Source organism: Phyllobates terribilis, unplaced genomic scaffold (assembly GCF_046119375.1).
Source record: "Phyllobates terribilis strain yellow unplaced genomic scaffold, ASM4611937v1 Scaffold_5__5_contigs__length_657084704, whole genome shotgun sequence".
NCBI lineage: Eukaryota > Metazoa > Chordata > Amphibia > Anura > Dendrobatidae > Phyllobates > Phyllobates terribilis.
In genome coordinates this window covers 615,838,014-615,909,902 of record NW_027362765.1, presented here as the reverse complement: position 1 = coordinate 615,909,902, position 71,889 = coordinate 615,838,014, and the positions used below count along the sequence as shown (strand labels likewise).

The 71,889-nt window shown below is 48.1% G+C and overlaps 1 long non-coding RNA gene across 3 annotated transcripts; it reads left to right on the top strand.

The window, feature by feature from the left end:
• The first annotated feature begins 24,914 nt into the window (after positions 1–24,914).
• LOC141273760 (uncharacterized) lies at positions 24,915–67,717 on the top strand. Of its 3 annotated transcripts, XR_012322135.1 has the most exons (6): positions 24,915–25,062; positions 40,110–40,153; positions 40,456–40,557; positions 42,430–42,461; positions 63,905–63,999; positions 64,300–67,717. It is a non-coding gene; the product is annotated as an uncharacterized lncRNA (long non-coding RNA). The 3 variants fall into 3 exon arrangements; XR_012322136.1 differs by lacking the exon at positions 40,456–40,557; XR_012322134.1 differs by lacking the exons at positions 40,456–40,557; positions 42,430–42,461.
• Positions 67,718–71,889: the final 4,172 nt, after the last annotated feature.

The window sequence follows — 71,889 nt, the reverse complement described above, 5'->3', positions numbered from 1 at the left end:
CTTAAAGTCACTTCAAATGTGATGTGGTCCCTAAAAAAATGGTTTTGTAAATTTTGTTGGAAAAATGAGAAATCGCTGGTCAACTGTTAACCCTTATAAGTTCCTAATAGTGTTGCGCGAGCAAGCTCGACACTGCTCGGTACTCGCCCGAGCATCACGCTACTCGGGATGTTCGGCGAGCACCAAGCATTTCCGGGTTACTCGGGCGGGAGCTCGGGTCTCCGCCCTGCATGTTTGGCGCTCTTTACAGAGCCAATGAACATGCAGTGATTGCCAGCCAGTCACTGTAATGCCGCAGCCATGTTGTTTGTGGGCATTACAGTGATTGGCTGGCCGCACAGCGTCACCTTGAGTATTTAAAACCGGGCGCCGCCATCTTGGACACAGTCGCTCCGGATCAGACAGTGTAGGGATAGCGCTGCTGATTTAGGGAGAGATATATCCTGCAAAATAGTTAGTGTAGGGTCTGTAAAGGCTGCCAGATCAAACAGACAGTCCTTCTCAGAACTAATATCCATCCCAGATATCAGGCAGGCAGGCTGTATAGGAGACACAGTGGTTATACCAGCAAACGCTGCATTACAGTCCTGTGTGCTCCTGTTGCTGAAATTGCTGGACTTAGCTCCAGGTCTCGGAGGCCAGGAAAAATGCTTTTTTTTTCATCTAAATCCTCTTTTTTTTTCCTCCTTCACACTGTACAAATACCCGTCTTATTAACCTTTTGGTGTACCCCGCCTCCCCCCCAAAAAAAAGTGTGTCTCTGATTTTTCAGACACAAATATATCTGTTGAAAATAGTGTGGTGTAGGTCAGAGAAATAGAAGTGTGGTTTTGCAGTTCCATGGGCCATTTGTATCTAAAAAAAACAGTTTGAGTGTGTCGGTCACTGTTCAGCCGCAAATATATATATTTTAAAAAGTCTGGTATACACCAGTAAATTATAACTGTGGTCTTGCTGTTCCGCGGTAAAAAATCTCTATTATCCTGTTTTTGGCATTTTTTGCCAAAAAAAAAAAATTATAGTGTCTCCCAGATTTTTCAGACACAAATATATCTGTTGAAAATAGTCTGGTGTAGGCCAGAGAGACAGAAGTGTGCTTTTGCTGTTCCACGGTAAAAAATCTCTATTATCCTGCTTTTGGCATTTTTTGCCGTAAAAAAAAAATAATAGTGTCTCCCTGATTTTTCAGACACAAATACATCTTTTGAAAATAGTCTGGTGTAGGCCAGAGAGACAGAAGTGTGCTTTTGCTGTTCCACGGTAAAAAAATCTCTATTATCCTGCTTTTGGCATTTTTTGCCGTAAAAAATAAATAATAGTGTCTCCTGATTGTTCAGACACAAATATATCTGTTGAAAATAGTCTGGTGTAGGTCCGAGAAATACAAGTGTGGTTTTGCAGTTCCACAGTTCAAACCTCTGTATTATCCACTTTTGGGCCATTTGTATCTAAAAAAAAACAGTTTGAGTGTGTCGCTCACTGTTCAGTCGCAAATATATATATATTTAAAAAAGTCAGGTATACACCAGTCAATTATAACTGTGGTTTTGCTGTTCCACGGTAAAAAATCTCTATTATCCTGCTTTTAGCATTTTTTGCCGTAAAAAATAAATAATAGTGTCTCCTGATTGTTCAGACACAAATATATTTGTTGAAAATAGTCTGGTGTAGGCCCAAGAAATACAAGTGTGGTTTTGCAGTTCCACGGTTCAAACCTCTGTATTATCCACTTTTGGGCCATTTGTATCTAAAAAAAACAGTTTGAGTGTGTCGCTCACTGTTCAGCCGCAAATATATATATTTAAAAAAGTCTGGTATACACCAGTAAATTATAGCTGTATTTATGCTGTTCCACTGTAAAAAAATCTCTATTATCCTGTTTTTGGCATTTTTTGACGTAAAAAAAAAATAATAGTGTCTCCCTGATTTTTCAGACACAAATATATCTGTTGAAAATAGTCTGGTGTAGGCCAGAGAGACAGAAGTGTCCTTTTGCTGTTACACGGTAAAAAATCTTTATTATCCTGCTTTTGGCATTTTTTGCTGTAAAAAAAAATAATAGTAGTGTCTCCCTGATTGTTCAGACACAAATATATCTGTTGAAAATAGTGTGGTGTAGGTCCGAGAAATACAAGTGTGGTTTTGCAGTTCCACGGTTCAAACCTCTGTATTATCCACTTTTGGGCCATTTGTATCTAAAAAAAACAGTTTGAGTGTGTTGCTCACTGTTCAGCCACAAATATATATATTTAAAAAAGTCAGGTATACACCAGTAAATTATAACTGTGGTAGCAGATAATACTTCCAGTTACCTGGGCACCACCACCTCCGGCCTGTCTTCCACACGGTCGACTCTTAGTAGCCGTGAGTCTCGACCGCATACTCCTCCTCACCCTGCTGCTCCTTCTTCCCACCATGCCGAGTGTCGTCAGACAGCAACTGATCCCACACTTGGACACTCAGAAGAGCCGTTCACTGGTCCATTTCCAGATTTGTGCCCCTCGCCTGCTCCGCTTGAAGTTGTGGAAGAGGAGATCCCATGTAGCAATGCCCAAATATTTGAACGGTCACAGGAAGTCGACGCTGGCAATTTGTCACAAGAGGTGGAGGATGACGAGACACAATTGCCAGGAAGTGAGGAGGATTGTGGTGCGCAAGTGGAAGAGGAGGTGGCGGTGGATGATCTAGTGACTGACCCAACGTGGCAGGAGGACATGCAGAGTGAGGCCAGCAGCACACAGGGGGAGGGAGGCAGAGTACCCCAACAGGCAGGAAGAAGCAGTGTGGTGGCCGCAGACAGAAGGCGGGCAACCGTTCCCCGTAACACCAACACGAGGGACGCTGCCAGTACAACCAGTAGGTCTTCCAGAGTCTGGAATTTTTTTAAAGACTCTGCTGATAACCCCAAAAAGGCCATTTGTACCACCTGCCATGCCAGCATCAGCAGGGGTGACAAAACTACCAGCCTGACCACCACCAGCATGATCAGGCACATGGCAGCAAAGCACCCCACTTTGTGGGGTGAACCCCAGGGTCCACGACCAGAGTCAGTGGGTGTCACCACTGCTTCTTCCGCTGTTGTGCATGCAATAGAACCCCCTGTTGAGTGTGCAAGGCAATCCCCTGTCCATACTGCATGCAAAGATGCCCCCTCCTCTCAGTCTTCACTTGTTATGGCAGTTTCTCAAGAAACAGCATCAACGTCCACGTCGACGTCCAACCGCAGCGTTCAATTGTCCATATCCCAGACCTTTGAACGAAAGCGGAAATTCGCAGCTAACGCCCCATAGGCCACAGTCCTAAATTCGCACATTTCACGACTGCTTGAGTTGGAAATGCTGCCTTTTAGGCTGGTGGAGACGGAATCCTTCCGCAACCTTATGGCGGTGGCCATCCCTCGATGCTATTTTGCCCGGTGTGCCATCCCCGCACTACACAAGCACGTGTCCCAAAACATCTGCCGTGCCCTCATCAACGCAGTTACTGGGAAAGTCCACCTGACAACGGACACGTGGACAAGTGCTTGTGGCCAGGGACGGCACATCTCCCTGACGGCACACTGGGTAAACATAATGGAAGCCGGGACCCAGTCGGACCTTGGGACAGAACACATCCTCCTCACACCGAGGATTGCGGGCCCTATGTCAGTCAGAGTTGCCCCCACAGTGTACAGCTCCTGCGCATCCTCCTCCTCCTCATGTTCAGCCTCCATCTCAGATATCAACACATCAGTTACAAGCTGGAAGCACTGGAGTACTGCCTCCGCCAAGCGGCAACAGGCTGTGCTAAAACTCATAAGCTAGGTGACAAACCTCACACTGCTTGTGAGTTGTGGACAGCTGTGAAAGAGCAGGCAGATTTGTGGCTGAGACCGCTGAACCTACATCCAGGCATGTTTGTGTGTGACAATGGCCGTAACCTGGTGGCGGCTCTGAGGCGAGGCGAGATCACACAAGTACCATGCCTGGCTTATGTGCTTAACCTCGTGGTTCAGCGGTTTCTTAAATCGTACCCCGAGTTGCCAGATCTGCTCGTCAAAGTACGCCGCCTGTCAGCACATTTTCGCAAGTCGGCTACAGCTTTCTTTGCCCTTGCTGTGTTGCAGCAGCGTTTGCAGCTTCCGTCACACCGACTGATGTGTGATGTCCCCACACGTTGGAACGCTACCATCCACATGTTGCAAAGGATTTGTGAGCAGAAGAGAGCAGTTGTGGAGTACCAGCTGCAACAAGGCCGTCGATATTCAGGTCAGACTCCACACATAAGACCTCAGGAGTGGACCTGGATGTCTGACATCTGTACCATCTTGACAAACTTTGAGGAGTCCACCAAGATGGTGAGTGGCGATGACGCCATCATTAGCGTCAGCATTCCACTTGTCTGCCTTTTGCAACGCTCTCTGCAGAGAATTAAAGAGGAGGCATTGCAGCCAGAGTATGATGAGATGGATCAAGAAACTGTAGCGGTCGATTACACACAGCCCAGCCTCATCTCATCCCAACGTGCATTGGGGGACAATGAGGGAGAGGAGGAGGAAGAGGAGGAGGAAGAACCGGGAGCTTGTATCATTAGACGGTAGTACCTGTTGTAAGGCGGTGGTGTACACACCGTGCAGTAACTGAGGCAGTGACCCAAGCAAGTCCAACTTAAACAGCTTTTATTCAGCAACTCACGGTTAAACAGAAAATCCTCCGGTTCGCAGCCGGGTTAACATGAGTCCATAAACAACGGTTGCCGGGGACAACGGCCACGCCGGGCCGCGCAGAGCGTGACAGGTGCAGAGCCTTCCTAGGCGGTGGTTCAGCCACACTCAGTCCTGCTGAGCTAACCTGCTGTGCTCCTAGCAGGTTGCAACATAGAACAACACTAAACCTTAGTGAAGCGTCTTAAAGGACCTGTGGCAAGAGCCACTGGAAAATCCGGGTTGGAGGGAGGAGGCCGCCCCACTGCCTCCTGTGACCTCCTCCAAGAAATGAAGGCCCTGCCGGGTTTTGCTTAATCTGCCTTAGCCAGGTAGTCTGACCAGGTGATTGCTCACCTTCATTCCTGCATTGCAGCCGCAGCTGTGTGTGTGACTGCAATGCACTCCAACGGATTTAATAGGTCTCTGTACACATTCTGGGGGATATATAACGTCCCTCGTATAAGATCCCGGTCACTGCCTCACATATCCCCCCCCTCTGTTCAAACTTGTGGGGTTGAACATTTGCCACCATACAGGGTGCCCGGGACAGGGCATCTGCGTTTTCTTGCAACTTCCCAGGGTGATGTTCTACAGAGAAACTGAAATTTTGCAGAGACAGGAACCACCTGGTGACTCGCGCATTCCTCTCCTTGGCATTCCTCATCCATACCAAGGGTGAGTGGTCCGTCACCAAGCGGAACTGACGCCCGAGTAAATAATAACGTAGTGATTCCAAGACCCACTTAATAGCCAAACACTCCTTCTCTACCACGCTATAGTTTTTCTCTGCCGGGACAAGTTTTCTACTCAAGTAGGTGACCGGGTGCTCTTCACCATTCACTTTTTGTGACAATACCGCCCCTAGGCCTACCTCCGAGGCATCTGTCTGTACAATGAAGGTTTCATTGAAGTTGGGGCTGATGAGGACCGGCTGTCCACACAGGGCCAACTTCATGGACTGAAAAGCTTCTTCTGCCTGAGGGTTCCACCGAACCATTACCGATTTTTTTCCCTTCAAGAGATCGGTCAGGGCCGCCGTTCGCCCAGCAAAATTAGGTATAAACCGGCGGTAATACCCAAGGATGCCAAGGAACGCCCTCACCTGTTTTGTACTTGACGGTTTAGGCCAGTTTTTTATAGCCTCAACTTTATTGATTTGGGGCTTGATAGCTCCTCGGCCTATCACATACCCCAAATATCGGGCTTCCTCTAGCCCTATCGCACATTTTTTGGGGTTTGCCGTTAACCCTGCAGCTCTGAGAGAATCCAGCACCGCTTGTACCTGTGATAGGTGCGTATGCCAGTCGGTGCTAAAGATGATAATATCATCTAGATACGCAGACGCGTACTCCTGATGAGGCTTGAGCACTATGTCCATCAACCTCTGGAATGTAGCCGGGGCCCCATGTAACCCAAAAGGTAAGACCACATAGTGGTATAGACCCTCTGGAGTTACGAAGGCGGTCTTTTCCTTCGCTGAATCTGTGAGAGGTACCTGCCAGTAACCCTTGGTAAGATCGAGCGTGGTAAAGTACTGGGCCTGCCCCAGTCTCTCAATCAGCTCGTCCACCATGGGCATTGGATAAAGGTCAAACTTTGACACTTCATTCAATTTACGGAAATCGTTACAGAAGAGTAATGATCCGTCTGGTTTTGGGATCAGTACGATGGGGCTAGCCCACTCACTCCGTGATTCCTCTATGACGCCTAACTGAAGCATTTGTTTTACCTCAGCCGTGATGGCTTGCCTCCGGGCCTCGGGTACCCGGTACGGTCTTATTCGTACCCTTACCCCAGGTTCGGTGACAATGTCATGTTTGATAACCGTAGTCCAACCTGGTAGCTCTGAGAACACGTCGGTATTGTGCTGCACCAGTGAGCGAGCCTCCCGTCGCTGCTGTTTAGTGAGGGCATCACTTATCCTGACCTCCCCCTCGTATGCTTCCCTGGCTGAAGGTAGAGAACTCTCTGGTGATATGCCCGGGGTGACGTCTGTAACTAAACACTCTCTGTCTTTCCAAGGTTTTAGCAGGTTTACATGGTAAAGCTGCTCAGGTTTCCTCCTTCCGGGCTGATACACCCGGTAATTTACCTCCCCCACTTTTTCTCAAACCTCATATGGCCCTTGCCACTTGGCCATGAGTTTACTCTCGGTTGTGGGTACCAGAACTAACACCCGATCGCCCTTGTTAAAAGACCTGACTCTGGCTCTTTTATTATATGTGCGCCTCTGGGCTGCCTGGGCATCTAACAGATGTTCTTTCACGATGGGTATGACCGCCGCGATCCGGTCCTGCATACTAGCCACGTGTTCAATTATACTCCTATGTGGAGTCGGCTCTTGTTGCCATGTCTCTTTGGCTACGTCCAACAGACCCCTAGGGTGTTTGCCGTACATTAACTCAAAGGGAGAGAACACTGTGGAAGCCTGGGGTACCTCACGGACGGCGAACATCAAATAGGGTAACAACATGTCCCAATCCCTTCCATCCTTAGAAACCACCTTTTTTAACATGGACTTGAGGGTTTTATTGAACCGTTCTACTAGCCCGTCAGTTTGAGGGTGGTACACCGAGATGCGCAATTGTTTAATTTTTAGTAATTTGCACAGTTCCCTTGTCACTTTGGACATAAAAGGGGTCCCTTGATCCGTCAGGATCTCCTTAGGTAGTCCAAGGCGACAGAACATAGCAAACAGCTCCCGTGCAATCAGTTTTGCTGATGTGTGGCGTAGTGGTATAGCCTCCGGATACCGGGTGGCATAGTCGACGACCACCAGTATATGTTGGTGTCCACGGGCGGATTTTACAATGGGCCCTACCAAATCCATTGCAATCCGTTCAAAAGGTACCTCTATCACTGGCAGGGGTACCAATGGACTACGGAAACTTGCAGTGGGTGAGGTCAACTGAGATTCGGGGCAGGATTCGCAGTACCTTTTGACCTCCGCGTAAACCCCCGGCCAAAAGAACCGCTGCAAGAGATGTTCTTGCGTTTTCTTTACCCCTAAGTGTCCACTCAGCAAGTGTGTGTGTGCCAAATCTAGAACCACCCGACGGTACGACTGAGGTACCACCAACTGTTCCACGACCTCGTCCCTGATCTTATCTATCCTATAGAGCAACTCAGCGTTGACTACCATGCGTGGAAATACAGTATCTGCATTGGGCTGTTGGGCTACGCCGTTTACCTCTAACACCCTTTCCCGCGCCTGAGTCAGGGTGGGATCCTGTAGCTGAGCCATCCCAAACGTGTCCCGGGACACTTCCAGCTCAGGGATCGATGGGGTCTCCTCGACCTCTCCTGCCAGCACCTCTAAGGGAAACCTATCGGGTTCACACTCTGTCCCTAGGTTGGACACCCCTACGTCAGGTTCGTCGGGTACAGTGTCTGTAATACAGTTTACCGGGGGAGAGTGGATTTTGTTTTTCCACAATGTCCAGAACAGGGGCAAGTCTCTTCCCAACACAGTCCCATAGGGAAGAGTTTTTACCACTCCCACCACATGTTTTAAGTCTCCACACGGCGTGGACAAGACTACCTCCTCAGTTGAGTACTCTCGGAGGTCCCCATGGATACACACAACCCCAACGGGCCGTCCACCGGGGTTGTCTCCTGCCACCAGCGACCCATGTACCAGAGTCACGAGGCTCCCTGAGTCCAGGAGAGCCTCCGTGGGGTACCTATTAACCAGTACCTGACATATTTGGAGTGCATTGTCCCGAGGTTCGGGGCTCGCTGTGCAGGCGGTCTGGGCGTACATTGAGACACGGCGGCTATATCCGCAGTCCATGGTTTCTGTAGTCAGGGGACAATTAGCAATCACATGTCCCAGCCCCTGACACCGCCAGCACCTAAGGGTGGTGGTACTGTTAGGTCTTATGACAGTTTGGGAGGGAACCGGTCTCCTGCCGCTCTCACTGCGGGGCTCCCCTTCAGCAAGGATACGGTGCTGATTGTCCCCAGCAGAGGGACGCGACCCCTTTCCCGACTCCTGGGTTGGCAGGGATCGGCGTGACAGCCGAGAGGGGGCGGAGTCTCGAATGAAGTCCTGAGTAGCCGAGTAGCGCTCGACCAAACTGACCACCTGGTCGAGGGTGCCGGGGTCCCCTTGCCCCACCCAACGTTGGATAGCGACTGGCAGAGTCCTCACCAGCCGGTCAACCACCACCCTCTCCACTATCTGGGCTGGGGTCAAAGTCTCAGGTTCGAGCCACCTCTTTACCAGCTGCAGGAGGTCATAAGCCTGAGACCGGGCAGGTCGGGTCTCCACATAGGCCCACGAAAACACAAGCTGAGCCCTCACATATGTATTGACCCCCAGCCGGGCAAGGATCTCACCTTTGAGCCTCTGGTAGTCCCGGGTGTCCTCCTGACTGAGGTCGAAACAGGCCTTCTGGGCATCGCCAACCAAAAACGGAGCCACCACTTCCGCCCACTGGTCAGCTGGTAGGTTTTCCCGCTCTGCTGTGCGTTCGTAGATGGCAAGGAAGGCTTCCACGTCGTCCTCCGGTCCCATCTTCCTCAACGCTGATCGAACCTTGTCCCGGGCGTCTCGACGTTCCGGGGCTGATGCTGTCGGTGTCTCCCGCAGGGCAGCAATTTGTTGCATTATCAGTTCATTTGTTTTTTGCTGCTGCCATTGGAGATTCTGGTACTGCTCCTGCTGTTGCCGCTGAGTGAGTACCAGCTGCTTGAACAGCTCCTCTATTTTGTCCGTGGGATGGAACTGGAAGGTGGCAGGCCGAATTGTGGTCATGCAGCTGCCGGTTGGGTATGCCTCAGTCACTTTGCCCGCATTCTCCACCAAACTGTAAGGCGGTGGTGTACACACCGTGCAGTAACTGAGGCAGTGACCCAAGCAAGTCCAACTTAAACAGCTTTTATTCAGCAACTCACGGTTAAACAGAAAATCCTCCGGTTCGCAGCCAGGTTAACATGAGTCCATAAACAACGGTTGCCGGGGACAACGGCCACGCCGGGCTGCGCAGAGCCTGACAGGTGCAGAGCCTTCCTAGGCGGTGGTTCAGCCACACTCAGTCCAGCTGAGCTAACCTGCTGTGCTCCTAGCAGTTTGCAACATAGAACAACACTAAACCTTAGTGAAGGAGTCTTAAAGGACCTGTGGCAAGAGCCACTGGAAAATCCGGGTTGGAGGGAGGAGGCCGCCCCACTGCCTCCTGTGACCTCCTCCAAGAAATGAAGGCCCTGCCGGGTTTTACTTAATCTGCCTTAGCCAGGTAGTCTGACCAGGTGATTGCTCACCTTCATTCCTGCATTGCAGCCGCAGCTGTGTGTGTGACTGCAATGCACTCCAACGGATTTAATAGGTCTCTGTACACATTCTGGGGGATATATAACGTCCCTCGTATACGATCCCGGTCACTGCCTCACACTGTACAACTGTCATACCGTCGGTTCAGCGTGGGTAGCTTGAGGACAGGGGGGAGGAGGAGGAGGAGGAGAACATGGTCAGTAGTCATCTTGGTGAGGACACGGAAGTCTTGCCCGTTACCAGTCTGGCACGCATGGCTGACTTTATGTTACGCTGCCTTAACCGTGACCCTCGCGTTGTCAAAATGTTGAGTGACAGTCATTACTGGTTGGTGACACTTTTAGACCCCCGCTACAAGGAGTACTTTCACTCTCTTATTCCTGAGGTGGAGAGGTCTACAAAAATGGGGCAGTACCAGAAGGCCCTTGCTGCAGAACTGTTAACAAAAAAATCCCACCTGAACACGCTAGCGGCAGAGGTCACAGTTTGTTGCCCAAACAAGGCGTACAGGCAAGAGAGACGCAACTCCAATCCAGCAGAGGCAGGGGAACACTGTCAACGTTCTGGGGCAGTTTTCTGAGACCCGCCCAGCTTACAGGTCCTGAGGCGCGGGGTACTCTCACAAGGAGTGGAAAGTTTGAAAAGATGGTGAGGGAGTACCTTGCCGACCGTACCAGCGTCCTCCGTGATTCCTCTGTGCCTTTTAATTATTGGGTATTCAAGCTGGACACTTGGAATGAACTCGTTCTGTACGCCTTGGAGGTCCTGGCCTGCCCTGCCGCTAGCGTGTTATTGGAGCATGTTTTAAGTTCCGCTGGGGGAATTATAACTGATAAGCGCACTTGCCTGTCAACTGACAATGCTGACAAGCTGACCCTTATCAAAATGAACAAGGGCTGGATTGGGCCAGACTTCTCATCACCACCAAATGACAGCAGAGTAACATAAAGTCAAATCCACTGTGTTTTTTCGGGAGGTGTATTCACATGCACCGCTTCACACCCACACATGGGTATACGTTTCCTCATTTCGGCTGTTTTATGTTCTTCTCCTTATCCTCAGCCTCCACCACCACTATACCACCAGGGTGACCGTGGTCCGTTTTGCCATTATTGAAAGTTCCTCCGTCCTTGTTTTTGTCAGCTTTTGCTTGGAAGGCATAAGTAAAGACTGTGGGAGACCCACTTCCCAATAATGGGAATAATATTTTTAAGATGCTGTACTGTATGGCTCTTGTAAGGGGCATTAAAAGCGTCTTGTTAAGCTACTGGGACCTTCACGTCTCTTCTGAGGGGCATTAAAAGCGTCTTGTTAAGCTACTGGGACCTCCATCACTTTTCCGAGGGGCATTAAAAGCGTCTTGTTAAGCTACTGAGACCTCCATGTCTCTTCTGAGGGGCATTAAAAGCGTCTTGTTAAGCTACTGGGACCTCCACCACTTTTCCGAGGGGCATTAAAACCGTCTTGTTAAGCTACTGGGACCTCCACGTCTCTTCTGAGGGGCATTAAAAGCGTCTTGTTAAACCACTCTGAACTCCACAGCTCTTCCAATGGGCATTGAAAAGTTGTTTTTAATCAACTCTAACCTCCACGACTGTTCGAACGGGCATTGCATTTCCTCCTAATTTTTCGCAGCTTTTGCTTGGAAGGCATAAGCAAAGACTATGGGAGACCCACTCCCCAATAGTGGGAATAATGTTTGTAATATGCTGTACTGCATGGTTCTTGTAAGGGGCATAGCAAGTTCCTCCATCCTAATTTTTGGCAGCTTTTGCTTGGAAGACATAAGCAAAGACTATGGGAGACACACTCCCCAATAATGGGAATAATGTTTGTAATATGCTGTACTGTATGGCTCTTGTAAAGGGCATTAAAACCGTCTTGTTAAGCTACTGTGACCTCCACGTCTCTTCCAAGGGGCATTCAAACCGTCTTGTTAAGCTACTGTGACCTCCACGTCTTTTCTGAGGGGCATGAAAAGCATCTTCTTAAGCCTCTCTGAACTCCACAGCTCTTCCAAGGGGCATTGAAATTTTTAATTACCTCTAACCTCCACGACTCTTCCAACGGGCATTGCATTTCCTCCTAATTTTAGTCAGCTTTTGCTTTTAAATGAAAAGGCGAAAACTTAGGGAGACCCACTCCCCAATAATGGGTAGAAGTTTTTTAGTACGCTGTAATCCATGTCTGTTTCAAGGGGCACTGCAGTTTCTCAGAATTTTTGGAAAGTCTTCCATTCACTGCTTAGGCCAACAGTGTACAGGAGACCCAGTTGCTATAAATGGAAAAAACTGTTTAGTTAAGGCCCTCTGACCTCCATGTCACTTCCAAGGGGCATTGGAGTGCCTCGAATTTTTGGTAGGCATTGCACTCACTGTATGCCCTATAACTGTGTAGCCGAACCGCTCATTTTGTTACAGAAACATATCCTACAAGACATATGTGGTTGACTGGCCTGATGTAACGGGTCTGGGAGGTGGAACCTCTGAGAAACTATACAAAGGGGCAGTCCTTGTAAGGAAGCGGGTGGCTCCCAGGGAAGGCGGGCAGGTAGTCATGGCAAGTGACAGGGACAGTCTCTAGGTAGAAGGGCAGGAGGTCACGGCAAGTGACGGGGACAGTCTCTTGAGAGGCGGGTGGTCATGGCAACTGACAGCAGGATAAGAGTCTCTAGACAGGCAGGTGGTCACGGCGAGTGACAGCAGGATAAGAGTCTCTAGACAGGCAGGTGGTCACGGCAAGTGACAGCAGGGAAAGAGTCTCTAGACAGGCAGGTGGTCACGGCAAGTGACGGCTGAGCCTCCAGGTAGGCTAGCAGGCGGGTAGCAGGTGGGCGCTCCCAGGTGAGCGGGCAGGAGTCTCTGGACAGGCAGGTGGTCACGGCAAGTGATGGCAGAACCTCCAGGTAGGCTAGCAGGCAGGTAGCAGATGAGCGGGCAGACTGATCCATAGACAGACTGGCAGGTGCTGGTAGGCAGACTGTCGGACCACAGGAATGCAAGTAGATAGACAGGAATCAGGCAGGAATCAAGCAGGAATCTGGCAGGAAACTGACCGGTATCTGGTAACGGGACCTGAGGGCTGAAGCAGAGGTGACAGGCTTTGCAACAACATTGCTCGGGCACCTCCATTTTGGAGGAGGTGCCTTATATATGGTGAGGTCCTCCGGCCATTGGCCGGGGATTCCTTAGGACGGTGCACGCGGCCCCTTTAAGAGAGGGGGAGCGCGCGCGCGCGCGTGCCCTAAGCACAGAGGCCTGGAAGCAGCGCGCGCTGCCAGCAGAGCGGGAGGAAGTCGCCGGGCATGGAGCGGAGAGGTGAGGGGAACGGCGTCCCTGCCTAGCACCCTTCCAATCCACTAGAAAAAAGGACTTTCCTCTTACCCTTTTGGTGGCCAGAATGTTCTTTACCTCAAACTCGTTCTCAGCGGAAACCGGAGCAGGAGGCGCACCTGTAGACTTGGAAAAAGAGTTAAGTACCACGGGTTGAGTAGAGATACATGGAAGGAGTTAGGAATCCGCAAATTGGCCGGGAGTTTCAATTTATAGGCCACCGGGTTGATTTGTTTGATAACTTCCAGTGGGCCGATGAACCGAGGCCCTAACTTGTAGGAAGGAATCTTGAGCAGGACATATTTGGACAAGAGCCAGACCTTATCTCCAGGACGGAATTGTAGTGGATCCAGATGTCTTTTGTCAGCCTGTTTTTTCATCCGCTCGGATGACTGAAGAAGTGCGGATCTGGTACTCTCCCAAATGGAGGAAAATTAGTTAACGAGAGATTCCGCAGCCGGATTGTCCACCGAGGTGGAGACGGGAAACGGGATCCGAGGATGCTGACAGAAGACTACAAAAAACGGGGATTTGGAGGAAGATTCGTTCTCGTGATTATTGTAGGAAAATTCGGCCCACGGTAAAAGATCCACCCAGTCGGAATGGTGAGCATTAACAAAGTGCCGGAGGAAACTGGTTAAAATTTGGTTGATCTGTTCTACTTGGCCATTGGACTGTGGGTGATAAGCAGAAGAAAAGTCCAAGGTGACCCCCAGCAGTTTACACATGGCTCGCCAAAAACGAGAGGTGAACTGAGCCCCTCGGTCGGATACGATGTGGAGAGGAAGACCATGAAGACGGAAGACATGATGGATAAAGTCTTTAGCTAACTCTGATGCAGACGGGAGACCCGGCAGGGGAATAAAGTGAGCCATTTTGGAAAAGCGGTCAGCGACCACCCATATGACCGTACAACCGGCAGAGACAGGGAGGTCCGTTATAAAGTCCATAGCTATATGCTGCCACGGGGCAGCAGGTACAGGAAGAGGAAGGAGACGGCCGGCTGGCAGATGTCTCGGAACCTTGTTGCGGGCGCAGGACACACAGGCTGAAACAAAGTCTATTACGTCCTTGTGCAGGATAGGCCACCAGTAATGCCGGGTAATAAGCTGGAGGGTCTTTTTCTGACCAGCGTGGCCAGCTAGCTTGAACGAGTGACCCCAGTGTAGAACCTTCTCACGATTAGGTACAGTTACGAACGTCTTACCGGGTGGAAGACGATTTAGATTCACGGGGGCCACCTGCATTACTTTGGCGGGGTCGATGATGTGTTTAGGCTCCTCCTCAAGATCAGAGACCAAAAAGGATCGGGACAAGGCATCAGCTTTGATGCTTTTGTCATCCGAGCGAAAATGAAGAATGAAATTAAAGCGGGCGAAGAACAAGGACCACCGGGCTTGGCGCGGGTTAAGTCTCTGAGCACTCTGGAGGTAAGCCAAGTTCTTGTGGTCCGTGTAAATTATTACCGGGTGAAGAGCCCCCTCGAGCAGGTAACGCCACTCCTCCAGTGCCAGCTTAATGGACAACAATTCTCAGTCTCCTATAGAATAATTGCGCTCTGAAGAGGAGAAGAGTTTGGAGAAGAAGCCGCAGGTTACCATTCTTCCGGAAGACGACTTTTGGGTAAGTACCGCTCCGGCTCCGGAGGAGGAAGCGTCGACTTCTAGGATGAATTGTTTGTTGCCGTCCGGACGATGCAGCACAGGGGCGGAGGAAAAAGCTTGTTTTAAGGAAAGGAAGGCCTCCTCTGCTTCGGGCAGCCATTCTCTGGGATTAGCGCCCTTACGGGTGAGCGCCGAGATAGGGGCAGTCCGGGAAGAGAAGTGCGGAATGAAGAGGCGGTAGTAGTTGGCGAAGCCCAGGAACCGCTGAATAGCCTTCAAACCCTCTAGTCGGGGCCACTTCTGGATGGCAGACAGTTTCTCAGGATCCATTCGTAGGCCGGTCTGAGAGATTATGTAGCCCAGAAACGGAAGCGAGGTCTGCTCAAAGAGGCACTTCTCATATTTAGAGTAGAGGTGGTTCAGCCTGAGCCTGAGCAGGACCTGACGAACGTCCCTCCGGTGAGTGAGAAGATCCAGAGAGAAGACCAAGATGTCATCCAGGTACACCACCACGCAGGAGTAGAGAAGGTCACGGAAGATGTCATTGACCAACTCTTGAAAGACGGCGGGAGCGTTACAGAGACTGAAGGGCATTACAAGGTATTCATAGTGGCCGTCCCGGGTGTTGAATGCTGTCTTCCATTCATCCCCCTGACGGATACGGACCAGATTATACGCCCCACGGAGGTCCAGCTTGGTGAATATTCTAGCCCCCCTCAGACGGTCAAATAATTCAGGAATGAGCGGAAGGGGGTATTTATTTTTCACTGTGATCTGGTTAAGGCCTCTATAGTCTATACAGGGACGGAGTGAGCCGTCCTTCTTTTTGACGAAGAAGAAGCCTGCTCCCGCTGGGGAGGTAGATTTCCGGATAAATCCCCGGGCCAGATTCTCCTCAATATATTCAGACATGGACCGGGTCTCAGCAGCGGACAAAGGCTAAATACGCCCACGGGGAGGAGTAGCACCGGGTATCAGGTCGATTGGGCAGTCGTATGGTCTATGAGGGGGTAATGTCTCTGCTTCACTTTTATTAAAGACGTCCGCAAAAGACCAATAGGGAAACGGTAGGCCGGGTAGATTGGCTGGGGTAGGAGAAGGACGAGTAGGATGAACGGGAACTAAACAAGTCTTATGGCAGTCCTGTCCCCAGCGAAGAACTTCTCCTGTCTGCCAATCAAGCACAGGTGCATGTTTCTGGAGCCAAGGTAGGCCTAGCAAGAGGGCGTGAGAGAGTCCAGGCAGAACATGGAAGAAGATGCTCTCAGAGTGCAGCATTCCCACCTGCAGAGTTATGGATTCGGTGATGAGTTAGATGGGATGTGGTAAGAGTCCCCCATCCACGGCGGCGACAGATAAGGGTACAGCCAGAGGTTTGGTGGGAATGCGGTATTTCTCAACGAGGGACTGAGAAATGAGATTTCCAGCAGCTCCAGAGTCAAGTTGAGCCAGTTCAAAATAACGGTTCTCCCCGCAGATGATAGAGACCGACAGCATTAGAGATGGAGAGGGTTTATTTCTGTCTAGGGCGACCTCTCTGAGCGATCCTAGACACAGGCGTTTCCCGACCTCTCCAGGCAGGAATGGATCCGGTGCTCCTTACTGCCACAGTAGAAGCAGCTCCCCTCGGCACGGCGTAATTCTTGACGGGTCTTGACCATCTTGGTCTGGTCGACCTGCATAGGCTCGGGTGAGTGTGCCGGGGGAGTAACGGAGGAAGTGACGGGTCTCTGGAAGGTAGGGGCAAGGCGTGGAAACCTCCTCTCAGGGGTGGCCTCTTTGGTGCGCTCCTGGAACCGGATGTCAATCCGGGTGGCAAGTGTAATTAAGTCGTCGAGAGTGGTAGGAATGTCCCGACCGGCGAGTTCATCTTTAATACGGCTGGACAGACCCTCCCAGAAGATGGACACCAGGGCGTCTTTATCCCAGGCAATCTCTGAAGCAAGGGTACGGAACCGTATGGCATATTGGCCCACGGTGAGACATCCTTGGCGGAGGCGTTGTAGAGATGAGGCGGACGAGGTCCTCCGTCCTGGTTCGTCGAAGACCTTCTGGAAAGTCGTGAGAAAGGCTGGCAGGTTGGACACCAGAGGGTCTCCTCTCTCCCATAGAGGATTTAGCCAAGCCAGTGCCTCCCCCATGAGATGGGACATGATGAAGGCTACTTTGGCTCGGTCGGTGGAAAACTGGTGTGCCAACAGTTCGAAGTGCAGAGTGCACAGGTTAATGAAGCCCCGTGCCTGACCGGGATCTCCGCCAAAACGAGGCGGGGCGGTGAGGCGGGGACCGGGAAGAGATACCATGGAATTGATGGGCAGCGACGCTGCCGGGGTAGGAGTCGTGCGACTGGAAGCAGGTCCCGAAGAGGTAGTCAGTGTGTCCAGGCGGGAGTTAACACTACGCAGGTGGCTCAGGATGGACTCCTGTTGGGACCTCTGACGGGAAAGTTCATGACACAGGTCCGAGAGCGAGGGAGCTTGGGTGCCACCGGGTTCCATGGCCCGAGCAACCTATAACGGGTCTGGGAGGTGGAACCTCTGAGCAACTATACAAAGGGGCAGTCCTTGTAAGGAAGCGGGTGGCTCCCAGGGAAGGCGGGCAGGTAGTCACGGCAAGTGACAGGGACAGTCTCTAGGTAGAAGGGCAGGAGGTCACGGCAAGTGACGGGGACAGTCTCTTGAGAGGCGGGTGGTCACGGCAAGTGACAGCAGGATAAGAGTCTCTAGACAGGCAGGTGGTCACGGCGAGTGACAGCAGGATAAGAGTCTCTAGACAGGCAGGTGGTCATGGCAAGTGACGGTTGAGCCTCCAGGTAGGCTAGCAGGCAGGTAGCAGGTGAGCGCTCCCAGGTGAGCGGGCAAGAGTCTCTGGACAGGCAGGTGGTCTCGGCAAGTAACGGCAGAACCTCCAGGTAGGCTAGCAGGCAGGTAGCAGGTGAGCGCTCCCAGGTGAGCGGGCAGACTGATCCATAGACAGACTGGCAGGTGCTGGCAGGCAGACTGTCGGACCACAGGAATGAAAGCAGATAGACAGGAATCAGGCAGGAATTAAGCAGGAATCTGGCAGGAAACTGACCGGTATCTGGTAACGGGACCTGAGGGCTGAAGCAGAGTTGACAGGCTTTGCAACAACATTGCTTGGGCACCTCCATTTTGGAGGAGGTGCCTTATATATGGTGAGGTCCTCCGGCCATTGGCCGGGGATTCCTTAGGACGGCGCGCGCGGCCCCTTTAAGAGAGGGGGAGCGCGCGCGCGCGTGCCCTGAGCACAAAGACCGGGAAGCAGCGCGCGCTGCCAGCAGAGCGGGAGGAAGCAGCCGGGCACGGAGCGGAGAGGTGAGGGGAACGGCATCCCAGCCTAGCAGGAGGCAGGGACGCCGACGCTACAGCTGTCAACAACGTGGTCAGAGGTATTAAGCCACTTTTAAGGGCCCACAATAAAGCGTTCAAAAACGAAACTGAAACTGCTTTCCTGTGACATATGTTAAGGAAGTTCCTTTCCAGGGTAAAGACTTGTGTATAAGGTAAAATAAATAACAAAAAAAAATACAAGGAGCACCGGATCCGTTCCTGCCCGGAGAGGTCGGAAAACGCCTGTGTCTAGGATCGCTCAGAGAGGTCGCCCTAGACAAGAGTAAACCCTCTCCATCTCTGATGCTGTCGGTCTCTATCATCTGCGGGGAGAACCGTTATTTTGAACTGGCTCAACTTGACTCTGGAGCTGCCGGAAATCTCATTTCTCAGTCCCTGGTAGAGAAATACCGCATTCCCACCAAACCTCTGGCTGTACCCTTATCTGTCGCCGCCGTGGATGGGGGACTCTTACTACATCCCATCCAACTCATCACCGAATCCATAACTCTGCAGGTGGGAATGCTGCACTCTGAGAGCATCTTCTTTCATGTTCTGCCTGGACTGTCTCACGCCCTCTTGCTAGGCCTACCTTGGCTTCAGAAACATGCACCCGTGCTTGATTGGCAGACCGGAGAAGTCCTTCGCTGGGGACAGGACTGCCATAAGACTTGTTTAGTTCCCGTTCATCCTGTCCGTCCTTCTCCTACCCCAGCCAATCTACCCGGCCTACCGGTTCCCTATTGGTCTTATGCGGACGTCTTTAATAAAAAAGAAGCAGAAACATTACCCCCTCATAGACCATACGACTGCCCAATCGACCTGATACCCGGCGCTACTCCTCCCCGTGGGCGTATTTACCCTTTGTCCGCTGCTGAGACCCCGTCCATGTCTGAATATATTGAGGAGAATCTGGCCCGGGGATTTATCCGGAAATCTACCTCCCCGGCGGGAGCAGGCTTCTTCTTCGTCAAAAAGAAGGACGGCTCACTCCGTCCCTGTATAGACTATAGAGGCCTTAACCAGATCACGGTGAAAAATAAATACCCCCTTCCGCTCATTCCTGAATTATTTGACCGTCTAAGGGGGGCTAGAATCTTCACCAAACTGGACCTCCGTGGGGCGTATAACCTGGTCCGTATCCGTCAGGGGGATGAATGGAAGACGGCATTCAACACCCGGGACGGCCACTATGAATACCTTGTAATGCCCTTCGGTCTCTGTAACGCTCCCGCCGTCTTTCAAGAGTTGGTCAATGACATCTTCCGTGACCTTCTCTACTCCTGCGTGGTGGTGTACCTGGACGACATCTTGGTCTTCTTTCCGGATCTCCTCACTCACCGGAAGGACGTTCGTCAGGTCCTGCTCAGGCTCAGGCAGAACCACCTCTACGCTAAATATGAGAAGTGCCTCTTTGAGCAGACCTCGCTTCCGTTTCTGGGCTACATAATCTCTCAGACCGGCCTACGAATGGATCCTGAGAAACTGTCTGCCATCCAGAAATGGCCCCGACCAGAGGGGTTGAAGGCTATTCAGCGGTTCCTGGGCTTCGCCAACTACTACCGCCTCTTCTTTCTGCACTTCTCTTCCCGGACTGCCCCTATCTCGGCGCTCACCCGTAAGGGCGCTAATCCCAGAGAATGGCCGCCCGAAGCAGAGGAGGCCTTCCTTTCCTTAAAACAATCTTTTTCCTCCGCCCCTGTGCTGCATCGTCCGGACGGCAACAAACAATTCTTCATAGAAGTCGACGCTTCCTCCTCCGGAGCCGGAGCGGTACTTACCCAAAAGTCGTCTTCCGGAAAAATGGTAACCTGCGGCTTCTTCTCCAAACTCTTCTCCTCTTCTGAGCGCAATTATTCTATAGGAGACCGAGAATTATTGGCCATTAAGCTGGCACTGGAGGAGTGGCGTTACCTGCTCGAGGGGGCTCTTCACCCGGTAATAATTTACACGGACCACAAGAACTTGGCTTACTTCCAGAGTGCCCAGAGACTTAACCCGCGTCAAGCCCGGTGGTCCTTGTTCTTCGCCCGCTTTAATTTCATTCTTCATTTTTGCCCGGCTGACAAAAACATCAAAGCTGATGCCTTGTCCTGATCCTTTTTGGTCTCTGATCTTGAGGAGGAGCCTAAACACATCATCGACCCCGCCAAAGTAATGCAGGTGGCCCCCGTGAATCTAAATCGTCTTCCACCCGGTAAGACATTCGTAACTGTACCTGATCGTGAGAAGGTCCTACACTGGGGACACTCGTCCAAGCTAGCTGGCCATGCTGGTCAGAAAAAGACCCTCCAGCTTATTACCCGGCATTACTGGTGGCCTACCCTGCACAAGGACGTAATAGACTTTGTTTCAGCCTGTGTGTCCTGCGCCCGCAACAAGGTTCCGAGACATCTGCCAGCCGGCAGTCTCCTTCCTCTTCCTGTACCTGCTGCCCCATGGCAGCATATAGCTATGGACTTTATAACGGACCTCCATGTCTCTGCCGGTTGTACGGTCATTTGGGTGGTCGCTGATCGCTTTTCCAAAATGGCTCACTTTATTCCCCTGCCGGGTCTCCCGTCTGCATCAGAGTTAGCTAAAGACTTTATCCATCATGTCTTCCGTCTTCATGGTCTTCCTCTCCACATCGTATCCGACCGAGGGGTTCAGTTCACCTCTCGCTTTTGGCGAGCCATGTGTAAATTGCTGGGGGTCACCTTGGACTTTTCTTCTGCTTATCACCCACAGTCCAATGGCCAAGTAGAACGGATCAACCAAATTTTAACCAGTTTCCTCCGGCACTTTGTTAATGCTCACCATTCCGACTGGGTGGATCTTTTACCGTGGGCCGAATTTTGCTACAATAATCACGAGAGCGAATCTTCCTCCAAATCCCCGTTTTTTGTAGTCTTCGGTCAGCATCCTCGGATCCCGTTTCCCGTCTCCACCTCGGTGGACAATCCGGCTGCGGAATCTCTCGTTAACGAATTTTGCTCCGTTTGGGAGAGTACCAGATCCGCACTTCTTCAGTCATCCGAGCGGATGAAAAAACTGGCTGACAAAAGACGTCTGGATCCACCACAATTCCGTCCTGGAGATAAGGTCTGGCTCTCGTCCAAATATGTCCGGCTCAAGATTCCTTCCTACAAGTTAGGGCCTCGGTTCATCGGTCCACTGGAAGTTATCAAACAAATCAACCCGGTGGCCTATAAATTGAAACTCCCGGCCAATTTGCGGATTCCTAACTCCTTCCATGTATCTCTACTCAACCCGTGGTACTTAACTCTTTTTCCAAGTCTACAGGTACGCCTCCTGCTCCGGTTTCCGCTGAAAACGAGTTTGAGGTAGAGAACATTCTGGCCACCAAAAGGGTAAGAGGAAAGTCCTTTTTTTTAGTGGATTGGAAGGGGTTTGGTCCTGAGGAGAGAACATGGGACCCCTTGGAGAACATCCATGCCCCTCTCATCCTTGATAAATTTCTCTCTGGCCTAAAAAAGGGGGGGCCTAAAGGGGGGGTACTGTAGCGTCGGAATCCCTGCCTCCTGCTAGGCAGGGACGCCGTTCCCCTCACCTCTCCGCTCCGTGCCCGGCGGCTTCCTCCCGCTCTGCTGGCAGCGCGCGCTGCTTCCCAGCCTCTGTGCTTAGGGCGCGCGCGTGCACTCCCCCTCTCTTAAAGGGACTGCACGCACCGTCCTAAGGAGTCCCCGGCCAATGGCCGGAGGACCTCACCATATATAAGGCACCTCCTCCAAAATGGAGGTTCCCGAGCAATGTTGTTGCAAAGCCTTTCAACTCTGCTTCAGCCCTCAGGTCCCGTTACCAGATACCTGCCAGTTACCTGCCAGATCTCTGCTTGATACCTACCTGATTCCTGTCTATCTGCTTGCATTCCTGCGGTCCGACAGTCTGCCTTCCAACACCTGTCAGTCTGTCTATGGATCTGCCCGCCCGCTCACCTGGGAGCGCTCACCTGCTACCTGCCTGCTAGCCTACCTGGAGGCTCTGCCGTCACTTGCCGTGACCACCTGCCTGTCCAGAGACTCTTGCCCGCTCACCTGGGAGCGCTCACCTGCTACCTGCCTGCTAGCCTACCTGGAGGCTCTGCCGTCACTTGCCGTGACCACCTGCCTGTCCAGAGACTCTTGCCCGCTCACCTGGGAGCGCTCACCTGCTACCTGCCTGCTAGCCTACCTGGAGGCTCTGCCATCACTTGCCGTGACCACCTGCCTGTCCAGAGACTCTTGCCCGCTCACCTGGGAGCGCTCGCCTGCTACCTGCCTGCTAGCCTACCTGGAGGCTCTGCCGTCACTTGCCGTGACCACCTGCCTGTCCAGAGACTCTTGCCCGCTCACCTGGGAGCGCTCACCTGCTACCTGCCTGCTAGCCTACCTGGAGGCTCTGCCGTCACTTGCCGTGACCACCTGCCTGTCCAGAGACTCTTGCCCGCTCACCTGGGAGCGCTCACCTGCTACCTGCCTGCTAGCCTACCTGGAGGCTCTGCCATCACTTGCCGTGACCACCTGCCTGTCCAGAGACTCTTGCCCGCTCACCTGGGAGCGCTCGCCTGCTACCTGCCTGCTAGCCTACCTGGAGGCTCTGCCGTCACTTGCCGTGACCACCTGCCTGTCCAGAGACTCTTGCCCGCTCACCTGGGAGCGCTCACCTGCTACCTGCCTGCTAGCCTACCTGGAGGCTCTGCCGTCACTTGCCGTGACCACCTGCCTGTCCAGAGACTCTTGCCCGCTCACCTGGGAGCGCTCACCTGCTACCTGCCTGCTAGCCTACCTGGAGGCTCTGCCGTCACTTGCCGTGACCACCTGCCTGTCTAGAGACTCTTTCCCTGCTGTCACTTGCCTTGACCACCTGCCTGTCTAGAGACTCTTACCCGGCTGTCACTTGCCGTGACCACCCGCCTGTCAAGAGACTGTCCCCGTCACTTGCTGTGACCTCCTGCCCTTCTACCCAGAGACTGTGCCCGTCACTTGCCGTGACTACCTGCCCGCCTTCCCTGGGAGCCACCCGCTTCCTTACAAGGACTGCCCCTTTGTATAGTTGCTCAGAGGTTCCACCTCCCAGACCCGTTACAACAGCAGTGACCTGGGGGTCAGAAATGCTTCCTGGGGCGATCCCCATGCTGTCCCCATGTCATTTGAGCACTGTCACTATCGTTTTGGGCACTTGTTAGGCTTTTAAAAGACTGCCGGGGGTGCCGCCGCAAAAATGCTCGGGTCTCCCATAGACTAACATAGGGCTCGTTGCTCGGGTCGAGCACCCGAGTATCACGGCGAGCTTGGCCCGAGCTTCGAGCACCCGAGCATTTTAGTGCTCGCTCAACACTAGTTCCTAACAAAAATTTTTTTTCCCAAAATTGTGCTGATATAAAGTAGACATGTGGGAAACGTTATTCATTAACTATTTTGTGTGACATATCTCTCTGATTTCAGGGCATGACAATTCAAAGTTTGAAAACTGCAAAATGTTCAAAATTCTCGCTAAATTTCCGTTTTTTTTTTAACAAATAAACGCAAGTGATATCGAAGAAATTTTACCACTATCATGAAGTACAATATGTCAAGAAAAAACGATCTCAGAATCAGCGGGATCAGTTGAAGCGCTCCAAAGTTATTACCTCATAAATTGACAATGGTCAGAATTGAAAAAATTGGCCCGGTCATTAACCTACAAAGTGACTCGGTCCTTAAGGGGTTAATACAATTGTCAGCTCGCCATTCAAAAAACAAGGCCTCACACAACTGTATGGACTGAAAAAAGGAAAGATGACAGGTCTCGAAAAATAGTGACACAAACAAAAAAATGTTTTATTTTTTTGTACAAATTTCAGAGTTTTTGTTTTCAGCACTAAAATAATAATAAAAAAACTGTGGAAGTTTGATATTGCTGTAATCATCCTGACGTGGATCGTAAGGTTATTGTTACTGCAACATGAAAGCTGTAAAAACTAAAGCTTAAAAACAACGTTGGAATTGTGTAGGTTTATGTTTGCATTTTCATTGCACTTAGGATTTTTTTCTCCCGGTTTCCAATACATTGTATGGTCAAATGATTGATGTCATTCCCATAAAAAAATCCAGCAAAAAACAAGCCCTCATACGGCTATGTGGATTGAAAAAAAATAAAAAAATGAAAAAATGATGGCTCTTGGATGAAAGGGAGGAAAATAACACAAAAAAGGAAAATGGTTGTATCAGGAATGGGATTACAAGGGCTTTCTAGCGTGATTAGAAAAGCCAGCACTTGTCACTTTGTGTGTGAACACGGACTGACGACTGGCGACAATGTGCAATGCGCACACTGTCACCATTCTCCTGTATCGCCAGCACCAGAGGGTGGACACCTGACCACCATTTCTATACTTCTCTCATGCCCCCACTACATTCTCTGGGGCTTTTCTCAATGCTTTTTTATTGTTCTGCTCAGAAAATCCCCTTAATAAGAAGCTAGTTGCAGAGATGTTTTTTTTACAAACACTGCAATTTATCCATAAAAGAATTAGCGAATAACATGTTAATGGATGAATTAGAAGCACCAGTGAGTCAGGTCTTAGGGGGCTGTGTCTAGACCCCTGCACTGTCTCTGCAAATATTATATCAGCATACTGCTGTAGGAAGCCACTATGGCAGCACTCAGAGATGAGAGGACGCCCCCCTCACACGTGTCACTGTACAGTATCCGCCCCCCTGTAATACAGCCCGGAGCTGCCGGGAGGGGGTCGTCACTACAGCACAGACGACTAGACGAGCACTGTGAAGGACTGGCTGAATGATTGTCTCCTCACCATGTCTGGAGGCCGTCAGCAAGGAGCCGACAGGAGCTGGTGAGGAGCGGGCTGTGTGCGGGGATATGGCTGACTAGTGGCTGCTTACACTGCAGCGCGGGGTACAGACTGCTACTGTCCTTGCTTCTGCTCTGCTATTATTGTTGTGGGTGTATTAGAAAGGTTTTATTATGGCAGGAGTGAGACCTGCTCAGGAGAAGGCTGTTATGTCGGTGATTAGGACGTTATGTCGGTGATTAGGACTGCGCAGCAGACATCCGTCATGTCAGGGATGAGAACAGCGGAGTTACAATCCACTGCAGCTGCCGGGACTACATACACTGTGGGGACTTTTGGCGGGAAACCACGAGGCTCCGCCCACTCACTGAAAATGGCGGGAAGAGCGAAAGCTAAATGGCGCCACTGCGCCTCATCATTTATTATATCAAGAAATGAGCTGCAAATCCCATATAGTGTGGAAATAGCTACAGTAAATAGCTGCCTGCTACTAATGTTCAGTACTTTTATGATTAATGGCTGGCTTTATTTATTGCACTTATACATATAAGGTGGAGATGAAGGTGCAATGCTCTTGACACATAGTGCAGCTAAATGTAGTAAGATCAGTAGAAGAGTCCCTGTGAAATATAAGAGTTGGGCCATGTATTTGTTCAGCCCATTTCATGCTGTGTTATGTGTAATATAGTGAGAGTCGCCCCATTTGTAAACTCTCTAGAATGGATCTTGTGTGAATAGAAGATGTCAGAAGTCGCTCAGTTTGGCACAAGGTTCCTGCGCTGCCTCCTTGTCTCTGCAGAGGGCGCTGTGCGGCGGCTGGAGATTGTGGCATTTCGGTGACTTTTACCTGACAGGATTTTGGCCATTAGTGTTTAGATGTAGCATGTAACTCCTTTCCACACCAGGTGATTATTTCTTTGCTCTTTTGCTTTTTCTTTCTCTTCTAAGAGTCATATTTTTTACAATTTTCAAGTAATTTGAAAAAAAAAAAATACAATTCTGCCATTGTTTTTAAAATGTTGTTTTTAGAGCATTTAGTGGGATAAAAAATACCTGGAAACATGATTCTCCAGATCTGAACGATTACTGCAATAACGATTTTGTAATTGTATTTTTTCTGCATTGGTATGTAAGGCGTTTGACAGAGGCATGTTCTGTTAGATTGCCTGACATTGTAAGACTGGGGCTAGTTACACTGTGACTTTGGCCAAGACCCAGGTCAGACGGCCAGAGATCACTATGTGCCGTTTCTACGGTACATCACAGCGTAATGCAGGTGAATGGGATTGCATTGCAATGCCTAGGATACCACAAGGAGCAAGTCACACAAAGGCTGACTGAGGGTGTGTGTGGACGATCCAGAGCCGCTGCCGACTTATGCAACGTCAAACCCGCAGCGGCCAGCTGTTACAGCATAGTGGATGGGATTTGTACAAGTCCCATGTCCACTATGCGTCTCTGTGCACCCGCGGAAACTGACATACGGTGCGTGCTTCCAGACCCCAGCTGGTCAATTTCCCCTGCGGGTCCGCATGCAGACTTCCCCCATAGACCTAATCTCTATGAGGAAAGTCTGTAGGTAAAAAAGAAAAAGCGGAGCTCATTTGCATATTAGCGCCTCCGCAGCGTCGGGGCCGCAGGCTGGGAGATACGTCTGCACATACCCTCAGTGTCACTGCATTTTGCTGCAATGTAGCAGTGGCACAAAGCGATATTTGGGAGTGGGAACTACAGTGCCAGTCAAAATTTTGGGCTCACCTGTTCCTGAGACTCACATATAATACACATAAAACTTATAATTTATTAGTATCAATTAAAACTATCAAAGACTAAAAAATCCCTCAAAAAACAAAAGCCAGTATATAACCAAAACTGGATAATACAAGTGGATGGGGGGAGTTGGATACCTTACACTGATCTATCCCTACCTGTCAGCGGAGGTTGGCACCCTCTTGAATGCAAATGGCGCCCCCGCTCCTCGACGACTCTCCCCAAAGGATCCCATTAGGCCCTGAGCAGATGGAAGGTGATGGGATTCTGTACAGAGGTGAGGGGGGCAGAAAAAAAGTAGCCAAACAGCTGATTCTGGACACCGCAAGCAACTCACCACTGTACCTGCAGCTTGCAGTTGTGAAAAATATCCAGGAAAGTCTGTATGATATCCTGAGAACACTCTTAGCTCTTGTATATTCTATATTAGACAATAGTCCTACAACATACAGCACATAGTTGTTGTGCATGTAGTAAATACCCATAAACGGACCACAAAAAAGCCGGGTGGGGTCTAGTGCTTTTTACTGCCATTTGGCGATATCTGCACCATTATTTGAACATTTGATCCAGAGGATGCATGAGGCACTTTATTAATAAAGCCACTGGTATACTGCAAAGGAGCATGCACCAGGCACTTTATCAAGAATGCCATTACAATCACCAAAAGCTAAATCGTCTTTTGATTTTACATCTTGCATCTTAGGAGTTTATATGGCATGTGACTCCTGATGAGCCGATTTGCAGGAGACATGCGTAGAGCGATACATACCTGGACCTGTGTTAGCGCTTAGCACGTTTTTTAGGGAGTGTAGTTCTATTAACTATTACACCTCTGTTCTATTTCTATCTATAACATGATTGGTGTAATTCATTAATGCCATTATATGCAATTATTTTGGACCATCTGTCATTGTGGGTCTTGCTTTATGTTTAAACAAAATAGACAATAGACTCATTATATAATGTTACCCACTGATGATATCTGGACGATACCCTTATGATATTATGTTATAAACTATGTTATATCCTGTATATAACCCTCTCATTTATACCGGCTTTCTTGTGGTCCACTACATGCACAACAATTTTTTGCTGTAAGTTGTAGGACTATTGTATAATATAGAATATACAAGAGCTAAGAGTGTTCTCAGGATATCATACACACTTTCCTGGATATTTTTCACCACAACTGCACTCTGCAGGTACAGTGGTGAGTTTGTTGTGGTGTCCAGAATCAGCTGTTTGGCTACTTTTATTCTGCCCCCCTCACCTCTGTACAGAATCCCATCACCTTCCATCTGCTCAGGGTCTAATGTCATCCTTTGAGGAGAACCGTTGAGGAGCGGGGGCGCCATTTGCGTACAAGAGGGTACCAACCTCCGCCGACAGGTAGGGATAGACTAGTTGCCAGTGGGGGTATCCACCCCTCCCCATCCACTTGTATTATCCAGTTTGGGTTGTATACTGGTTTTTTTTTTTGAGGGATTATTTTGTCTTTGATATTTTTAATTGATACTTATAAATGGTAAGTTTTATGTGTAATATCTGTGAGTCTACTTAATTACTGCACACTTTCTTTACTGACTGGTGATTTTCTTTGCTCACCTGTTCATGCAATGGTTTTTCTTCTTATTGTAATGTGCACATTGTAGATTCAGACTGAAGGAATCAAAACCATGAAGGATCTTCATCAGCTGGCACCTTAACTGTATGAAGCGGGCTCAGTTCCTGCTCCATACACCCGCACCCTGTGTATGATGTGCACGTATGTCCAGGTGGCAGAGAGGGTTTTAAGTTAGCTGCGATTTTATGAATATCAATGCAAGCAAGTAGGCAGGATATGTCTGCTGCAAATTTACAAATCATGGCGGCTTCTGCATAAATTGATAGGTTGCAGATATCAAATCCACAGCATTGTTCAATTTACACTGTGTATTTTCTCCACGTGATAGCATAATTTGCACAAGCCGGCTTCATCACCAGCTCATATCGGCAGCATCACTGCGCCTCTGTAGCGGGGTGTAAGCTTCCCAGCCTGAGAGGCGCACTCCGCAAGACCGGAAGCCATTTTCTGAACTTCCGGTCATGTGCAGTGCGCCTCTGAAGCCGGGAAGCTTACACCCGGCTACAGAGGCGCAGTGACGATGCCAAAATAAGCGTCATGCATGCGCGAGATTTGCATGACCTGGCAATGACGCTAGCTCATGCAAATTATGTTATCACGCCCACAAGGGCGTGATAACATGGAGAGAGGATTGACCAGTCTGGGGAAACTAACACACCATCGACTAGTCAAAGCTCTAATTAGCATAGGAAACGAGGACGTTATAAATGCTTTTTTAAGGCTATGTGCTTACGTTCAGGATTTGAAGTAGAAATTTCTAAAGCATTTCTGAACTTCTTGGCAGCAATAACGCTGCGGAAAATCCGCAGCATATTTGATGTGCTTTTGCCTGCGGATTTTCCATGCGGTTTTCCAATGCATTGTATAGGCAAAAACGCATGCGGAAACGCACAAAGAATGGACATGCCGCGTTTTTTTTCCACACATGAAATCTTGTCAGGAAAATTCCTAATCATGTGCACAGAACTTGCAAAATGTCATGGTATAAGGTATGCAATGCATTTTTGGCCCATTTGCGCTATGAAAAAAAAACGCACAAAAAACACACTGTGTCCACATAGCCCAAAGCATTTATTTAACTGAATAATGTTATACAGGACTGGTTAGGCTGGGAATTTACTCATACATAGGTGAATGCTGCTGTGTTGGATGGGGGGGGGGGGTGTGACCTGTCACCGCTATTAGGCTACATTCACACATTTAGGATTTGGTCAGTACTTTACATCAATATTTGTAAGCCCATGAGGAGTGAAACAATCAGAGAAAAAGTAAAATAGAAACATGTGCACCACTTCTGCATTTCTCACCCAACCCTTGCTTTTGGCTTACAATACGGATGTAAAATACTGACCAAAAACTGAACGTGGCCTTAACGTTCCGATGTAGGATCAATCTGTAGGTTAATAGCGTTACTAATCTGCCCGTAGCGCGCACTTAGCCGAACGCTACGGTGAGAAAATTAACTATTCTCCCCGCAGCGTTCCAGTTTCAGTCACGAGGGTGGTGCCAGCAGTGACTTGGATCACTTGTATGAAATAAAATGCAGTCACTTTTTTTTATTTTATTTTTTATACTGTTTGTGGAGTGGAATCCTATTTGTCCATCCATCAACAGGAGTGCTGCGCAGCCTTTTTAAGACTCTGAACAGATGCGCTACATTGTGAGCTTTCCATCAAAGAACCAGGGCTTGCTTGGAATCTCAGATCACTGTTAACTAAGCGGTGACCCAAGCCATTCCGGGCACGCCTTTATGACTCAAAAGTCTGCGGCTTCTGGGAGAAATACAATTAATTTCATTCCAGTAATCACAATTATTTTTTTTTTTTTTAAAAAGTTTAAAATATCCAATAAATTTCGTTCCACTTCACGATCGTGTCCCACTTGTTGATTCTTCCCCCAAAATTTAGAATTTTATATCTTTATGTTTGAAGCCAGAAATGTGGCAAAAGGTAGAAAAGTTCAAGGGGGCCAAATACTTTCACAGTTCACTGTATATATATATATATATATGCACCATATATTATACCCACAAATAAATAATAAAAAAAAAAAACAATAAAAGTACACATATTTGGTATCGCCACGTCTGGAACGACCTGCCTTATAAAACTGTCCCACTAGTTAACTCCTTTACTGAACACTATAAAAAAAATAAATAAAAAACGAAGCAAAAAACCTGATGCTTTATGATTATACTGCCAAACAAAAAATGGAATAAAACGCGATCAAAAAGACAAATGTAAATAAAAATGGTACCGCTGAAAACTTCATCTTGTCTCGCAATAAACAAGCCGCCATAAACCCCCCAAGGCCGAAAAATAAAAAAGTTATAGCTAAGATTAAAGCGATGCAAAATAACAATTCTCAATTTTACCACTAGCGGAACAGGATAAAAAAAACGCTCCCCAAAAAAAGTTCCTGAATTGTTGGTTTTTGTTTATTCCAGGGCTGGGGATTCGGTAAGCCAAACCTGCGACTCTGACTCCGACTCCTCAATTTCCCTTACACCGACTCCACGACTCCAACTCCCAGATATATTGCTTATATTTAAGTGAAAAATTTATTGTAGTACAATGTGAACATCAGACATTTAATCATTTTTATGATACAATAATCAAAATATTTAGATAGAATATAATATATATTTATTGGAATACTCTCTCTGGTGAAGACGGCAGAAGACAGGACAGAGGAGGCGAGATTGCCCCCTGCAGTCTGGAGCCAGTCTAGGACCGGAGCACTGCATCATACAAGTGAGTTTTGATAGGTGCGTGCCCCTGCTTCTGGGGGGGGGGGGGGGGGGCAGCTGCCCCCTCTGCCCCTCGCTGGCTACGGCCATTATTCACACACAGCGTTTTTGCGGAGCCGTTTTTTTCAGTAAAATGCAGCGTCTCTGGGCATCCCAGAAAAGTCAATGGGTTTCAAGATATGACATTCAGACACATGGTTTTGTGAGGATCCGTTTTGGGCTCAAAAACAGGTCCTCACAAAGAATGTAGTTTGTTCGGCGTTTTTCTAATCTGCTTTTGCTATTGAAAACATTATCTATGAGCTCAAAAACCTTTCAGGTGATGCGGTTTTTTAAAAAGCAGATCTGCTTTTGCAGCTAAAAAACCGTATCCTCAAAAAACGCAGCAAAAACGCTGTGTGTGAATGTAGCCTTAGATCAGGAATAGAGCAGCCATTTATAGGACATTTCATAACTTTCCCAAATTCCTATGAAAAAATATTCCCCACAAACTGCATTGATCTACTGCACCCAATTAATTATATATTTTAGGAGTCGGAGTCGGTCCATTTTATACCAACTCCAACTCCGACTCCACCAAAATGAGCACCGACTCCACTACGACGACTCCACAGCCCTGGTTTATTCTGCCTCCCAAAAATCAGAATAGAAAGCAATCAAAAAATGTCACGTGCCTAAAAATGGTACCAATAAAAACGTCAACTTGTCCCGCAAAAAACAAGCTGTCACATGACTGTCTGCTAAAATCTGGAAAAATTATAGCTCTCAAAATATGGTGATGTAAAAACTCTTTGCAAAAAAAAAAAAAAAAAAAGTTTTTTTTAGTGTGTGACAGCTGTCAATCATAAAAAAGCGATATGAATCTGGTATCACTGTAATCGCACCGACCCCAAGAATAAAGTAATCTAATCACTTATACCACACGAGGAATGGCGTAAAAAATAAACTTTAGGGTTGTTCTAGGGTTAGGATTGTTCTAGGGTTAGGGTTATTCTAGGGTTAGGGTTGTTCTAGGGTTAGGGTTGTTCTAGGGTTAGGGTTGTTCTAGGGTTAGGGTTATTCTAGGGTTAGGGTTGTTCTAGGGTTAGGATTGTTCTAGGGTTAGGGTTGTTCTAGGGTTAGGGTTATTCTAGGGTTAGGGTTGTGCTAGGGTTAGGCTGCGTGCCCACAATGTGGATTTAATGCGTTTCCGTGGCTGCATTTCCACCGCGAAAACGCATTAAAAACGCATGTTAAGTTGTCTGCCATGTTTCCCAATGATAATCCGCATGTTCTGTGCTGATGCACATGCAGATATTATGCGATTTAATGCGTGGATGGTACCCGACTCTGGAGAAGAGGAGACTCTCCTCCAGACCTGGGTACCATAGTTAGTACCTGTAGTTAAAAAAGAATTAAAATAAAAAAAAAAACATAGACTTACCTTCTGATGGCCCCCTGTCTGCTCCCGGCGGTGCTGCTGCCTCTTCGGCTGCTCGCGGTGGTAAAAGGACCTTCCATGACGTCATTTAGTCATGTGACAGGTCACGCGACTGCTGACGTTGGCGGTCCAGTGACTTGTCACATGACTAAATAATCTCAGAATCAGTGGGATCTGTTAACCCTTTCGCAACCTTGGGATTTTCCGTTTTTGCATTTTCGTTTTTTTCTCCCCTTGTTCCTAGAGCCATAGCGTTTTTATTTTTTGGTCAATATGGCCATGTGAGGGCTTATTTTTTGCAGGACGAGTTGTACTTTTCAACGCCATTACTAGTTTTACCATATCGTGTACGGGAAAACAGGAAAAAAATTCCAAGTGCAGTGAATTTGCAAAAAAAAGTGCAATACCTCAGTTGTTTTTTATTTTTTATTTTTTTACCACGTTCACTGAATGCTAAAACTGACCTGCCATTCTTATTCTCGAGGTCATTACGAGTTCGTAGACACCAAACATGTATAGGTTCTTTTTTATTTAATTAATGAAAAAAAAATCCAAATTTTGGTAAAAAAAAAAAGAAAAAAAAATGCCATTTTCTAAGACCCGTAGCGTCTTCATCTTTCAGGATCTGGGGCTGGGTGAGGGCTTATTTTTTTGCACGCCGGGCTGCCGTTTTTATTGATAACATTTTGGGGTACAGTAGATCCGATGTTTTGATCACCCGTTATTGCATTTTATTGCAATTTTGCGGCGACCAAAAAACGTAATTCTGGTGTTTAGAATTTTTTTCTTGTTACGCCGTTTACCAATCTGATTAATTCTTTTTTTATATTGATAGATCGGGCGATTCTGAATGCGGCGATACCAAATATGTGTATGTAGGGTTTTTTTTTTTATATTTTATTTTGAATGGGGCGAAAGGGGGGTGATTTAAACTTTTATATTTTTTTTATTTTTTTAATATTGTTAAAAACATTTTTTTTTTTCACTTACTGCATGCTTCTATAGTCTCCATAGGAGACTAGAAGCAGCAGTTGTCTGATCGGCTCTGCTACATACAAGGGACCAGCAGATCCCCTGCATGTAGCAGAAATGGTCCTGTGCTATGAGCGCCGACCACTAGGTGGCGCTCATAGCGACCAGATCATGACAACCACAGGCGTCTACTGCAGACCCTGGGTTGTCATGCCCACCCATCGGTTTCCCGCAATCACGTGACGGGGTCGCCGGTGGGCGGGGCTTATGACGCGCAACCCGGAAGCGCGCGTTAAATGTCGCTGTTGGAGATTGACAGCGGCATTTAACATGTTAACAGCCGCGGGTGGATCGCGATTCCACCCGCGGCTGTTGCGGGCACATGTCAGCTGTAAGAATCAGCTGACATGTGCTTGGTTCAGTAAGGGCTCAGCGCAGCAGCCCTCACTGAACTGGGGGATCGCAAATGTGCGTACTAATAGGTTGTAAAGGGGTTAAAAAAAGAATTTAAAATATAAAAAAAAAAAGATTATACTTACCTTCTGATGTCCTCCCGGTGTTTTCTCCCCTCTGTCTGGTCTGCTGTATGGGTCGCGGTGTTGTGAAGGACCTGCCATGACATCATTGAGTCATGTGACCTGTCACATGACTCAATGACGTCACCACAGGTCCTTCACACCACCGCGAGCTGCCCAAGACACCGGACGCAGCGGAGAAAACATCGGGAGGACATCGGAAGGTGAGTATAATCTTTTTTTTTTATTATTATTTTTTACCATTCTTATTCTTTTCTTTTTTTTAACTAACTTGGTTGCACTACTATAAATCCATGCCGGTTGCACGGATTTATATAGTGTGAACAAGTTGTCAAGCACTTTTCCAAGTAATGCTAAAATCGCTTGAAAAGCGCTTGATAACCCGCATGCAGAAATGCATGCAAAAACGCTTGACAAACGCTTCTACCTGGCGGGAAAAACACATGTTAAAACCGCATGCATTTTTCCTGCCAGGGAGAAGCGGAAAAAATATGCCCCATTTCTGCATGGTGGGCACATAGCCTTAGTGACTGCAAAGTGATACTGACAAGTACAGTGTCACAGAGGACAGCTGGCAGCACTGATTCTGTTAATTGGTGCTTCTTTCTGTATCATAAGTTAAAGTTGTTAGATACATGGAGTGTATCATGTGATGCGATTAGATACGCTTAGAGTAACGCTGGAATTAGATACAGGGCCAAATGTAGTGTATCACCTGAAGGGATTAGACATTGAGCTCAGTGGAGTGTATCACACAGGATAGGATTAAATAAATACACAGTATCTAATGTATATATTGTGTCACCCCGCACAGTCCACTTCTATGGGAGAAGTGGTGTAATGAGCGACACTGCTCCATCCACTTCTATGCGAGGAGTGGTGTAATATGTGACCCCGCTCCACTACATTACTACTCCCATAGAAGTAGGCAGAACGGGGTCACACATTATACCACTGCTCCCATAGAAGTGGACGGAGCGGGGTCACACATTACATTACTGCTCCCATAGAAGTGGACAGAACAGGGTCACGCATTACACCACCTCTCCCATAGAAGTGGATGGAGCAGGGTCATGCATTACACCACTGCTCCCATAGAAGTGGATGGAGCGGGGACACATATTACACCACTGCTCCCACAGAAGTGGACGGAGCGAGGTCACATATTTCAAAGGGAGCAGTAGTGTAATGTGTGACCCCACTGAATATTTTTATTTTTGTGTGGAAGGGGGCAGTTAATGTGTGCCAATGGTATAAGGTATGACCCCACTCTGTCCACTTCTATGGGAGCATTGGTGTAATGTGTGACCCTGCTCCATCCATTACATTCCTACTCCCATAGAAGTGGACAGAGCAGGGCCACACATTTCAAAGGGAGCAGAAGTGGACAGAGCAGGGCCACACATTTCAAAGGGAGCAGAAGTGGACAGAGCAGGGCCACACATTTCAAAGGGAGCAGTAGTGTAATGTGTGTCACCGCTCAGTCCACTTCTATGAGAGAAGTGGTGTAATGTGTGAGCCCGCTTCTTCCACCTCATTTCTACAACCATACAAGTGGACGAAGCGGGGTCATGCATTACACCATAGAAGTAGACAGAGCTGGGTTACACATTAATTGCAACCACCCCCACTACCCCAAAAATAATAATATTCAGCGGGGTCACAGAAGAGCATATCTCATAACTTTGCAGCCCTTACAAAGTAATTTTCATCCTAGATTCCCAGATATTTAAAAAAACAACAACATAAATACAATTTAATAAAGCATAGGTTAAAACAACATAAATACAATTTAGTAAAGCATAGGTTAAAACAACATAAATACAATTTAATAAAGCATAGGATAAAACAACATAAATACAATTTAATGAAGCATAGGTTAACCGGTTCCCGACCGCCCACTGTAGATAAACGTCGGCGCTTGCTGGGCTCTGTGCAGCGCCGACGTTTAAAAACGGTGGGTGGTCTCGCAGCGCTCAGGACCCCTAGGGTCCTGCAAGCGCTGCGATTCCGGTGCAGAGCGTTAGCTCTGACAGGGAACATTATAGGGACCTGATTGGATCAGGTCCCAGTGATGTTAACCCTTTGCTGTCTTCTATATGCTGCGATCTATAGTGATCGCGGCATATATGAGACGGCAGGAGGAGAGGGGGTCGTCTTACTTACCTCTCCGAAGACCTCCGAGTCCTTCCAGGACCTGGGGTTGCTATGGCAGCTGGAGGTCACATGACCGCCTCCAGATCTGCCATATATGGTGTCCTGTCTGGCTTAGCTGCAGCAATATATGTCTATTACATTACATGAGATCAGTGATCAGAAAAATAAAAATTAATGTCCCATACAGGGACTAAGAAAAAATGTAAAAAAAAAGTTTTTAAACTATTAAAAAAAAATCACAAAATAAATAAATAAAAATAAATAAAATATTAAACCAATAAATCCGTATATTTTTACAAAACCAAAAAAAGTACACATATTTGGTATCGCCGCGTCCGAAACAACCCGAGCTATAAAACTGTCACACTAATTAACTCCTTCTGTGCACACCGTAATAAAAATAAATAAAAAACGGAGCAAAAAAATATGCTTTTTCATTATACCGCCAAACAAAAAGTGGAAAAAAATGCGATCAAAAAACGAAATAGAAATGGTACCACTGAAAATGTCATCTTGTTCCGCAAAAAAAAAGCCGCCATACAGCTCCATTAGCCGAAAAATAAAAAAGTTATAGCGCTCAGAATAAAGCAATGCAAAAAAAATATTTTTTTCTATAAAATTGTTTTATTGTGTAAAAGCGCCAAAACATAAAAAAAAATACAGTAAGTGTAGTATCGCTGTAAACGTACTGACCCGAAGAATAACGCTGCCTGATCACTTTTACCACACGCCGAACGGCATAAAAAAAACCCTCAAAAAACAATTCCTGAATTGTTTGTTTTTGTTAATTTTACCTCCCAAAAAACGGAATAGAAAGCGATCAAAAAATGTCACGTACCCAAAAACGGTACCAATAAAAATGTCAACTCGTCCCGCAAAAAACAAGCCGTCACATGACTCTGTCGGCCGAAATATGGAAAAATTATAGCTCTCAAAATATGGCGATGCAAAAACTAGATTTTGCAAAAAAAAGCGTCTTTTAGTGTGTGACAGCTGTCAGTCATAAAAACCCGATATAAATCTGGTATCTCTGTAATCGCACCGACCCGAAGAATAAAGTAATCTAATCAGTTATATCACACTAGGAACGGCGTAAAAAATAAATAATCCAATTCTTCACCTGCTACTGATTTGTTTATTATGTCTCCCAAAGATCCCAGTAAGGCTCTGCCCACATTTATCCTGCGCTCTGCGCTGAGCGCTTGCACCAGAGTTTCCGTGTAAATCTCTGAAATACGTGATTCAGCCTGAACCCATGACGGAAGATTCCCTGTAATGAGGCAGATATAGGCCACTGTGGACGCCGTCTAGCCTGGGATCCCACGGTGTCATTTGTTTTAGGCGTGCATAAAAGTGAGGTTGGCCACAGTTTTGTGCACTTCTGAAAAAAAGGACACCGCTAAACAGAGGCCAGACGGAGTCCAGAGTAACTCTGCTGCCTCATTACAGTGAATGGATCCTGCAGGGGTTTCATCTGAATTACATCACTTGGAAATTTAGATGGAAACCCCGATGTAAGTGCTCAGCCTAGAGTGCCGGATAAATGTTACGTAAAATGTTCCCAATAAAAGCTTCAACTCAGTCCTCAAAAAAAGCTAGTCCCCACTCAGGTCCGTCATCTGTTAAAAATATAAGGGACTTCCAAGTTACTGGTAGCAGAAAGGCTCTGGAAAAGCAAAATGGCCCTTGCCCCCCAAAAGAAATTCAGAAAATTTTGTGCTCCCAAACCCAAATGCCTATTCTACAATAATTTGTTCTCCAATTGTCAAATAGCACTCCGTCCCCCCCAGATCTCACCGTATGGCTAAGCGGTACGATACAGCCACATATGGGGTATTGACACTTTTAGAAGAAATTGTGTGACACATTTCGGCACCATTTTTACCCATTGCCCTGTGTGAAAATGTAAAATCTGAGGGTAAAACATTTTTTTGTGGTAAAAATATAATTATGCTTTTTTCACTGCCCAATGGTATAAATTTAAAAATTAAAAAATACTCACTACTTCCCTAGATGAATTCCTTGAGAGGTGTAGTTTACAAAATGGGGTCACTTGTGGGGGTTTCTGCTGTTTTGGCATGTCAGCGACTCTTCAAATGTGACATGGTGTCTGCTGCCTATCCCAGCCAACATAGCGCTCCTTTCTCTTCCGAACCCTGCCGTACACCAAAGCAGTGGTTTTCCCCCACATATGGGGTATCGGCGTACTCAGGAGAAATTGTACAACAAATTTCATGGTGTAATTTATCCTGTTACCCTTATGATAATGCAAAATTAGGGAATGAAAAACATTTTTTATGGGAAAAATGTGAAAAATTTTATTTTTACGGCTCAATATTATAAACTTCTGTGAAGCAGCTGGGGGTGCAAGGTGCTCACCACGCATCTAGATAAGTTCCCTAAGAGGTCTAGTTTCCAAAATGGTGTCACTTGTGGGGGGTTTCCACTGTTTAGGCACATTAGGGGCTCCCCAAATGTGACATGGCGTCTTCTAATTATTCAAACAAATTTTACATTTAAAAAGTCAAATGGCGCTCCTTCCCTTTCAAACCCTGCCATGCGCCCAAACAGTAATTTGCCTCCACATATGGGGTATCGGTGTGTTCAGGAGAAATTGCACAACAAATTTCATGGTGCAATTTATCCTATTACCCTTATGATAATGCAAAATTAAAGGATGAAAAACGGTTTTGTGGGAAAAATGTGAAAATTTTATTTTTACAGCTCAATATTATAAACTTCTGTGAAGCACCTTGGGGTTCAAGGTGCTCACCACACATCTAGATAAGTTCCCTAAGGGGTCCAGTTTCCAAAATGGTGTCACTTGTGGGGGGTTTCCACTGTTTAGGCACATCAGGAGCTATCCAAACGCAACATGGCGTCTGCTAATTATTCAGACAAATTTTACATTCAAAAAGTCTAATGGCGCTCCTTCCCTTCCGAACCCTGCAGTGCGCCCAAACAGTGGTTTTCCCTCACATATGGGGTATCAGCACGCTCAAGAGAAATTGCACAAAAAAATTTGGGGTCCATTTTTTCCTGTTACCCCTGTGAAAATAAAAAAAATTGGGTCTAAAGTAACATTTTTGTGAAAAAAGTTAAATGTTAATTTTTTTCTTCCACTTTCCAAAAATTCCTGTGAAGCACCTGAAGGGTTAATAAAGTTCTTGAATGTGGTTTTGAGCACCTTGAGGGGTGCAGTTTTTAGAATGGTGTCACTTTTGGGTATTTTCTGTCATAAAGACCCCTCAAAGTGACTTCAAATATGATGTCCCTAAAAAAATGTTTTTGTAAATTTTGTTGGAAAAATGAGAAATCGCTGGTCAACTTTTATCCCTTATAGCTCCCTAACAAAAAAAAATGTTGGTTCCAAAATCGTGCTGATGTAAAGTAGACATGTGGGAAATGTTATTTATTAACTATTTTGTGTGACATCTCTCTGATTTAAGGGCATGAAAATTCAAAGTTTGAAAATTGCAAAATTTTCAAAATTTTCGCCAAATTTCCGATTTTTTCACAAATAAACGCAAGTTATATCGAAGAAATTTTACCACTATCATGAAGTACAATATGCCATGAAAAAACAATCTCAGAATCAGGGGAATCCGTTGAAGCGTTCCAGAGTAATTACTTCATAAAGTGACAGTGGTCAGAATTGAAAATATTGGCCCGGTCACTAAGGCAAAAACAGGCTCTGGTGCGAAGTGGTTAAAACAACATAAATACAATTTAATAAAGCATAGGATAAAACAACATAAATACAATTTAATAAAGCTTAGGTTAAAACAACATAAATACAATTTAATAAAGCATAGGTTAAAACAACATTCCCTTTAATGTTGTGCTTTGCTGTTGCAGGGAGCCCAGGAACTACTCTTCATCTGGAAGCTACAGGCAGCAAGGTACGGATGAGCTTTCCTAATATCTCAGCATTTGGCTCATGTACTGAGCAATTAGGGTCAGTTCACATGCGACAGTCTTATTGCAAAAATATTAGCACCTTTCCCATTTTTCTGATTTGGATTGTGGAAATCCATGGATCTGCATAAAAATAACCTCAGTCACATGTGTTTAATGGGTTTTTAAGTTGGAGAATTTATCATTAAGGGGATGTTTGTTTTGTTTGTAACCACTTTGCTGTAATTTACACCAGATTATTGAAGTGTTGCACAAAGTTGGATGATGAATTTTTTTGCATCTTTAGATGACTGTTTAGAGATGATTTTCTACTTTTTACATCATCCCCCTTTCTGGAGTGAGAATTAATGAAGTTGTCTGACCACAAAATCCAAATTTGTTTTTAAAGGTAATCTGTGCTGTATCATAATATACAATACCCCTATAAATTTTGCTTCTGCCTTTCGTTCCTCCTGAATTTCAATTCATTCCCTCACCCATTTTGTTTAGCGGTGGCTCTACCAAACTTGACAGGTCCCTGTGCTGTATTATCTAACCTCATAGCCAGACCTGGCCTCAAGTGTCCAGCCCCGCCCCCTGCCGGCCCACTGCACACTCATGCCTGCCAGTATCTTCCCCAGCATTGGAAATAACAGAGCAGTGTCCTCATCTAAGAAAGGCAGGACAATCACTGCACTCCACACCTCAGTGGTGATAGAGCTTCACTTCTCCACATCACCTCTGGCATATGAGTACTGTGAATATGTCTATAGTGATGTGTGTGCAAGAATGTAAGTATACAGCTCTGGCAAAAATGAAGAGACCACTGAACAGTTTTCTATTGGAAATCATGCCAAGATGCATGAAAACTGTGATTAAAAATCATGGTTAGTCCACCAAATATTGATTTGTGAACTGTTCCTGAGTTAAAACATGAGTAATTTGAGGTCTGAAAGCTCTGTTTCTTTTTTAGTATTTTGACTCTTTATTATTTGCTGCAAATAAATACAAAATTTTTAGCTTTGAATTTTGGAGACATGTTGTCAGTAGTTTATAGACTAAAACAGCAATGTACATTTTACTCAAAAATATACCTATAAAGAGAAGAATCAGAGAAACTGAAAATTTTGCAGTGGTCTCTTCATTTTTGCCAGAGCTGTATGTGTATATCTACATATATACAGGTGCTGCAGAACCTCATAATATGCCACAGCTGCTGCTGAACCTCATAATACACACCTCAGGTGCAGAACCTCATAATCTACCTCGGCGGTTGCAGAACCTCAGTCTATAGTGATGTGTGTATGATGAGTGTAAGTATGTGTGTATACACATAAATATACCTCATAATAACCTCATAATACACCTCAGCTGCTGCAGAACCTCACAATACATCTTAGGCCTCCTTCACATGTACGCGTGAAAGTGTGGTCTGGTCCATTTGTACCATCTGTGTGTACATGTGTGCCATCCGTGTGACACATACTGTAATAAAATGCATTAAAGAAATTACAGATTTTTATGTGTAAAAGAGAACCTGCCACCAGAAAAAAACGCTATTAGGCCTCTTCCACACATCCAGATATTTCCGGTACTGGAAAAATCAGTACCGGAGATATCCGTGTACTTGTGTCCATGTGTATGATACGTGTGGCATATGTGTTGTAACCGTGTGCCGCCCGTGTGATGCATCAGTATCACACGTACCGGCGCCTGTAAATCAGCCGTACAGTTTGCGCTGTTTTCAAATGCCGGGTGCTGAACGCTTCCCTCATCATTGTTCCCTGCCAGCGCTACGTTCAGCATCAACAGGGGACAATGTTGAGAGTAGTATTCTGCTCCTGCTGTGTCCAACAAGTGCAAAAATAAGAATAAAATAAAAAAATTGTTATTCTCATCTCATCTCCCTCTGTGTCATACAAGTGTATAAATAAGAATAAAATTAAAAAAAATCCTTATTCTCACCTGTCCGAAAATGAAATAAGTGTCCCAGACTGTAATCCATCTCACCTCACATGCTGAGGAGCAGACAATGACTCGCTGCAGTGAGTGGGCCTCTGACCTGCGCTGAGCTCCCTGAGCGGTATCCGGTCAGTCAGTGAGCTCAGCGCAGTTCAGAGGCCCGCTCGCTGCAGCGAGTCATTTTCCTCTGCTCCTCAGCGTGTTCGGTCACCTCCAGCCAACCCAGACACTGATGCAGAATTGTGAATCAGATGGATTACAGCGAGGGACAGTATGTCGAACAGGCGAGTTTCATGGTTGTGTTTTTTTTTTTTTATAGGGGACATAGGCTTTAGGAAATTAGGTGTAAAGGTGAGTATAATGTTTTTTATTTTTATTTATTGTTATTTTACACTTGATAAACACAGCACGGGCATAATACAACTGTCAACATTGTCCCCTGCTGGTGCTGATCTCAGCATGTCCATTAATTTTGCAGAAACGCAGCGTAATTGCCGCCTTTGACTTGCATTGAATCGCTTAATATCTGCATGACTACATGTGCACATTCGGATATTAATCGATTCAATGTGCGGATGGTACCCAGGTCTGGAGAAGAGGAGACTCTCCTCCAGACCCGGGTACCATGATACCTGTTAAAAAAAAGCATTTAAAATAAACATATACTTACCTTCCGATGTCCCCTGGTCTTTTCTCCGCTGAGACCGGTTTGTTGTACTGCTCACGGTGGTGGGAAAGGACCTTCCATGACGTTATTTAGTCATGTGACTAGTCACGCGACCGCTAAAAAGCCCATGATGGGCGGCCCCGGTGGTAAGCAAAAAGTCCAAAAAGTGCACCCCGCTTGTAGGCTAAAAAGCCCATGATGGGCAGCCCCGGTGGTAAGCAAAAAGACACCCCGGTTGTAGGCTAAAAAGCCCATGATGGGCAGCCCCGGTGGTAAGTAAAAAGGCCAAAAAAATGCACCCCGGTTGTAGGCTAAAATGCCCATGATGGGCGGCCCCGGTGGTAAGCAAAAAGGCCAAAAAAATGCACCCCGGTTGTAGGCTAAATTCCCATGATGGGCGGCCCTGTTGTTAAGCAAAAAGGCCAAAAAATGCACCCCGGTTGTAGGCTAAAATGCCCATGATGGACGGCCCCGGTGGTAAGCAAAAAGGCAAAAAAAAAAAAAAGGCACCCCGGTTGTAGGCTAAAAAGCCCATAATGGGCGGCCCTGGTGGTAAGCAAAAAGGCACCCCGGTTGTAGGCTAAAAAGCCCATGATGGGTGGCCCCGGTGGTAAGCAAAAATGCAAAAAAAAAGGCACCCCGGTTGTAGACTAAAAAGCCCATAATGGGCGGCCCTGGTGGTAAGCAAAAAGTGCACCCCGGTTGTAGGCTAAAAAGCCCATGATGGGCGGCCCCGGTGGTAAGCAAAAAAAGGCACCCCGGTTGTAGGCTAAAACGCCCATAATGGGCGGCCTTGGTGGTAAGCAAAAAGTGCACCCCGGTTGTAGGCTAAAAAGCCCATGATGGGCGGCCCCGGTGGTAAGCAAAAAGGCAAAAAAAAAAGGCACCCTGGTTGTAGGCTAAAAAGTCCATAATGGGCGGCCCTGGTGGTAAGCAAAAAGTGCACCCCGGTTGTAGGCTAAAAAGCCCATGATGGGCGACCCCGGTGGTAAGCAAAAAAAAAAAGGCACCCCGGTTGTAGGCTAAAATGCCCATGATGGGCGGCCCCGGTGGTAAGCAAAAAGACCAAAAAAAATGCACCCTGGTTGTAGGCTAAAAAGCCCTTGATGGGCGGCCCCGGTGGTAAGCAAAAAGGCACCCCTGTAGTAGGCTAAAAAGCCCATGATGGGCGGCCTCGGTGGTAAGCAAAAAGGCCAAATTAATGCACCCCGGTTCTAGGCTAAAATGCCCATGATGGACGGCCCCGGTGGTAAGCAAAAAGGCCAAAAAATGCACGTTGGTTGTAGGCTAAAAAGCCCCTGATGGGCGGCCCCGGTGGTAAGCAAAAAGGCAAAAAAATGGCACCCCAGTTGTAGGCTAAAATGCCCATGATGGGCGGCCCCGGTGGTAAGCAAAAAAGCAAAAAAAATGCACCCCGGTTGTAGGATAAAAAGCCCATGATGGACGGCCCCGGTGGTAAGCAAAAAGTGCACCCCACTTGTAGGCTAAAAAACCCATGATGGGCGGCCCCGGTGGTAAGCAAAAAGGCAAAGAAAAAAGGCACCCCGGTTGTAGGCTAAAAAGCCCATGATGGGTGGCACCGGGGGTAAGCGAAAAGGCCAAAGAATGCACCCCGGTTGTAGGCTAAAAAGCCCATGATGGGCGGCCCCGGTGGTAGGCTAAAAAGCCCATGATGGGCGGCCCCGGTGGTAAGCAAAAAGGCAAAAACAAAAAAAAAAAGGCACCCCGGTTGTAGGCTAAAAAGCCCATGATGGGTGGCCCCGGTGGTAAACAAAAAGGCCAAAAAAAAATACCCCGGGTGTAGGCTAAAAAGCCCATGATGGGCGGCCCCGGTGGTAAGCAAAAAAAAAAAAGGCACCCGGTTGTAGGCTAAAAAGCCCATGGTGGGTGGCCCCGGTGGTAAGCAAAATGGACAAAAAAAAGGCACCCCGGTTGTAGGCTAAAAAGCCCATAATGGGCGGCCCTGGTGGTAAGCAAAAAGTGCACCCCGGTTGTAGGCTAAAAAGCCCATGATGGGCGGGCCCCGGTGGTAAGCAAAAAGGCAAAAAAAAAAAAAAGGCACCCCGGTTGTAGGCTAAAAAGCCCATAATGGGCGGCCCTGGTGGTAAGCAAAAAGTGCACCCCGGTTGTAGGCTAAAAAGCCCATGATGGGTGGCCCCGGTGGTAAGCAAAAATGCAAAAAAAAAGGCACCCCGGTTGTAGACTAAAAAGCCCATAATGGGCGGCCCTGGTGGTAAGCAAAAAGTGCACCCCGGTTGTAGGCTAAAAAGCCCATGATGGGCGGCCCCGGTGGTAAGCAAAAAAAGGCACCCCGGTTGTAGGCTGAAACGCCCATAATGGGCGGCCTTGGTGGTAAGCAAAAAGTGCACCCCGGTTGTAGGCTAAAAAGCCCATGATGGGCGGCCCCGGTGGTAAGCAAAAAGGCAAAAAAAAAGGCACCCTGGTTGTAGGCTAAAAAGTCCATAATGGGCGGCCCTGGTGGTAAGCAAAAAGTGCACCCCGGTTGTAGGCTAAAAAGCCCATGATGGGCGACCCAGGTGGTAAGCAAAAAGGCCAAAAAATGCACCCCGGTTGTAGGCTAAAAAGCCCATGATGGGCGGCCTCGGTGGTAAGGAAAAAGGAAAAAAAAAGGCACCCTGGTTGTAGGCTAAAAAGCCCATGATGGGCGGCCCTGGTGGTATGCGAAAAGGCCAAAAAATGCACCCCGGTTGTAGGCTAAAAAGCCCATGATGGGCGGCCCCGGTGGTAAGCAAAAAGGCCAAAAAATGCACCCCGGTTGTAGGCTAAAAAGCCCATGATGGGCGGCCCCGGTGGTAAGCAAAAAGACAAAAAAAAAAAAGGCACCCCAGTTGTAGGCTAAGAAGCCCATGATGGGTGGCCCCGGTGGTAAGCAAAAAGTGCACCCCGGTTGTAGGCTAAAAAGCTCATGATGTGCGGCCCCGGTGGTAAGCAAAAAGGCAAAAAAAAAAGGCACCCCGGTTGTAGGCTAAAAAGCCCATAATTGGCGGCCCTGGTGGTAAGCAAAAAGTGCATTCCGGTTGTAGGCTAAAAAGCCCATGATGGGCGGCCCCGGTGGTAAGCAAAAAGGCCAAAAAAAAGGCACCCCGGTTGTAGGCTAAAAAGCCCATAATGGGCGGCCCTGGTGGTAAGCAAAAAGTGCACCCCGGTTGTAGGCTAAAAAGCCCATGATGGGCGGCCCCGGTGGTAAGCAAAAAGGCAAAAAAAAAGGCACCCCGGTTGTAGGCTAAAAAGCCCATAATGGGTGGCCCTGGTGGTAAGCAAAAAGTGCACCCCGGTTGTAGGCTAAAAAGTCCTTGATGGGCGGCCCCGGTGGTAAGCAAAAAGGCAAAAAAAAGGCACCCCTGTAGTAGGCTAAAAAGCCCATGATGGGCGGCCTCGGTGGTAAGCAAAAAGGCAAAAAAAAAGGCACCCCGGTTGTAGGCTAAAAAGCCCATGATGGGCGGCCCTGGTGGTAATCAAAAAGTGCACCCCTGTTGTAGGCTAAAATGCCCATGATGGGCAGCCCCGGTGGTAAGCAAAAAGGCAAAAAAAAAGGCACCCCAGTTGTAGGCTAAAAAGCCCATAATGGGCTTCCCTGGTGGTAAGCAAAAAGTGCACCCCGGTTGTAGGCTAAAAAGCCCATGATGGGCGGCCCCGGTGGTAAGCAAAAAGGCAAAAAAAAAAAAGGCACCTCGGTTGTAGGCTAAGAAGCCCATGATGGGCGGCCCCGGTGGTAAGTAAAAAGGCCAAAGAATGCACACCGGTTGTAGGCTAAAAAGCCCATGATGGGCGGCCCCGGTGGTAAGCAAAAAGGCCCAAAAAAAAAGGCACCCCGGTTGTAGGCTAAAAAGCCCATGATGGGTGGCCCCGGTGGTAAGCAAAAAGGCCAAAAAATGCACCCCGATTGTAGGCTAAAATGCCCATGATGGGCGGCCCCGGTGGTAAGCAAAAAGGCCAAAAAAATGCACCCCGGTTGTAGGCTAAAATGCCCATGATGGGCGGCCCCGGTGGTAAGCAAAAAGGCCAAAAAAATGCACCCCGGTTGTAGGCCAAAAAGCCCATGATGGGTGGCTCCGGTGGTAAGCAAAAAGATAAAAAAAAAGGCACCCCGGTTGTAGGCTAAAAAGCCCATGATGGGCGGCCCCGGTGGTAAGCAAAAAGACAAAAAAAAGGCACCCCGGTCTAGGCTAAAAAGCCCATGATGGGCGGCCCCGGTGGTAAGCAAAAAAAAAAAGGCACCCCGGTTGTAGGCTAAAAAGCCCATAATGGGCGGCCCCGGTGGTAAGCAAAAAGGCAAAAAAAAAGGCACCCCGGTTGTAGGCTAAAAAGCCCATAATGGGCGGCCCTGGTGGTAAGCAAAAAGTGCACCCCGGTTGTAGGCTAAAAAGCCCATGATGGGCGGCCCCGGTGGTAAGCAAAAAGGCAAAAAAAAGGCACCCCGGTTGTAGGCTAAAAAGCCCATAATGCGTGGCCCTGGTGGTAAGCAAAAAGTGCACCCCGGTTGTAGGCTAAAAAGCCCATGATGGGCGGCCCCGGTGGTAAGCAAAAAGGCACCCCTGTAGTAGGCTAAAAAGCCCATGATGGGCGGCCTCGGTGGTAAGCGAAAAGGCAAAAAAAAAAATAGGCACCCTGGTTGTAGGCTAAAAAGCCCATGATGGGCTTCCCTGGTGGTAATCAAAAAGTGCACCCCGGTTGTAGGCTAAAAAGCCCATGATGGGCGGCCCCGGTGGTAAGCAAAAAGGCAAAAAAAAAAAGGCACCCCGGTTGTAGGCTAAGAAGCCCATGATGGGCGGCCCCGGTGGTAAGTAAAAAGGCCAAAGAATGCACCCCAGTTGTAGGCTGAAAAGCCCATGATGGGCGGCCCCGGTGGTAAGCAAAAAGGCAAAAAAAAAAGGCACCCCGGTTGTAGGCTAAGAAGCCCATGATGGGCGGCCCCGGTGGTAAGTAAAAAGGCCAAAGAATGCACCCCGGTTATAGGCTAAAAAGCCCATGATGGGCGGCCCCGGTGGTAAGCAAAAAGGCAAAAAAAAAAAAAAAGGCACCCCGGTTGTAGGCTAAAAAGCCCATGATGGGCGGCCCCGGTGGTAAGCAAAAAGGCAAAAAAAAAAAAGGCACCCCGGTTGTAGGCTAAGAAGCCCATGATGGGCGGCCCTGGTGGTAAGTAAAAAGGCCAAAGAATGCACCCCGGTTGTAGGCTAAAAAGCCCATGATGGGCGGCCCCGGTGGTAAGCAAAAAGGCAAAAAAAAAAAAAAAAAAGGCACCCCGGTTGTAGGCTAAAAAGCCCATGATGGGCGGCCCCGGTGGTAAGCAAAAAGGCAAAAAAAAAAAGAGGCACCCCGGTTGTAGGCTAAGAAGCCCATGATGGGCGGCCCTGGTGGTAAGTAAAAAGGCCAAAGAATGCACCCCAGTTGTAGGCTAAAAAGCCCATGACGGGCGGCCCCGGTGGTAAGCAAAAAGGCAAAAAAAAAAAGGCACCCCGGTTGTAGGCTAAGAAGCCCATGATGGGCGGCCCCGGTGGTAAGTAAAAAGGCCAAAGAATGCACCCCGGTTGTAGGCTAAAAAGCCCATGATGGGCGGCCCCGGTGGTAAGCAAAAAGGCAAAAAAAAAATAAATGCACCCCGGTTGTAGGCTAAAAAGCCCATGATGGGTGGCCCCGGTGGTAAGCAAAAAGGCCAAAAAAAATGCACCCCGGTTGTAGGCTAAAATGCCCATGATGGGCGGCCCCAGTGGTAAGCAAAAAGGACAAAAAAATGCACCCCGGTTGTAGGCCAAAAAGCCCATGATGGGTGGCCCCAGTGGTAAGCAAAAAGTCAAAAAAAAGGCACCCCGGTTGTAGGCTAAAAAGCCCATGATGGGCGGCCCCGGTGGTAAGCAAAAAGGGCACCCCGGTTGTAGGCTAAAAAGCCCATGATGGGGGGCCCCGGTGGTAAGCAAAAAAAAAAAGGCACCCCTGTTGTAGGCTAAAAAGCCCATGGTGGGCGGCCCCGGTGGTAAGCAAAAAGTGCACCCCGGTTGTAGGCTAAAAAGCCCATGATGGGCGGCCCCGGTGGTAAGCAAAAAGGGCACCCCGGTTGTAGGCTAAAAAGCCCATGATGGGGGGCCCCGGTGGTAAGCAAAAAAAAAAAGGCACCCCTGTTGTAGGCTAAAAAGCCCATGATGGGCGGCCCCGGTGGTAAGCAAAAAGTGCACCCCGGTTGTAGGCTAAAAAGCCCATGATGGGCGGCCCCGGTGGTAAGCAAAAAGGGCACCCCGGTTGTAGGCTAAAAAGCCCATGGTGGGCGGCCCCGGTGGTAAGCGAAATGGCCAAAAAAAAAGACACCCCGGTTGTAGGCTAAAAAGCCCATAATGGGCGGCCCTGGTGGTAAGCAAAAAGTGCACCCCGGTTGTAGGCTAAAAAGCCCATGATGGGCGGCCCCGGTGGTAAGCAAAAAAAAAAAGGCACCCCGGTTGTAGGCTAAAAAGCCCATGGTGGGCGGCCCCGGTGGTAAGCGAAATGGCCAAAAAAAAAGACACCCCGGTTGTAGGCTAAAAAGCCCATAATGGGCGGCCCTGGTGGTAAGCAAAAAGTGCACCCCGGTTGTAGGCTAAAAAGCCCATGATGGGCGGCCCCGGTGGTAAGCAAAAAGGCAAAAAAAAAAAGGCACCCCGGTTGTAGGCTAAAAAGCCCATAATGGGCGGCCCTGGTGGTAAGCAAAAAGTGCACCCCGGTTGTAGGCTAAAAAGCCCATGATGGGCGGCCCCGGTGGTAAGCAAAAAGGCAAAAAAAAAGGCACCCCGGTTGTAGGCTAAAAAGCCCATAATGGGTGGCCCTGGTGGTAAGCAAAAAGTGCACCCCGGTTGTAGGCTAAAAAGCCCATGATGGGCGGCCCCGGTGGTAAGCAAAAAGGCAAAAAAAAGGCACCCCGGTTGTAGGCTAAAAAGCCCATAATGGGTGGCCCTGGTGGTAAGCAAAAAGTGCACCCCGGTTGTAGGCTAAAAAGCCCATGATGGGCGGCCCCGGTGGTAAGCAAAAAGGCAAAAAAAGGCACCCCTGTTGTAGGCTAAAAAGCCCATGATGGGCGGCCTCGGTGGTAAGCAAAAAGGCAAAAAAAAAGGCACCCCGGTTGTAGGCTAAAAAGCCCATGATGGGCGGCCCCGGTGGTAAGCAAAAAGGCAAAAAAAAAAGGCACCCCGGTTGTAGGCTAAGAAGCCCATGATGGGCGGCCCCGGTGGTAAGTAAAAAGGCCAAAGAATGCACCCCGGTTGTAGGCTAAAAAGCCCATGATGGGCGGCCCCGGGGGTAAGCAAAAAAAAAAAAAAAGGCACCCCGGTTGTAGGCTAAAAAGCCCATGATGGGTGGCCCCTGTGGTAAGCAAAAAGGCCAAAAAAATGCACCCCGGTTGTAGGCTAAAATGCCCATGATGGGCGGCCCCGGTGGTAAGCAAAAAGGCCAAAAAAATGCACCCCGGTTGTAGGCCAAAAAGCCCATGATGGGTGGCCCCGGTGGTAAGCAAAAAGGCAAAAAAAAAGGCACCCCGGTTGTAGGCTAAAAAGCCCATGATGGGCGGCCCCGGTGGTAAGCAAAAAGGGCACCCGGGTTGTAGGCTAAAAAGCCCATGATGGGCGGCCCCGGTGGTAAGCAAAAAAAAAAAGGCACCCCGGTTGTAGGCTAAAAAGCCCATGGTGGGCGGCCCCGGTAGTAAGCAAAATGGCCAAAAAAAAGACACCCCGGTTGTAGGCTAAAAAGCCCATAATGGGCGGCCCTGGTGGTAAGCAAAAAGGCACCCCGGTTGTAGGCTAAAAAGCCCATGATGGGCGGCCCCGGTGGTAAGCAAAAAGGCCAAAAAAATGCACCTCGGTTGTAGGCCAAAAAGCCCATGATGGGTGGCCCCGGTGGTAAGTAAAAAGGGAAAAAAAAAGGCACCCCGGTTGTAGGCTAAAAAGCCCATGATGGGCAGCCCCGGTGGTAAGCAAAAAGGCAAAAAAAAAGGCACCCCGGTTGTAGGCTAAAAAGCCCATAATGGGCGGCCCTGGTGGTAAGCAAAAACTGCACCCCGGTTGTAGGCTAAAAAGCCCATGATGGGCGGCCCCGGTGGTAAGCAAAAAGGCAAAAAAAAAAAAAAAAAAACGCACCCCGGTTGTAGGCTAAAAAGCCCATGATGGGCTGCCCCGGTGGTAAGCAAAAAGGCCAAAAAAATGCACCCCGGTTGTAGGCTAAAATGCCCATGATGGGCGGCCCCGGTGGTAAGCAAAAAGGCCAAAAAAATGCACCTCGGTTGTAGGCCAAAAAGCCCATGATGGGTGGCCCCGGTGGTAAGCAAAAAGGCAAAAAAAAGGCACCCCGGTTGTAGGCTAAAAAGCCCATAATGGGCGGCCCTGGTGGTAAGCAAAAAGGCACCCCGGTTGTAGGCTAAAAAGCCCATGATGGGCGGCCCCGGTGGTAAGCAAAAAGGCAAAAAAAAGGCACCCCGGTTGTAGGCTAAAATGCCCATGATGGGCGGCCCCGGTGGTAAGCAAAAAGGCCAAAAAATGCACCCCGGTTGTAGGCTAAAAAGCCCATGATGGGCGGCCCCGGTGGTAAGCAAAAAGGCAAAAAAAAAAAAGGCACCCCGGTTGTAGGCTAAAAAGCCCATGATGGGCGGCCCCGGTGGTAAGCAAAAAGGCCAAAAAATGCACCCCGGTTGTAGGCTAAAAAGCCCACGATGGGCGGCCCCGGTGGTAAGCAAAAAGGCAAAAAAAAAAAAGGCACCCCGGTTGTAGGCTAAAAAGCCCATGATGGCCGGCCCCGGTGGTAAGCAAAAAGGCAAAAAAAAATGCACCCCGGTTGTAGGCTAAAATGCCCATGATGGGCGGCCCCGGTGGTAAGCAAAAAGGCACCCCGGTTGTAGGCTAAAAAGCCCATGATGGGCGGCCCCGGTGGTAAGCAAAAAGGCAAAAAAAAAAGGCACCCCGGTTGTAGGCTAAAAAGCCCATAATGGGCGGCCCTGGTGGTAATCAAAAAGTGCACCCCGGTTGTAGGCTAAAAAGCCCATGATGGGCGGCCCCGGTGGTAAGCAAAAAGGCAAAAAAAAAGGCACCCCGGTTGTAGGCTAAAAAGCCCATAATGGGTGGCCCTGGTGGTAAGCAAAAAGTGCACCCCGGTTGTAGGCTAAAAAGCCCATGATGGGCGGCCCCGGTGGTAAGCAAAAAGGCAAAAAAAAGGCACCCCGGTTGTAGGCTAAAAGCCCATAATGGGTGGCCCTGGTGGTAAGCAAAAAGTGCACCCCGGTTGTATGCTAAAAAGCCCATGATGGGCGGCCTCGGTGGTAAGCAAAAAGGCAAAAAAAAAGGCACCCCGGTTGTAGGCTAAGAAGCCCATGATGGGCGGCCCCGGTGGTAAGTAAAAAGGCCAAAGAATGCACCCCGGTTGTAGGCTAAAAAGCCCATGATGGGCGGCCCCGGTGGTAAGCAAAAAGGCAAAAAAAAAGGCACCCCGGTTGTAGGCTAAGAAGCCCATGATGGGCGGCCCCGGTGGTAAGTAAAAAGGCCAAAGAATGCACCCCGGTTGTAGGCTAAAAAGCCCATGATGGGCAGCCCCGGTGGTAAGCAAAAAGGCAAAAAAAAAGGCACCCCGGTTGTAGGCTAAAAAGCCCATAATGGGCGGCCCCGGTGGTAAGCAAAAAGGCAAAAAAAAAAAAAAAAACGCACCCCGGTTGTAGGCTAAAAAGCCCATGATGGGCTGCCCCGGTGGTAAGCAAAAAGGCCAAAAAAAATGCACCCCGGTAGTAGGCTAAAATGCCCATGATGGGCGGCCCCGGTGGTAATCAAAAAGGCCAAAAAAATGCACCTCGGTTGTAGGCCAAAAAGCCCATGATGGGTGGCCCCGGTGGTAAGCAAAAAGGCAAAAAAAAGGCACCCCGGTTGTAGGCTAAAATGCCCATGATGGGCGGCCCCGGTGGTAAGCAAAAAGGCAAAAAAAAAAAAAGGCACCCCGGTTGTAGGCTAAAAAGCCCATGATGGGCGGCCCCGGTGGTAAGCAAAAAGGCCAAAAAATGCACCCCGGTTGTAGGCTATAAAGCCCACGATGGGCGGCCCCGGTGGTAAGCAAAAAGGCAAAAAAAAAAAAGGCACCCCGGTTGTAGGCTAAAAAGCCCATGATGGGCGGCCCCGGTGGTAAGCAAAAAGGCAAAAAAAAATGCACCCCGGTTGTAGGCTAAAATGCCCATGATGGGCGGCCCCGGTGGTAAGCAAAAAGGCACCCCGGTTGTAGGCTAAAAAGCCCATGATGGGCGGCCCCGGTGGTAATCAAAAAGGCCAAAAAATGCACCCTGGTTGTAGGCTAAAAAGCCCATGATGGGCGGCCCCGGTGGTTAGCGAAAAGGCCAAAAAATGCACCCCGGTTGTAGGCTATAAAGCCCATGATGGGCGGCCCCGGTGGTAAGCAAAAAGGCCAAAAAATGCACCCCGGTAGCAAGCTAAAAAGCCCAAAAGTGGTGCACCGGTGGTAAAACGGGAATGGTATGCTCCGGTGGCACACCAACGGGTAAGGGTGTGCCTCGGTGGCAGGCCAACGTGAAAGGGTGTGCTCCGGTGGCAGGCCAACGGGAAAGTGTGTGCTTCGGTGGCACTACCAACGGGAAAGGGTGTGCTCCGGTGGCACTCCCAACAGGAAAGGGTGTGCTCCGTTGGCACTCCCAACGGGAAAGGGTGTGCTCCGGTGGCACACCAACGGTTAAGGGTGTGCTTCGGTGGCAGGCCAACGTGAAAGGGTGTGCTCCGGTGGCAAGCCAACGGGATAGGGTATGCTTCGGTGGCACTCCCATCGGGAAAAGGTGTGCTCCGGTGGCACTCCCAACGGGAAAGGGTGTGCTCTGGTGGTACTCCCAACGGGAAAATGTATGCTTTGGTGACACGCCAACAGTAAAAGGTGTGCTCCGGTGGCACACCAACGGGAAAGGGTGGTCTCCGGTGGCACGCCAACGGGAAAGAGTGTGCTTCGGTGGCACACTAACGGAAATGTGTGTGCTCGTGTGGCATGCCAATGCGAAAGTGTGTGCTCTGGTGTCACGCCAACAGGAGAGAGTGTGCTCCCGTGGCACGTCAATGAAAAAGCCCATGATGGGCGGCCCCGGTGGTAAGCAAAAAGGCAAAAAAAAAAGGCACCCCGGTTGTAGGCTAAAAAGCCCATAATGGGCGGCCCTGGTGGTAAGCAAAAAGTGCACCCCGGTTGTAGGCTAAAAAGCCCATGATGGGCGGCCCCGGTGGTAAGCAAAAAGGCAAAAAAAAAGGCACCCCGGTTGTAGGCTAAAAAGCCCATAATGGGTGGCCCTGGTGGTAAGCAAAAAGTGCACCCCGGTTGTAGGCTAAAAAGCCCATGATGGGCGGCCCCGGTGGTAAGCAAAAAGGCAAAAAAAAGGCACCCCGGTTGTAGGCTAAAAAGCCCATAATGGGTGGCCCTGGTGGTAAGCAAAAAGTGCACCCCGGTTGTATGCTAAAAAGCCCATGATGGGCGGCCTCGGTGGTAAGCAAAAAGGCAAAAAAAAAGGCACCCCGGTTGTAGGCTAAAAAGCTCATGATGGGCGGCCTCGGTGGTAAGCAAAAAGGCAAAAAAAGGCACCCCTGTAGTAGGCTAAAAAGCCCATGATGGGCGGCCTCGGTGGTAAGCAAAAAGGCAAAAAAAAAGGCACCCCGGTTGTAGGCTAAAAAGCCCATGATGGGCGGCCCCGGTGGTAAGCAAAAAGGCAAAAAAAAAAGGCACCCCGGTTGTAGGCTAAGAAGCCCATGATGGGCGGCCCCGGTGGTAAGTAAAAAGGCCAAAGAATGCACCCCGGTTGTAGGCTAAAAAGCCCATGATGGGCGGCCCCGGTGGTAAGCAAAAAAAAAAAAAAAGGCACCCCGGTTGTAGGCTAAAAAGCCCATGATGGGTGGCCCCTGTGGTAAGCAAAAAGGCCAAAAAAATGCACCCCGGTTGTAGGCTAAAATGCCCATGATGGGCGGCCCCGGTGGTAAGCAAAAAGGCCAAAAAAATGCACCTCGGTTGTAGGCCAAAAAGCCCATGATGGGTGGCCCCGGTGGTAAGCAAAAAGGCAAAAAAAAGGCACCCCGGTTGTAGGCTAAAATGCCCATGATGGGCGGCCCCGGTGGTAAGCAAAAAGGCAAAAAAAAAAAAAGGCACCCCGGTTGTAGGCTAAAAAGCCCATGATGGGCGGCCCCGGTGGTAAGCAAAAAGGCCAAAAAATGCACCCCGGTTGTAGGCTATAAAGCCCACGATGGGCGGCCCCGGTGGTAAGCAAAAAGGCAAAAAAAAAAAAGGCACCCCGGTTGTAGGCTAAAAAGCCCATGATGGGCGGCCCCGGTGGTAAGCAAAAAGGCAAAAAAAAATGCACCCCGGTTGTAGGCTAAAATGCCCATGATGGGCGGCCCCGGTGGTAAGCAAAAAGGCACCCCGGTTGTAGGCTAAAAAGCCCATGATGGGCGGCCCCGGTGGTAATCAAAAAGGCCAAAAAATGCACCCCGGTTGTAGGCTAAAAAGCCCATGATGGGCGGCCCCGGTGGTTAGCGAAAAGGCCAAAAAATGCACCCATGTTGTAGGCTATAAAGCCCATGATGGGCGGCCCCGGTGGTAAGCAAAAAGGCCAAAAAATGCACCCCGGTAGCAAGCTAAAAAGCCCAAAAGTGGTGCACCGGTGGTAAAACGGGAATGGTATGCTCCGGTGGCACACCAACGGGTAAGGGTGTGCCTCGGTGGCAGGCCAACGTGAAAGGGTGTGCTCCGGTGGCAGGCCAACGGGAAAGTGTGTGCTTCGGTGGCACTACCAACGGGAAAGGGTGTGCTCCGGTGGCACTCCCAACAGGAAAGGGTGTGCTCCGTTGGCACTCCCAACGGGAAAGGGTGTGCTCCGGTGGCACACCAACGGTTAAGGGTGTGCTTCGGTGGCAGGCCAACGTGAAAGGGTGTGCTCCGGTGGCAAGCCAACGGGATAGGGTATGCTTCGGTGGCACTCCCATCGGGAAAAGGTGTGCTCCGGTGGCACTCCCAACGGGAAAGGGTGTGCTCTGGTGGTACTCCCAACGGGAAAATGTATGCTTTGGTGACACGCCAACAGTAAAAGGTGTGCTCCGGTGGCACACCAACGGGAAAGGGTGGTCTCCGGTGGCACGCCAACGGGAAAGAGTGTGCTTCGGTGGCACACTAACGGAAATGTGTGTGCTCGTGTGGCATGCCAATGCGAAAGTGTGTGCTCTGGTGTCACGCCAACAGGAGAGAGTGTGCTCCCGTGGCACGTCAATGAGAATGGGTGTGCTCCGGTCGCACTGCAATGACAAAGGGAAGACTGTATGGCCTGTTATATGGAGGGCTGTTTGGTTCCAATTATATCAAATGCAATGCTATGTAGGGCACATTGTAATAAATGGAGGGCTATTTGGGACCCCTTATATTGAATGGAGAGATATGAGGGTGCCAATATATTATAAGAAAATCTATGTAGGGCCCATTATATTAAATGGAGGGGTAGGTAGGACCCATTATATTATATATAAAGCTATGTGGTGCCCAATTCATTAATTGAAGGGCTATATGGGACCGACTGTATTAAATTAAGGGCTATGTGGTGCTCAATACATTAAATGGAGGGCTATCTGGGGCACATTACGGTATATTAAGTGATAAGGTATACGGACCATTATTAAATTTAGTGTCATGGTGGGCCCATTATACTACGTGGAGGCCTATATGTGTCCCCTTATAATAAATGGAAGGCTATGTGGGTCCCGTGATATTATATGCATAGCTATGTGGCGCCAATTATATTAAATAGAAGACTGTGGGGTTCATTATTTTAAATGGAGGGTTATGTGGGGTCCACTATATTAAATGGAGGGCTATGCAGGTCCCATTATAAGAAATAGAAAGCTATGCAGATCCCATAATATTAAATGGGAATTCTTTGTGGGACCCATTACATTAATTGCAGTACTACGTGGGGGCCATTGTATTACATGAAGGGTTTTGTGGGTCACAATGCATTAAATGGAAGGTAATGTAGGGAACATTATAATAAATGGCGGGCTATGTGGAACCCCTTAATGTTGAATGGAGGGCTATGTGGGTCCCAATATATTATAAAACCAATGTTGGTGCCCATAACATTAAATTGAGGGTTATATTTGGCCCATTATTTTATATGTAAAGCTATGTGGTGCCATTCCATTAATTGAAGGGCTATGTCGGATCCATTATATTAATTTGAGGGCTATGTGATACACATTAAATGGAGGGCTATGTGGGTCCCATTATATTAAACAAAAGGGTATATGGGGCCGTTATATTAAATTGAGTGCCTTGTGGGGCCCTTTATATTAAATAGAGAGCTATGTGGTACCCATTATATTATGTGGAGGGCTATATGTGACCCCTTATATTAAATGGAGGACTATGTTGGACTCAGTATATTAAATGGAGGGCTGTATGGGGCCCATTATATTAAATGGAGGGCTATGTGGGGCCTATATAATAAATTGAGGGCTATGTGTGGCCATTACAATAAATTGAGAGCTATGTGGGGCACATTATATTGAATGAAGGGTTTTGTGGGGCCCATATTATATGTAAAGCTATGTGGTGCCCATTATATTAAATAGAAAGCTATATAGGTCCTATTATATTAAATGGAGTTCTTTGTGGGACCCATTATAGTACTTGCAGGGCTACATGTGGCCCACTGTATTAAATGGAGGGTTTTGAAGGGTCCTTTTTATTATATGTAAAGCTATGTGGGGCCCATTATATTAAATGTTGGGCTATGTGGGACCCATTTTATTAAATTGAGGACTATGTGTGCCCATTATATTAAATGAAGGATTTTGTGGGTACCATTATATTAAAGGGAAGGCTATGTAGAGCGTATTCTATGAAACAAGAGGGGATTGTAGGGAGAGAAAATAGGAAGCGCAGGCTTCTAAGTGTAGTAGTTAGATTCCAAGGGTATATACTCAGTATAAATCCACTCACCTATTTGGTATCTTGAGGTAAAGCATGTAAATCCAATCAGTTGTATTTTAGTTTGAAATAAAAATTCTTTGAATCCGAATATCAAGTTCCATCATCATCCTTCAGGAGCGCATATTGCTGGGAAAAAACATTTACATAGAGCGTATTCTAATAAATGGAGGGCTATATCGGATCCTTTATATTGAATGGAGGGTTAGGTGAATAAACGGGAAAGGATGTACTCCGGTGGCATGCCAACGGTAAAGGGTGTGCTCCTTTGGCACTCCTACGGGAAAAGGGTGTGCTTCAGTGGCACTCCCAACGGGAAAGGGTGTTCTCCGGTGTTACTACAACGGAGAGGGTGTTCTCCGGTGGCAGACCAAGGGAAAGGGTGTGCTCCGGTGGAAGGCCAACGGGAAAGTGTACACCGGTGGCACGCCAACAGGAGCGGGTATGCTCCGGTGGCACGGCAATGGGAGAGGGTGTGCTTCGGGAGCACGCCAGTGGGAAAGGGTGTGATTCGGTGGCACTCCCAACGGGAAGAGGTGTGCTCGGTGGCACTCCCAATAGGAAAGGGTGTACTCCGGTGGCACTCCCAACGGGAAAGGGTGTGCTTCGTTGACATGTCAACGGTAAAAGGTGTGCTGCGGTGGCACACCAACGGGAAAGGGTGTGCTTGGTTGGCATGCCAACGGCAAAATGTGTGTTCCAGTGGCTCGGCAACGAGAGAGTGTGCTCCCGTGGCACGTCAATGGGAAAGGGTGTGCTCAGGTGGCACTCCCAACGGGAAAGGGTGTGCTTCGTTGACATGCCAACTGTAAAAGGTGTCCTTCGGTGGCACGCCAATGGTAAAAGGTGTGCTCCGGTGGCACGCCAACGGGAAAGAGTGTGCTCCGGTGGCACGCCATCGGGAAAAGTGTGCTTGGGTGGCATGCCAACGGGAAAATGCGTGCTCCAGTGGCACGGCAAAGGGAGAGTGTGCTCCTGTGGCACGTCAACGGGAAAGGGTGTGCTCAGGTGGCACTGCAATTACAAAAGGAAGGCTATGCGTGGCCTGTTATACGGAGGGCTATTTGGAATCCCTTATATTGAATGGATGGCTATGTGGGTGCCAATATATTATAAGAAAATCTATGTGGGGTCCATTATATTAAATGGAGGAGTAGGTAGGACCCATTATATTATATATACTGCTATGTGGTACCCAATACATTAATTGAAGGGATATGTGGGACCTACTTTAATAAATTGAGGGCTATGTGGTGCTCAGTACATTAAATGGAGGGCTATGTGGGGCCCATTTTGGTATATTAATTGAGAGGATATGCGGGCCATTATTAAATTTAGTGCCATGTGGGGCCCATTATATTACGTGGAGGACTATATGTGTCCCCTTATATTAAATGGAAGGCTATGTGAGTCCCGTGATATTATATGAATAGCTATGTGGCGCCCATTATATTAAATGAAAGACTATGTGGGGTCCATTATTTTAAATGGAGGGTTATGGGGGCTCCACTATTACATGAAGGGCTGTATAGGGCCCATTATATTTCATGGAGTGCTATGTTGGGCCCATATAATAAATTGAGTACTATGTGGTGCCCATTACAATAAATTGATAGCTATGTGGGGCCGATTATATTAAATGTTGGGCTATGTGGGACCCATTTTATTAAATTGAGGGCTATGTGGGCCCATTATATTAAAGGAAGGGTTTTGTGGGTGCCATTATATTAAAGGGAAGGCTATATAGGGAGTATTCTAATAAATGGAGGGCTATATAGGATCTTTTATATTGAATGGAGGGTTAGGTGAAAAAACGGGAAAGGATGTGCTCCAGTGGCATTCCAGCGGTAAAGGGTGTGCTCCTGTGGCACTCCAACGGGAAAGTGTGTTCTCTGGTGGCACTCCAACGGGAAAGTGTGTTCTCTGGTGGCACTCCAACGGGAAAGGGTGTTCTCCGGTGGCACGCCAACGGGAAACGGTGTGCTTCGGTGGTACTGCAATGACAAAGGGGAAGGCTCTGTGTGGCCTTTTATATGGAATAGCATGTGGGGCACATTATATTAAATGGAGGGCTATGCAAGGCCCATTATAATAATTGCATGGCTACGTGGGGCCCATTGTACTAAATAGAGGATTGTGTAGGGCTCTTTATAATATAGGTAGATCTTTGTGGGGTCCATTATATTGAATTTTGGGCCAAATGGGGTCCATTATATTAAGTGAAGGTTTTTGTGGTTCCAATTATATTAAATGGAATCCTATGTAGGGCACATCCCTTTTATTGAATGGAGGGCTATGTGGGTGCCATTATATCATAAGTAAATCTATATGGGGCTATAAAGCACACTTTTTTCCTTAAAAAATTTGGAGGAAAGTGGGGGATGCTTCTTATAGTCCGAATGTGGTGTGTGTGTATATGTATATATATAACCACACACACACACTGTGGAGGAGCGGGCACAGTAGGCAGGGGCTAGCTGCTGCAGCAGCTCCTGCGTGTGCCTGCTGCTAAAGAAAATGAATATTCACTGCTCCCCACGCCCATGGGGCATTCATACCAGAAAGGGATGGGGGAAGCCATGCATACCAGGAAGAGGGATGAATGGAGCCATACATACCTGGATTAGGGATGGGCGGTGCCATGCATACCAGGAAGAGGGATGAGGGGTGCTATGCATACAAGGATGAGGGATGAGGGGTGCCATGCATACAAGGATGAAGAGTGCCATGCATACAAGGATGAGGGATGAGGGTTGCCATGCATACCAGGAAGAGGGATGAAGGGGCCATGCATACTAGGAAGAGGGATGAGGGGTGCCATGCATACCAGGATGGGGATGAGGGATGCCTTGAATACCAGGATAGGTATGAGAGGGGCCATGCATGCTAGGATAAGGATGAGGGGTGCTATGCATACCAGGAAGAGGGATGCTATGCATACAAGGATGAGGGGTGCCATGCATACAAGGATGAGGGGTGCCATGCATACAAGGATGAGGGTTGCCATGAATAGAGGCATGAGGGGGGCCATGCATACTAGGATGAAGGGGTCATGTGTACCAGGAAAAGGGATGAGGGGTGCCATGCATACCAGGATAGGGATGAGGGATGCCTTGCATACCTGGATAGTTATGAGGGGGGCCATGCATACCAGGATAAGGATGAGGGGTGCCATGCATACCAGGATGAGGAATGTCTTGCATACCAGGATGGAGATCAGGGGTGCCTTGCATACCAGGATGGGGATCAGGTGTGCCATGCATACCAGGATAGGGATCAGTGGTGGCATGCATACCAGGAAGAGGGATGAGGGGGGCCATGCATACCAGGAAAAGGGATGAGGGGGTGACCATGCATACCAGGATGAGGGGTGCCATGCATATCAGCAAGAGGGATGAGGGGTGCCATGCATACATGGATGGGGCTCAGGGGTGCCATGTATGCCAGGATGGGGATGGGGACTACATATAATAGGAAGAGCGGGGCCATATATACCTGGATGGGGGATATTAACAGAATTGGGGTACATTACCCCTATAACAGTGTCAGCAGCAGACCCCCTCCCCCTTAACAGTGCTTCATGACCACATTTTTTGCTTACATTTGTTTTCTATTTTCCTCTAAAACCTAGGTGCGTCTTATGGTCCGGTGCGTCTTATAGTCCGAAAAATACGGTATATTAAATGATAGGGTATACTGCCCGTTATTAAATTTAGTGCTATGTGGGGCCCATTATATTACGTGGAGGCCTATATGTGTCCCCTTATATTAAATGGAAGACTATGTGGGTCCCGTGATATTATATGAATGGCTAAAGCTGCGCCCATTATACTAAATGGAAGACTATGTGGGGTCTACTATATTAAATGGAGGGCTGTGCGTGTCTCATTATAAATAATAAATAGAATGCAATGCAGATCCCATTATATTAAATAAGAGTTTTCTGTGGGACCCATTATACTAATTGCAGGGCTACTTGGGTCCCATTGTATTAAATGAAGGGTTTTGTGGGTCACATATTAAATAGAAGGCTATGTATGGCACATTATAATAAATGGAGGGCTATATTTGACCTCTTATTGAATAGAGGGCTATTTGGGTCCCAATATATTATAAGAAAATCCATATTGGACCCATAACATTAAATGGAGGGTTATATTTGGGGACTATGTGGTACCCATTACATTAAATGGAGGGCTATGTGGGGCCCATCATATTCAATGAAAGGGTATATGAGGTCGTTATATTAAATTTAGTGCCATGCTGGGCTCTTTATATTAAATGGAGAGCTATGTGGTACCCATTATATTATGTGGAGGGCTATATGTGACCCCTTATATTGAATGGAGGGCTATGTGGGTCCCAATATAGTATTAGAAAATCCATGTGGGGCCCATAACTTTAAAAGGAGGGCTATATTTGGCCCATTATTTTATATGTAAAGCTATATGGTGCCCATTCCATTAATTGAAGGGCTATGTCGGATCCATTATATTAATTTGAGGGCTATGTGGTACCCATTACATTAAATGGAGGGCTATGTGGGGCCCATTATATTAATTGAAAGGGTATATGGGGTCATTATATTACATTTAGTGCCATGCGGGGCCCTTTATATTAATTGGAGAGCTATGTGGTACCCATTATATTATGTGGAGGGCTATATGTGACCACTTATATTAAATGGAGGGATATGTTGGACACAGTATATTAACCACTTTACAGCCTGTGACATATTAGTACGCACAGGCTGTAATCCCCCGGTTCAGTGAGGGCTCCGGCGCTGAGCCTGCACTGAACCGAGCACATGTCAGCTGATTCTTACAGCTGACATGTGCCCGCAACAGCCGCGGGTGGAATCGCGATCCACCCGTGGCTGTTAACATGTTAAATGCCGCTGTCAATCTCTGACAGCGGCATTTAACAGCGCCGCCCCGGAAGCGCGTCACTTACCCCGTCCATCGGTGACCCCGTCACGTGATCGTGGGTCACCGATGGGTAGTCATGACAACCCTGGGTCTGCAGCAGACTCTAGTGGTTGTCATGAGCTGGTCGCTAGGAGCACCACCTAGTGGTCGGCGCTCATAGCACGGGACCATTTCTGCTACATACAGGTGATCTGCTGATCATCTGTATGTAGCAGAGGCGATCAGATAAGTGATGCTTCTAGTCTCCTATGGAGACTATAGAAGCAAGCAAAAAGTTTTTAAAAATATTAGAAAAATGTAAAAAATATAAAAGTTTAAATCACCCCCCTTTCGCCCCATTCAAAATAAAATAATAAAAAAAAATCCCCACATACACATATTTGGTATCGCCTCTTTCAGAATCGCCCGATCTATCAATATAAAAAAAGAATTATTCCGATCGGTAAACGGCGTAACGAGGAAAAAATTCTAAACGCCCGAATTATGTTTTTTGGTCGCCGCGACATTGCAATAAAATGCAATAATAGGCGATCAAAACATTGGATCTACCCCAAAATGGTATCAATAAAAACTTCAGCTCGGTGCGCAAAAAATAAGCCCTCACCCAGCCCCAGATCCCGAAAAATGGAGACGCTACGGGTCTTGGAAAATTGCGCCATTTTTTTTTTACCAAACTTTGGAATTTTTTTTCACTACTTTTCACTACCTGGAGAATAATAATGGCAGGTCAGTTTTAGCATTCAGTGAACGTGGTAAAAAAAACCCAAACATCTGTGGTATTGCACTTTTTTTGCAATTTCACCGCACTTGGAATTTTTTTCCCGTTTTCTCGTACACGATATGGTAAAACTAGTAAACTAGTAATGGCGTTGAAAAGTACAACTCGACCCGCAAAAAATAAGAACAGCAACTATTTCCGCTCACGTTCGGTATCAACAGCGTCATTGATGTCTACAGATGACCGTTTCCCTCTGGAGCCATCAGGCTCTCATGTCAGACAACCCACCTACCCCCCACAAAGGGTCCAGAAGGAAACAGACGACTCCATTCCAAGTTGGTGTATCCCAGGGGGGGCTCCGTATCATTAACCTATCTACACATATACAATCTGCTGCACAGGTGGAGGTTCTTGGGAGTGGCCTATCATTTTCATCAACAAATGCCATTCTTTTTTTCACTGCTCTCTAGAACTTCCACATGTTTGCCTGCAAACTGATTCTCCATAAACTCCATTCCAGGTCGCGTGGTGAAGGAGACCCTATGAGCGCTGCGGTGGAAGAGGCCCTACAAAATTTAGAGGACCTCCTTTTGGAGCAGGGAACTCTTTCAACAGGTGGGTCATTATAATAATTGTACCCTAAATCCACAGTTTTCCCTCAGTCCGGCTCTGGAGATATTTGTGCGATTGGTCACGGAGGACCTTAAATGTCTCTCCACACGCTTGAGATTTGAAAATTTGACACACTTCCAACGTGTAGCCATTCAATAGTTGCAGTCTCTTCGAGACGTGTTCTTTAAACCGGCGGACAAGGGAGGCAACATAGTGGTGTGCCCTGTTCCAAATATGAAAAGTAGGCACTTCGGCCAATTACGGGGTTCAACACCTATACTAAATTGTCTTTTAACCCAACAGCAGAAGATCCAGAAGGATGCTGTCAGCCCCCCGGGATGTCCGATCATGCCTGATTTGGTAGGCCTATGTGAATTGATATGCAAATACATTGACAGACATCTCAAGCCCCTTGTTGAGTTTTTCCATCATATACACTGTGTTCCAAATTATTATGCAAATAATATTTTCTCAGATTTTCCCAAATTACCTATATGAATTGCAGTCATTGTAATTTTCCAGTCAAATAACTATTAGAGTACAATTGAAAGGTTTTTGTACAAACTGCCTATGATAACAAACTCATCCGAGAGAAGGAAGGCCTATTAAGCGCAATACTTCATTTTAAACAAAATCCAATCAAGAGATAGAAGTATAGATGCAATAAAATCCAAGTTTATTCGAAAAATTATTTAAAGGGGTTCTGATAAAAAAATATATATAGGAGAAGTAGAAAGTGAAGGTACCCACAGTAACAATTGGTATATGTAATTGTTGGAATTTATATATAGCCACATTCATGTATAAATCATCAGTTAGCCTGTGGATTAAAGTGACTTGTGCTCAGTGCGTATCAATACAGGAAGTACCACAAATAAACCAAAATGGGTAATTCTTATTGCACCAAATCGTAACAAATAATACTCCGGGGCTAAAAAATGGTTAGTACCACAATACAAAGAGATAATTCCAATCCAGGGCTATATTAGGTAGAAAGTAGAAAACTTCAATAAAATCTCCAAGCACTAATGAGCACAGATCAGAAGCAGAAATAATTAGATCAATCCGAATAGTACCATCAGACAATAAGGACTAGTGTTAATAAACTTGGATTTTATTGCATCTATACTTCTATCTCTTGATTGGATTTTGCCTATGATAACAGTATATTTTTTAAAAAATAAAAAACTCAAACTGCACTCAAAATGCATGTTCCAAATTATTATGCACAGTAGAGTTTTCAACCTTTTCATTTTAATAAAGAACAAAAAAATGGTCATTTTTGAAATTATAAGCATTAGCAGGTTATTACAAACTGAAATCAAACAGTTTTCAACTCAAAACTTTATTCTAGCTGATGTAACATTTGCACATAGGACCCCTTGTTCGAAAGGAGCTTCTGAACTCTCTCGTCCATTGAATTTGTCAGGTTTTGGATGGTTTCTGCTTCAATTGTTTTGCATGAGGACAGAAAACCCTCCCAGAGCTGTTGCTTAGATGTGAACTGACTCCCGCCATCATAGACACTCCTTTTGATGATGCTCCAGAGGTTCTCAATGGGGTTGAGGTCAGGGGAGCATGGGGGCCACACCATAAGTTTGTCCCCTTTTATGCCCACAGCAGCCAGAGATGCAGATGTGTTATGTGCAGCATGAGACGGGGCATTGTCCAGGTCGAGTGCTGAGATACATTGATGACATTTTATTTTTTTGGTGGGGGACGGTGAAGGGGCTTGACAATTTTATGGCGCGACTCAGTTCTAACTCGCGTGGGATCAAACTTCATACACATCATGCTAAACGCATTGATTTTCTTGACGTCACTCTGGAGGTGGATGCTCACTCCACTATCCAGACGTCTACCGCAAACCTACGGCAGTAAATGCTTTGATACACGCTGAATCCGCACTTAATTCATCGCCGATTAGGATGAGGATGAGGCGGATCTGCTCCACTGACTAAATTTGAGACACAGACCGCAGATCTGGCTGATCGTTTTAGGAATCGTGGATATAGTAACAGGAGCATCGACCGTGGCTATCGGAGGGCACGGGGAACTCTCCGTAACCAGTTATTGTACCCAGCCCGTTCGGGGGAGGCGGTGAAAGAACAAGAAGTTACCCGCTATATTTCTACCTTCAATCACGAATGGGACTCTTTGTGGCAGATTTTGACTAAACATTGGGGAATTCTTTGCACAGAGCCCTCCCTGATATGCCACCTTGGTAATCACCCACTGATGACGGCTCGGCGGGCCAAAAATCTGAGGGATCTCTTGGTGTCCAGCCACTATGTTCCTGCTCCATCAAACCCTTTTCGGTCCCACGGTGGTTTGCTTTCCCTGTGGCCACTGTCTTGCCTGCGCCAATGTCCTCCGCAGTGCATCCTTTGCATCATGTGACGGCTCTTGTGTATTTAGGATTACGAATTACATTTCGTGTGGCACCACCAATGTCATCTATTATGCAACTTGTGGCTGCGGCCTGATATACATTGGACTGACTACGCGAGAGCTGCGAGTCAGGGTGCGGGAGCACGCGCGGGACATTGGCACGGCCAGTACGGTGGATGATCCCCGGGAGCTCAAGACACTAGCACGCCATGTCCGAGCCGTACATAATTTGGACCCAAGGACATTGAAGGTGCGTGGAATAGATGTGTTACACCTTGGCTCCCGGAGGGGCAATGCTGCAAAGCTCAAAACTTCTGGCCCAGAAAGAGGCCTAAATGAAGCTCTAAGCTTCGCACCCTTTTTATAAGCAAGGTCTCCTGTATGTATATACATATACTTTCATTTGTTCTCCTGCAGACTCTGAGCTTTAATATACACTTTGTTGATGGCAATTAATTTTATTCTTTTATCTATTTTATATTTGTGTTTATTCTGTACTAATTTTTTCTCCTTTCATTCAGTGCAGTTCTATGTGAGACTGATATGTACGTCTCGTTTACGATTGGGGAAGCTTCAAGCATCTGGTTTTGTGGATCATTATTATTTGTACTTCTGTGTGCCATTTATTTATGCCCATTAGCCCTATGTTCAGCTTTTGTACTGTGCCCTTTTGCTATTACGCTTTATTGTATTTGGATGTCACATATATTTCCTTATGTAATTTTTCTTCATTATTATGTTCTATTTTTTGGTTAATACCATGCGGCACTTATATCATAATACGTGTATTCTCCATAGTGTTTGGTGATTCTTTTCACTTATAATTACCGCTTTGTTTTGTTTCCCCTTTGATTGTGAGCTGCAGTGCGCCTGCGCTATGGTGATCCTCCTCTCTCTGCATGCACTGACACATGACCGCTCTTGGGTCGTACTTAAAGGTCCTTTTCCTCAACACTGTACCAGCCTCTTGATAAAGCAACATCACCCTGAGCGACACGTGCATTGAGGCTTTTTCCTGCTGTCAATGTCATCTTTGCGGTGCTCCATAGCTTTTTGTGACCTATCTCTGGGTAAGATTTCTTGTTGGATTGGCTGCCATTATATTATTTGTATGTGGCTTACCATAGCCCTTTGTGCACTCTTACTATGTAGCACCCTTTACAAGATATCTAATGTGTAGCCATTTACTCTTATATATCTGCCTCTTAATGGTCGTCTGTGGAGCGCCGTAGCTCCTGGCACTTTGCACTGTTGTCATGTTAGTTTCCTATGATACCTATTTATACTGTACATTGTTGTAATGTATAAAATTTGACTTTTTACGTCCTTTATGCTCAGTATTTATTAAATTGAGGGCTATGTGGTTTTGGTTCAGACCTCACGGAGCTGATTGCCAAGGCAAAGGCCAAGGATTCGGCTTTGCCGCAGCGGAAGGTAGCGGCTTCTACGTCTGGCAAGTCAATTGCAGGTAGTGGTCGCCTGTCCTTTCGGCCTAGGGGACAGTTCCGTCAGCCCTCTTGGAGATCGGGTCGTCCCTCGTCTTCCGGGAAAAAGACCACCCAGAAATCCCGTACTCCCTGGAAACAACACTTCCGTCAGGACAAATGGGAGGTTGACAAAAAGCCCGATAAGTCGGACTGATGCCAGGAACCCGCCCGAGGACTCTCGGGTGGGAGGTCGTCTGCTACAATTCGGGTCGTTTTGGGCGTCCCACGTATCGGACGCCTGGGTGACGCGGGTTATGTCGGCAGGCTATTTCATAGAGTTTCATTCTCGACTCCCGGACAGGTTTCGCCAGTCACGCCTCCCGTCCGAGCCCAAGCTGGCTGCCGCACTGCTGCGGGAGATCGACACTCTTCTGCTGCAGGGTGTGGTGGTTCCGGTTCCGCCGGAGGACCGGGAAAGGGGGTTTTACTCCAACCTTTTTGTGGTCCCCAAAAAGGAGGAAAAGTTTCCCCCCATTCTGGACCACAAGGATTTGAATTTTTATGTCCGGACCCGGAAATTCCGTAGGGAGTCTCTTCGCTGTGTCGTGGTGGCCCTGTCGCAGTACGATGTCTTGGTGTTGATCGACATCCGCGATGCCTATTTGCATGTCCCTATCGGCAGGGCTCACCAGCGTTTCCTGCGTTTCGCCATAGGTCAGGCCCATTACCAGTTTGTGGCCCTACCATTCGGGTTGGCCTCGGCACCCAGGGTTTTTACAAAGATTCTGGCGCCGCTCATGGCGCTCCATCCTTCGAATGCAAGGAGTTGCAATTCTCCCCTACCTGGTCGACCTGTTAATTGTGTCGCCCACAGCAGAGGAGGCGGTGACAGCCCGCGATCTCTCCCTTCAGCACCTGGAGGACTTCGGGTGGCTGGTCAATTGGAAGAAGTCGTCTTTGGAGCCTTCGCAGTCAATCCTGTTCTTGGGGATGCATTTCGACACGGTACGGGCAGCGGTGTCCCTACCTCCGGACAAACAAGCGAACCTTCGTCACCATGTCCAGGCTATGAGGTCAGCGATGACGATGTCCCTTCGGGAGTGTATGCGCCTTCTGGGTCTGATGGCGACGGCGATGGAAGCAGTACCGTTTGCACAATTTCATTCCCGGGGTCTCCAAGACCTTATTCTGACCCGTTGGGATCGATCGCCAGCTTTGCTGGATCGCTGTGTCGGTATCTCCCGCAGGGTGCGAGAGTCTCTTGGATGGTGGTTACGTCCGGAGGCCTTATCCCTGGGGAAATCCTCCCTCCTCCCACGGTGGTCGGTCTTTACCACCGATGCCAGCCTGTCTGGCTGGGGGGGGCGTTTGGAACGATCTCTGGGTTCAGGGGGTCTGGTCGTCAGAGGAGTCGTCTCTGCCGATCAACATCCTTTAGTTGAGAGCATTTTTTCTCTGTCTCCGACATTGGACGGTCCCTTTGAGCGGTCTGCCGTTCCGGACTAAGACGGACAATGCGACAGCTGTTACGTATATCAACCATCAGGGCGGGACGAGGAGTTCCAGACTCATGATGGAGGTCTCTCGGATCCTGGTTTGGGCCGAGTCCAGGGTTCCAGCCATATCCGCGATTCACATCCCAGGAGCGCTGAATATCACGGCAGACTTCCTCAGTCGCGAGCAGGTGGATTCCGGAGAATGGAGCCTTCATCCGGAAGTTTTTGCACTACTGTGCTCCCGTTGGGGGACTCCCCAAGTGGACTTTATGGCATCCAGGTGAACGCCAGGATCCCGACCTTCATGTCCAGGTACAGGGACCCGGAAGCTGTGGCGGTAGATGCTCTAGTGGCCCCGTGGGACCAGTTCGAGCTGATCTACGTGTTTCTGCCGGTATGCTTACTCCCTCTAGTGCTTCGGCTTATCAAACTCGAACAGATCTCGGCGATTTTGGTGGCGCCGGATTGGCCGAGGAGAGCGTGGTATTCAACGCTGGTGTCTCTTCTGGCGGCGCCTCCGTTTCCACTGCCTCTTCGTCCGGACCTGTTAACCCAGGGGCCCTTTCGCCATCCGGACTTGAAGTCTCTTCGTTTGACTCTTGAGACCGAGATCTTGACCCGTCGTGGGTTTTCAGCCGATGTCATTGCCACCTTGCTGGCGGCCAGAGGTCCAGCTACGGCTAGGATTTATCACAGAACTGGGGAGGCCTTCAATTCATAGTGTTCTGGTTCATCAAGAAACCCGAGGGCTTTTTCCATTCCCAACTTCTTAAGCCTTTCTGCAATGTGGTTTGGTCAAGGGTCTGGCAGTTAGTACCTTGCGGGGTCAGGTATCTGCACTGTCTGTGCTTTTTCGGAAGGCTATTGCCTTGCGCAGAGATGTGCGTTCGTTTTTTCGCGGGATTGCACGTCAGTTTCCGCCTCGGAGGGCGTTTGTGGCTCCTTGGCGGCTCAATCTGGTCTTTGAGGCTCTTCAACATGGGCCGTTTGAGCCTTTGGATTCAGCTACGCTTTACTTGCTTTCTTGGAAGGTGGCCTTCCTGGTGGCGGTCACCTCCATGAGAAGGGTTTCTGAGTTGGCGACACTGTCTTGCTCGCCCCCTTTCCTGGAATTCCACTCGGATCGTGTGGTGCTTCGTACCCGTGGCGATTTTTTGCCTAAGTTGGTATCGAGTTTCCACGTCAATCAGGATATCGTGTTGCCCTCCCTCTGTCCGAAACCAAAGAGTCCAAAGGACCGGGCCTTGCACTCGTTGGATTTGGTGCGAGCATTGAAGTTCTATCTTTCAATCACGCAAGGGTTTCGGAAGTCGGACTCTCTTTTTGTGATTCCTGCTGGTCATCGGCGTGGTCTGCGGGCTTCCAAGGACACTATAGCCCCTGGAGGCGTACCGGCTCAAGGGCGAGCCTTGTCCGGTTAAGGTTCGAGCTCATTCCACGAGAGCTGTTGGTTCGTCGTGGGCTTTTCGTTAGGGGGCCTCGGCAGCGCAGCTCTGCCGGGCGGCTACCTGGCGCTCCGTCCACACTTTTACTAAATTTTATAAAGTGGACGTGAGTGCTTCCGCCGATGCGGCCTTGGGACGCAGGGTCCTGCAGGCGGCGGTGGTTTAGGTTATCTCTTTATCTCCTTTTCGGCTCTTGTTGCGCGCTTGACTATGTTGTTGGGGTGTTGGCGATTCTGCCACTGTTCCCCACCCTTGAGTTCTGGACTGCTTTGGGACGTCCCACTAGTAATGGATCTGTGTCTCCCTTCCAGCCCTTCTACTGCTGAAAGACGGATTTTGGTAAGACCTTACCTGTAAAATCCTTTTCAGCGAAGGAAGGGAGACACAGCACCCTCCCATGGCAGAAGTGTATTATTGTTTTCCAGATGCGGCTCGACTCCTCTCTGATGGAGGCCATCTGGGCGGGGGTTGGCGCGCTAGGGCTCTGTTCCAGCATTGCCAGCTCATCGCAGTTGTCAGGTCCAGTGAGTAGTGCCTGGGACTGTGTGTTCTTCCTGTTATATGCATAACCTGTTCTCTCGCATTTCTGATTTTTCAGAAGGGGTTGTGTTGTTCTGCTGGTGTTGTCTGCTCTTCCTTAGCTTGTGTACGGACTGAGGAACATGGGAGTAGGAGGAGCCTAAGCTGGAGGGGCCGGTCGTCACTTTTTATAAATCTGAGGTGAACTATCCTGTGGGGCTCCGCCTACCCACTAGTAATGGATCTGTGTCTCCCTTCCTTCCTTCGCTAAAAAGGATTTTACAGGTAAGGTCTTACCAAAATCCGTATTTTTGTGTTTTTTCATTGAAGACAACTTAAATGAAGATAATAATACCAAAGAATTTGTGATTGCAATCATTTTCAGGAAGAAACTGAGTATTATCTGACAGAATTGCAGGGGTGCCAATACTTTTGGCCACCACTGTATATATATAGTGGGGGGAAAGTCTTACAGTGGGGGATGCGTCTTATAGTCTGAATGTGGTGTGTGTGTGTGTGTATATATATACAGTACAGACCAAAAGTTTGGACACACCTTCTCATTTAAAGATTTTTCTGTATTTTCATGACTATGAAAATTGTACATTCACACTG